The 72089-nt window shown below is 36.2% G+C and overlaps 1 long non-coding RNA gene across 1 annotated transcript; it reads left to right on the forward strand.

The window, feature by feature from the left end:
* The first annotated feature begins 29478 nt into the window (after window positions 1-29478).
* Window positions 29479-32678, forward strand: LOC127555180 (uncharacterized). Its single transcript, XR_007952175.1, has 2 exons — window positions 29479-29826; window positions 30700-32678. It is a non-coding gene; the product is annotated as an uncharacterized LOC127555180 (long non-coding RNA).
* Window positions 32679-72089: the final 39411 nt, after the last annotated feature.

Consider the following 72089-nt stretch of genomic DNA (forward strand, 5'->3'; position numbering starts at 1 on the left):
AGAACCTAAATTTGAATTCTGATTCTGTTATTGGTTCCATTTTGAAGCATTATGTCTCTGAATCTTGTTTTCTTTATCTGTCAAATGGGCATAACCATCTAAATTATCTACTTTGTAGGGCTGACATAAAAATGATATATAAGGTAGAGAGTTATTATTAAGAGAGACAGCATGGAGTAGAAAGAGCATATATGTACTGGGTCACAAGATTAGGGTTCTAGTTCATGTTCCAATGGTTACTTATGTGGCCTCAAGGATAGTAATTTCCTATTTCTGAACTTCTCTTCTGATCTCTAAATGTAAATAATAATATTTATACTATCTATCTCAGAAGGTTTCTGTACTATTTAAGTGCTATTATTATTATTATCATCATCTCATTCTCCTATTTTTGATTGAATTAAAATAGAAACAGTTCTGGGACAAGTTACTATGTTATTATTCTTTTATATTTAAGGGTTTATGAAATATCACTCAGGTGGATAACATGGCTAGTTATTTTTGTTTCTGTTTTTGTAATTGAATCTAAGTATTCAGATGAAAGCTCACTAAAAGCATCTTTGGGTCAACTCCAGTAACAGACAGCATAATGGGGATGATACGTACTCCATTCTATTTATTCATGATTTTGATTGCTTTCACTAGGTCTCTATATTTTGAAAGCTTTTCATTCCAGTTAGTACAGAAATTGTTGAGTTTAGGAAATGGCAACATCTATTAAAAATGTTCTTAAATCTTTATTGATCAATATATTTTTTTTTCTGGCAGTTGTGGGCAACAGTTCTGTAAGTGATTACACTGATTCAAGTAGTTTCTTTGTTGAATTTTCAAGAATATTTTGGGGATCTCTAGGAGTGAAAAGGAGAAGAGAATAAGTATTTACTAAATTTCTATTATATTCTAGGCAGTATGCTAAGCACAGAGCTTAGTGGTAATATTTCTCAAGTTACAAGTCAATGATGTTTATCTCTGAGTGTATCATAAGTAACAAATAGTTCATTTGGTCCTTACAGTGACTTTGGGTGATAAATGCTATTATTATCCTCATTTTTCAGTTGAGAAAACTGAGGCTAACAGAGATTAAATGATTTGCCCAGATCACATTCCTAGTTAATGCCTTGGTCCAGATTTGACTCAACTCTTCCTGTCTCTAGATCCAATATTCTATCTACTGCCTCACCTAGTTGGCCTGTATTTATGGTATGAAATTTGGTCTTCTGTTGGTTATGAAGGATAATGGACTGCTGGTGCATATTTCTGATGTGCTAATTTTTGTGACCTGCAGTATTATTTTGTATGTCTTGTACGATTTCTTTACACAGTCTGTACTAATCAAGTATAATTTCTAGTGACAATAAAATAATCCTGAATCACTATTACAAACTATTTCTATAACCAAACTTATAGGATGCAGCTACTTGTTTAAAATAGGGGCAGAAAAGTGGCACAATGAATAAAGCATCATTTGGAATCAGAAAGATCTGAATTCAAAAACAGTCTTGGACACTTAGAAACTGTGTGATCCTGGGCAAGTCACTTAATCCTGTTAGCTGCAATTTCCTCATTTGTAAAATGAGCTGGAGAAGGAAATGGCAAATCACTCCAATATCTTTGCCAAGAAAACCCCAAATAGGATCATGAAGAACTGGACAACAAGGACAAAAATAATGTTAACAGTAATAAGCTGTTTGAAATTTCTTTGTTGGCATATTTTGGTTAAAATTTAAGTTAGTGTAGTCCATGGTCTTTTGAATCCATTCTTGTATTACAAGCTTATCAAAAGAGGAACCATTTTCAGTTACATTTAAGAAATCGTAAAGAAGTAGTAGAGGATAAAGAGCTGATCTTAATGGCAGAGAGACCAAGATTCAAATCCTGCTTCAGACATATACTGATTGATCTTGGACAAGCTGCTTAACTTCTCAGATATCTACACATATCTTTAGCAATATAAGTTGCACTGGAAGAGGAAAAATTTTCCACCTATGCCGAGGAATTCCTATGTCAAAGAAATCAAGAATCTAATCCTATTCCTTTCCATTGACAAATCCTAAATGTAGTATATTCCTACCACCAAGTTATATTTGTTTGTTCTAAAAGTATTTCTACAAGTTTTTACCCTATTTAAAATGAAGGTTAAAAGTGATAGCAAGTATTACAAAATGTACCATCTCTTCCACCCCCGTTCCAGCCTCCTCTCACATTGGAGTTCAGATTCTTTAGAACTCTGCGCCTTAGCATGGGAACAGTATAGAATAACCTAGAAATTTAGTGTCTTATATCAGATATTTTTTCTGCCAGCAAATAAGGAAGAGGGCATAAGGAACTGACTTACAACAGGCTATCTACACAGGAATTAAAAATGGATGTAGAAGATTTTGATGATCCTCATGTTCCCAGTTTTGTGTCTGAAGAGGACAAGAGAACTTACATTCTAGAGTTTTTGCCTCCTGCGTCTGTCTGTCTTTCATTGTGTTCTGAGAATATCTCTCAATCAATACACAACAATCATCATCTTGGGAATGATAGGTCCTGTGTTTATTAATAGCATATAGGTTTTTGTTAGGATACTTTCTAAATCTATTGTCATCCATTTTACTATTCCAAAAGTGTTTCTTATGACCAATACTGTATAAGTATTAATTGCTCTAAATGTATTTTTCCCATCAAGCTTTGAGATAGAATGCTGATAAGTCTCTTGAATTACACAGCTGCAACTTACTTCTTGAAAGTTTTATGTTTTATATGTCTTGATGGAAAAGATTGTCTTGTAATCTATAATTCACTTCTCCACTTGAGATTCTGATGGGACGGTTGGGGAAAGGGAATAAGTATGTATATATAAATATAAATATAAATATAAATATATAGAGAGAGTACATACTGTGTGCCAGGCACTGCAAGAACTTCATAAATATTGTCTCATTTGAAAATTCATCTATAAAATGATAAGACAGGATTAGATGTCTATGTGGGTGTCTTCATACTCAGAAAATTTTTAAAGGTAAATAAAGCAATCTTTGGATTTTAGCTTATTTAAGTATTCCCTTTGCTTTGCTGTAATACTTTCTTCTTTCTCTTTTGCTTCTTACTCTGGCTTGTCATTGTCACAGAGAAGAGAGAATTTTAGATGGGCAAGTCAATTATGAAGTTTACAACATTCCTGAAGAACCTCTCAATTAAAAAATTCTCTACAGCAGCATTAATAATGGTAGGATTCTAACTTGTTTTTAGAAAACTTGATTTTTTTAAAAAGATAGTAATAAACAGTTAACTTTTTCACTTCTAAGTGATTTAACACATAAGCTGAAGGTCAGTAAATAGAACCTCAAGAACCATATACTTTTGATATATGGTTCATCATTAGCAACCAGGGCCAACCAAGTCATAAGGTCTTTGCAAGGCCATCTTGTAATTCACCTAAGAACTCAGTAGGATGTGCATTCGAACAGATGGATCTCAGCCTCAGGTACAAAGTAAATCAGGGACATAATAAAAATAGTCCCATGGCCTTTGCCTCAGCCAAGAGGGATCTGTGTCTAGAAAGCCATTCACCATTTAGTGTGAAGTCAGGGTAGGTAATTAATTCCATTTGAAAAATCTCTGCACCTGTAAAAATCCAAATAGTAAAGGCAAAAAACAAAAACAAAAACACAGTGGTTTTTTTATTAAAAAAAAGAGAGAGAGAATGTCTTCTTTAGGAAACAGTGCATTTGCTGGCAATTTACTAATAATATAGCTTATTGGATCTTACCAGAAACTTAGTACAACACTCTATCCTTAGCAGGAATCACTCAGCTTTTACTAGGGACTTTTTTTTTAATTCTGTGACTTGCCCAGTTAATGTATCAAACTAAATTAAGACCCCAGCAGTATTTTTTTTTCTTCACTGCTATTTGTACTTATGGCTATGGGGACGTTTCTATTCAAATTAATCACCAAATCCAGCTTCATTTTATAATTACAGATCCCTCAAAAGATGAAAAGTCTACTTAGTAATGGAAGCCCTCCTAATCCAATCCAATAAATAGGTACTGTGGTAAGTGCGGAGGATATAATTAACAAAAAGATAGTCCCTGAGCTCAAGGAGTTTATAATCTAAAAGGAGGAGTCAGCACACAAAAGGAGATAGTAAAGTTGGGGGATGGGATAATGGGACACAGAAGGCACTTAAGCACTGGGGCATCTTGTTCCATGGAGTTGAAATTAGGCAGGGCAGCAAAGGCAAAGTGGTTTTTCACTAAATCTACTGGCACCTAAATCTCCTTGTCTCCATCAATGAGCCACTTTCCCCCTAGATACACAGCAATGCAATTGAAACCCCTTGTTATGACATTTAGCAGCATGAATGTTCAAAAGATTAAAGCATGTGGTGGTAACCAGTATAAAAACTTAAGTCAGACTTGGTGGTGGTCTAATTTAAATATATTTCTTTTTTCATGTTCCTCTAAGAGCAATCTGTATCTCTTTCCCTGCTTTTCATTTCCTCTGTGATATAAGTGGAATGCTCCATTCAACTATAGATTCATGCAGACTACTTAATTCAGTGTAGGGTGTGTAGGGCGATAAGTTACCACATTTGAATCAAACAACCATTTCAGCTCTGCTGGGAACATCTCAGATAATCTAAATTTAATTTGTATCAAGCTAGCAGATCAGATAAGGAACATGCATTTTAAAAGCGAGATACTTTAAAATGTTCTAAATCAATAATAATTAGCGAAATGCAAATTAAAGCAGCTTTGAGGTTTTGTGTCACAGCTATCAGACTGGAGAAGATTGGCAAAGGGGAAAATGACAATGTTGAAGGATATGTAGGCAAACATGTGCATTGCTGTTGGAGTTGTAAATTTGTCCAGCCATTCTGAAAAGTAATAATTAATTGTGGTTAAAAAAAATAATAACGTGAATTTCATGGTCTACAACTATCTGCAGACCATTCTGGGAAGAGAAAACTTCATCACTATTAGTAGAATATCTTTGAAGTCAAGAAATATTTTTTGTCTTTGTGCCTAATGCCTAGCACAGTGCCTTGCATGTAATAAGTATTTAATAAGAAGTAATCTAATTTTAAAAGTTTCTAATGAATCATTGTTTTGTGCTTGGTGATACAATTCTTGGCCCTGGCTTAATACATTACCCCTTCTGTGCCATATTGACACAAGGATTTTCACAGACTATAAGCCCAAAGACAGTTGGAAAGCCAATAAGGGTTTTTTTTTTTTTTTTTTTTTTTTTTTGTAAATGCTTGGTTTTTCAGGAAAATTGTCCATAACCCCAATACTTAGAATGTAAAAGTCTTTCCACATATTAACCTTTTGGGGTCTGATAGTTTCTCAATCTACTCAGCTCCAATGCCTTTGATTTTCTCTCCATTTTTAGCCATCTTTTAGTATAACCCTTTAAACTTCATCATCCTTCAGAGTGATTAAATAACTTTTAAGTTTTTGACCCCAGAGCTCTCTTTCCGTGATAACAATCTCTTTAGCTCCCTTCCATTTTTCTCATTTTTTCACTCCTACTTTCTACCCATATTCTGACTACAATTTATTTTTTATTTGAATACTTCATAGTCTCCTAGTTAGGTCACTGTTCCTCTGGTTTCACTTTTCTTTTGGTCCTGCATGAACCCTATAATCAGTGATGCTCTAGCATCCATTATTTCTTTATTTTTCAAAGAGCCCTTGCATTCCCTCTTATGTGGAACTCATCTGATTGGCTATGCTACAAATTCATGCTATCTAATCTCAGTTGAATATTCCATGCATTCTACATTGGAATATGTGAGATGGAGAAAGATATTGGATGAGGGAAAATTAAGAATCCAGGATTATACTAAGATTATAAACCTAAGAAACTGGAAAAATAATAGTGCCTTCAACAGAAAAAGGGATATTTAGTAGAAAAGAAAGTTTTAGTTAGACATGAGAATTTGAGACATCTAGTTTAAAATGACTAATGGACACTGATGTGAGATTAAAAGTCAGGAGACAGACTAGGATAGCATGTAGACCTGGGAGTCATTTGCATAGATCCAATAGTTAAACCCATGGGTACTGCTGAGGTTACCAAGAGAAAAGTAGGATGGAAAAAGAACAGAAGAGAACAGAACAGAAATTTAAGGAATATTCACAGTTAGTAAGATGTAAGATGATGTAGATAGTAAGTCAGCAAAGGACATTGAGGAGTTCTGAGATGGGTAGAAGATGAACCAGGAGAGAAGAATTGATGGCATGAAAACTCAGAGAAGAGGGTATTCAGAAAAGAGTGGTTAATAAATAGTGTTATATATAACAAATAGGTCTAAAAGCATTGAGACTGTGGAGAAAATCAACCATCATATTTGGAAATTAAGACACCACTGGGCAATTTTTGAGAGAGCGGTTTCAGTAAGCCTATCAGGCTGGAAGCTGAATTGCAAAAGCTTGAGGCCTGAGTGAAAAGAGACGAAATAGAGTTTATTACACTGCTTGTCACCAGGGCCAAACCCTCATTGTCATCGTATGTCTTGCCGACTCCCTTACACCACTCATTAAATCATTCACTAAGACTAGGAAATTCTATCATCATTATATAAATGCCACCCATCTCCTCTTCATTTTTAATGTCATCACCCTACTTGAAATCCTCATTATTTCTTTGCTATACTGTTCTAGATGTCTTCTAACTGGTCTTTCTTTCCTTTATTTGTTCTCATTTCTATTCTGCCTTTTCATTATTGACAATAATAATCTTGCCAAAGCAAACCTGTAATGTTATCTCCCTACTCAAAAATTTTCATTGGTTTCTTAATGTCAATGAAATAATGTCCTTATCTCCCTTACTAAATCTCAAGTGTTTTGAAACCAGATAATTTTTTTTTTTTTTTTTGCTGAGACAATTAGGGTTAAGTGACTTGACCAAGGTCACACAGTTAGGAAGTATTACGTGTCTGAGGTCAAATTTGAACTCAGGTCCTCTTGACTTCAGGGGTGGTGCTCTATCCACTGTACCACCTAGCTGCCTAGGATAAATTATCTCAATAATATCCCTCATTGTATTTATCACATAATAATGTGATCTATTTCTAAAGCAGTTTAAAATTTACAAAATACTTTCTTCACAATTGATCTAAGAGATAAGTAGTGGAAATATCATTATCCCCATTTTACAGATGAGGAAAAGAGAAGTCCACATAATTAAATGACTTGACAAGAATTAAATACTAAATAAGTTATTAAAGATAGAACTAAAATCTCACTCCTTTCTCCAAGGCCAGAGTTCTTTCCACTATACCACAGTTTCCTTAGGTGATCAATAAACATTTGTTGGATAAATGAATAAAAATGAATAAATTGTTTTATTTGATTCTCATAACAATACTTAATGAACATAAAATGATATTTCATAGGTGAAGAAACTAAGTGCCTTTCTGAAGATCAAATTGTTTCTAAATGGTGAAATCAGGACTGGAACCCACATTAGCTGACTTTTACCCTACTGTGATTTTCACCACCCCTACCTATTTATAGAGTGATCCCTACATATTTGGTTATTTCTAATTAGTGCTCAAGAAAACTTTTATTGTTCCATTTGGAAAGCATCTTAGCATTGGTTCAAAAAAATCTAAAAAAAATTTCCTTAATACCAAATAATTTTATTTCAAGTGAAATACAGATCTCCAGCTTTCATGACAACATGGATCACTGTTTTCGTCTCTCTTAAGCATTTGTTATGAATTTTCATAGTATAAATTTAGTACAAATAATCTAATACAAATAAACATATTTAGTACAAATAATTTAATATTCTTAAATGCATATTGTTTGCCAGCAAACTACTTGTTGGAAAAGAGCCAAGAAAATAAGAACACCTGAAAATAGTGATATATAGTTGTGTGTATAGTCTAAGGAACCTACATATAATTAGAAAATTTCATATCTGCTCTTTAACTGGTTCTTCTTAAATTAAAAATAAATTCAAAAACACTACAACATATTTAGATTTTCATGTAATTTAAATGTAGTCCATTATGGCTACTCTAAAAAAAAAAAAACACCTCTTCCTCAAATGGTATTAAAGTGGTTCAAATCAATATATATTTATTATGTGCAATGGCAGTTAGATAATGCAGTGGATAGAGTACCAGGTCTAGAGTCAGAAAGATTCATGTTCCTACATCCAGCCATTCTGGAGAGCAATCTGGAACTATGCTCAAAAAGTTATCAAACTGTGCATACCCTTTGATCCAGCAGTGTTTCTACTGGGCTTAAACCCCAAAGAGATACTAAAGCAGGGAAAGGGACCTGTATGTGCCAAAATGTTTGTGGCAGCCCTGTTTGTAGTGGCTAGAAGCTGGAAAATGAAAGGATGCCCATCAATGGGAGAATGGTTGAGTAAATTGTGGTATATGAATGTTATGGAATATTTTTGTTCTGTAAGGAATGACCAGCAGGATGAATACAGAGAGGACTGGCGAGACTTACATGAACTGATGCTAAGTGAAATGAGCAGAACCAGGAGGTCATTATATACCCCAACAACGATACTGTTTGAGGATATATTCTGATGGAAGTGGATCTCTTCGTTACAGAGAGCTTTAATTGATCAAAGATGGACAGAAGCAGCTACACCCAAAGAAAGAACACTGGGAAATGAATATAAACTGCTTGCACTTTTGTTTTTCTTCCCGGGTTATTTATACCTTCTGAATTCAATTCTCCCTGTGCAACAAGAAAACTGTTCGGTTCTGCACACATATATTGTATCTAGGATATACTGTAACCTATTCAACATGTAAAGGACTGCTTGCCATCTGGGGGAGGGGGTGGAGGGAAGGAGGGGAAAAATCAGAACAGAAGTGAGTGCAAGGGATAATGCTGTAAAAAATTATCCTGGCATGGGTTCTATCAATAAAAAGTTATTTAAAAAAAAGAAAAGAAAAGAAAGATTCATGTTCCTGAGTTCAAATCTAGCTTCAGACACTTATTGACACTCTCTTGGCAAGTCACTTAATCCTGCTTGCTTCAGTTTCCTCACCTATGAAATGAGCTAGAAAAGCGAATGGCAAACTATAGCAGAGTTTCTGCTAGCAAAACCAAAAACAGGGTCAGAAAGAGTTAGACATGACTGAAAATAACTGAATAACAATTACATGCAAATTATAAAGTCTCGATTAGCCATTGACCCAAGAGGTCAGAACTAGGACCCAAACTGGGTAGAAGTTGCAAGAATATAAATAAGACTAATAAAACCCAATAATTTGATCTTTCCAAAAACAAAACAAGCTACTAATCTGAGGAGCACTGAGTTTCCTGTCACTGAAGGTATTTAAATATAAACAGAATCACTTCCTGATGGGACAATGTAGAACAGATGGCCTTGCAGATATTTTTCAAATCTTAATTGATGCTCAGAGTGGTGGAGGGAAGAGCATCTATTAAGCATTTGCTGATTTTCTTAAGGAGCATAAAGACTCATCTAAAATTTGAAAAACATGTTTCCTAGAAAGGTGATGAAGAATAACTAGATGGAGCTAGAAGGTGATAGTTATGACCAAGTATGCCCTTTTTTGTACACAGATTGGAATTTTTCCAGAGAACAACCTTTCAGAGGGTGCTGGGTAATTTTCTAGAGGAAGGAGAAAAGACTTGTCTCAGGCTGAAATTATCTAATAAACTTAAAGATTATTATTGGTTTGACAACTGCAAAAACAGCCATTTGGAGAAGGCATAGTGTTTCACTTATTTTTTTTAACCATAATTTTTCACAGACTTAAGGTTAAAAGCAATTGGTTGCATAGGTCTATGTTACAGTGATGTGTCTTCTGCTATGAATAATGTAAATGTATCCCAATTCTGGGATTGTGTCCAGTTTCAAAGGTCTAAAGCCTCTGTTGAAAACAACGAAGGCCAAGTGTTGCGAAAACTTTATATATGCAACTGCAGATCAATTGTCTTACTGCAATGGAAATCTTTGATTGTGAATGTCTGAAAAGAGGAGTTTCATTACAACAGGTTTTCAGCTTTTAATTCTATAGTTTCTAAATCTACTTGTTCTTAGTCTTCAATAGACCTAGATTAGCCCCTGAAAAAGGTAAACTCATTTCCTATTTTTAGGCCTTCACAGTGGCAGCTATAGTAGAGATGGTGCATGTGGAGAATACATGGTTAAGAGAGTTCTCTTGTTTTCTTCTTTTATTGTCAGTTTGAGAGTATTGGAATAAAAAGAAAACATGAAAATATTCTCCGTCTTCATGTCTGTATTTCATTAGGAAAATTTGAAAATGTTCTTGGTCCAAAAAGTAAGCCTTCCTAAGAAAAGAGGAATTGTTTTGCAAGCATGGCTATATTGGGTGAATTTTTCCTCACAGAAAGATGTTGGGGTTTTTTTTACATCAAAAGTGTAATAGTCAGACTTTCTTAGAAGGCACAATAAGCTATTTCTTGTCCTGCCTTCAAAAGTTTTGATTCTGATTTTTAAAAAGAGGGCAACCAGATTAAATCTGTACAATAAAACCTGAAAAAATTCATTCAGCTTTAGCTTTTACCATTCACATATGGATCAAGAAAAAGCTTATCTACCACTATTCTTTCTTTGAAAAGCTATGAGAGTAACTGGTAATATAGAGATGGTAAATGTTAGGATTGTATCCTTATAACAGGTTTCAGTTGGCAGATCCCTGTCTTATTCAAAGGACTTGTGTTGGGTTGCTTTCCACTACTCTGTTCAAGAAGAGATTTTTCAAACTACTTTGCCTCAATAAATAAGGTGGTGAAATCAAGGAACTGTGCAGGTTAAGTGTTCTGATTACCCAATATTAAATGCATGTGTAGATTAAGCCAGAAGTGTTGAGAAATCAGGACCAATTAGTTTAGCTTTAAATTATTGAAATGTGAAATGTTCTATAAACAGAACATTTTGTATATGCATTTGCTGGCAAATTATCTTTGATGATTCAAGCTGGGCACTAAAATGAAGTGTTAGTTGTCTCACCTCTTGCATGAGCTAGCTGCCTGGGTAGTTAGCTCAGCTGGTTAGAGCATGAAAAAGGCAGGATCTGATTTTGTTCCTCTTGCTATCCTTTCATGGAAACATATACCACAGACAAAATCTCGTATCCTCTTATCCTAGCTAATGATCTTACAATTTTCTTTGTAGTCCCCAAAACTTGGAATATAGTGTCTTAAAGGTAGGAGATGCAGAATTCAACAGGCATTTCTTATGAATGAATGAATGAACATTACTAAATTCAGGTACATGCATATACATACATTAATCACATATTTATCTATAGCTACTGATACACATAGATATACAAGGTGTTCCAAAAATCAACTTTAAGCTATTAAAATTTAAATATGCACTAAGACTTTTGAGATATCTTGTATATATATGTGTGTATGTGTGTGTGTATGTGTATGTGTGTATATGTGTGTGTGTGTACACGTATACAAACACATGTCTATTTCCTGGTATATTCTTAATTTCCCCTTCTCTGTTACTTGACTTATACTGCAATATTTCAAATGCAGGGATACATGCACTGATTCTCTATGAAAATACATTCTCTGTAATTCTCTATGAAAGTGAGCTTTTTGGATATGATCAAAGATTATTTATGCATGAGTCATAAAATTTTAAGGGATTTCAGAGTCCATCTAGTCCAACCTGCCCCTGAACAAGAATCCACTCTTATGACATACTCACCAAGGGATCATTCACCTTTTGAGGCAGCTAGGTGAATAGAATGTTGGACCTGAAATGAGGAAGACATATGTTCAAATGTAGCCCCAGACACTTATTAGCTGTCTAATCCTGATTTATTTTACCTTTGCTTCCTTGATTGTAAAATGTGAATAATAAATTTCTACTTTGTAGGATTGTTGTGAGGATTAAATGAAATGATATTTGTAAAAGGCATTGGTCATAGGGCTGAATGCATAGTAGATACTATATATATATTACCTTTCTCTTATCTTCTCCTCTTTATCTGAAGATCTCTAGTGAACAGGAAGGAACCTAATATCTCCCAAGTGGACAAATCTAATAGTGAGAAAGTTCTGCTCTGTGAGACTAAAATCAACAAGTATAATTCCTCTTTAACTTGACAATTCTTCAGATATTTGGAGACAATATATTCTCCTAAACATTCTCTCTTGTCTGCCAAATATTCCTAGTTCCTTTAGCTAATTCTCTTATGATTACCTTAATTTTTCCTCCAATTTATCAATGTCTTTCCTCAAATAAAGAAAACATACACCAAAAGACATTTGTATTTTATCTAAGAAGCAAGGAGGAACCAATGAAGATGCTTGAGCAAGGGACTAATATGGGCTTGCCTAAGCTTCAGGAATATCCATTTAGCAACTGTATGGATGATGGATTAGAGAGAAGAGAAACCTATTAGGAAGCTATACTCCATTTTTGGGGACAAATCCAGATTTATTTGTTGTAAACAAATGACTGCCAAGTTATGTGTCTCCCAAGTTGTATGGGTGAAGTTGATCTCCTAGCCATATGAAATATTTTATATTAATCCTATTAAATTCAATTTTGTAAGAATTGGCCCAACATTCCAGCCTATCAAGATGTTTTGGGATCCTGGATCTATCACTGAATTTTTTAGCTATTTCTCCTAGTTTTATCATCTAAAAGTGTGATGAACATAACATCCATTGACTATTTGAGCCATTAGTAAAAATATGAAGCAGACACATTCAATCCAAGCACAGATTCCTTAGACCTACCACTAAAGAGCTCCTCCCAAGTCCACATTGACAAGTCATGATTATACTTTAAGTGCAGTCATTCAGCAAAGTTGGAATCCTCTAGATTAGACCATGAATTAGCCCATATCTCTTCATTTTATCTGCAAGAAAAGTGTTTTTTTTTTTTACTAAATATTTTACTAAAATATATGCAAATGACATCTACAGCAATTTTCTTGTCACCCATTTTAATAAGCCTTCTAAGGAAAGGGAACACAGATTTATTAAGTACCTACTATGTGCAAGACTTTCTGCTAAGTACTTTATAATTATCTCATTTGATCTTCACAACCTTGGGATATAGGTGCTATTATTATCCCCCTCTTAGAGTTGAGTAAAATAAGGAAGAGACATTTAATGACTTGCTCAGGATCACACAACTAGGACGTTGGATTCAATTCAGGTCTTCCTCACACCAGACCTATATATTTATTCAGTGATTCATCTCACTGTCAAAAAAGAAAATTATCTTAGTCTAACATAAACTATTTGTGATGAAACTATGCTTAGTTTTTGTGATCACTATATCATTTTCTAGATTCTCATGTACTAACCTTTTAATAATACATTCTAGAATAATTCCAATAATTGATGACAAACTTAATGCCCTATAGTTGACAACTTCCACTTCTTTCCTTTTTCTAAAAATTGGAACACTTGCCTTTCTCCATTTCTTGATCTTTCCTAGCTCATATATAGTGGTTCAGCAATTCCATTCATCATTTCTTTTAGGACCCTAGGACATAGTTCATCAAGGCCTGTTGAATTCATAAAGGGTATCTTCCATAAATTTGTGGTCTCTCCACTTATCCTTGGATCACCCACAACAATCTCTGCAAAGGTTGTGGTGTTCTGAGATGTGTAACTACAGAGCATTACAGAAGCACAATTGTATTTTTTTATAAAAGGGGGGAGAATGAGAAACCAGGAGAATATCAGTATTTTTTAAAAAGGGTTTTACTGGAGTAAGCAGTTAAGGTTTTTGAAAGCATTATCCAATTTCCCAAATGTAATTGAACCCAATCTTCTGTTTGAGTTTGAGCCTAGCTCATTGTCCAAAAGATATATGAAATATTTTTTGAGAATCCATAAAAATATCATTTCAGAAAGCTATTTTATGATGCTGGAAAAATTAGAAAGTTACATAGGAGACCAAGTGGGATAATATGGATGGTTCCCTGAAAATTCATCACCTAAATAGTACATTGCTAACGAAGGCTGAATAGCTGTCATCTATACAGAAGAAAGCTAAAACTAATTTTTAAAGCTTATGATATAGATATTTTGCCAAACAATAATATATTGTTCTTTTGATGAGGAGTTTAAAGGAATTATCTGATAGTAATCTGAAATGAATTTTGGATCCTTTGTTGTAGAGACAGGATAACACACTAGAGTGAAATTCCACCAGACATATAGATTTGAGTTAAGAGAAATAAGTAGTCTCAGGTCTGGTAGTTACATACCAGCAGGGTGTCAATTTTAACTTCTACCAAGAAGTTATCCAAAGATGAGGCCAGAAATATCTGCAACAAACATAGGAGAAACATGACTATCCTCCTTTTTCTTTAAGAATTATGGCAAAGAAGGTGAGAATTTCCATTTCAGACACAGTAAAAAACTAAAGACTGTCCCAGAGCCCTATGAAAATACAAGATTTGTGTAATGTGAGTAGTTGAATTTTTGTGGATATAAATGCTTTGGAGAAGAGCTTTTTGTTGACAGTGGCAAAATCCCAATTCTTGATGCTCATAAAATCATGGCAGTCAGAGTTGGAAAAGATCTATTAGGTCATCAATCTAGATTCTGGGCCAGGACAGGATGGTTCACTACTGTAACTGTTCCAAGCCTTTGTCCAGACTCTTTTGAAATATCTCTAGTGGCTTAGCACTTAGAATTTTGTTGCTCTTCCCTAGTTTTTGGACAAATGCTGTGGTGAATTCATTTTAGAGAATTCATTTATGAATTGGAACTACCATTCATCTAGATTTATATATTAGTTATGACTTCTACATGTAGAAAGCATTTCAGGATGAAGAAACACTTGCATCCCCTTGATAAACTTCCCATCAAGGAAGGTCACCATACAGGAACAAATTCTTAATTATTCTACTTCTCCACATTGCTTTAGCTTTAGGACAAAAACAATGCTCCTTAAGAATATTTCTTGGCCAGATGTCATTCCAGTATGAGTAATACTTTCAAAGGTATTTTCATGAATTGATAAGTAGACTCTTTTTCTTTCAAAAATTATTTTGAGCCCAAGTTAACCACAAATGCTAATAAACCTTATTTCTTTCTTCCAACATGTAATTCAGTATGATATTATTTTCATGTAACCTGTATCCCAGGAACCCTCAGGTCTTAGATTTGCAGAATCTGGGTTCCATCTTGATGGTGCCATTAGAAGACCAGTATTTATCTTTGGTTCATTATATTCCTATCCAAAGTTTATTCTGGGAAATTTCCAAATATAACATATATAGTTTGTGTCTAGATTTCTTCAAGTGTTGATAATAGGATGCCCAGTATAAGCACTTAAAATGATAGGAGCATATTAGGTAGAAAACATATTTTTACTTCATCACATTGAAAATGTGTAAAGTACAAAAATACTCAGAGAAGCCCTGTTTCAAGGATTGGAAAGTCCATCTGATCAGCATCACACTAGGGGTTTGGTATCCTCTTAGAAGGGCATAGAATTTGAGCTTACTAGCAGGCCAGTATCCTGATATTCCGGTATAATAACTCTCTCCTACTGAGCGCCGCTAAGACTCATGGTGCCATGCTCTGTTTTGGACAATAGTTCACTAAGGTGAACACACTTTGAGACAGCTGGACAGGAAATTCCCCACCTTTCTATTGGACTTGAATTCTAAATAGCTCATCATGGTGAGAGATGAAGGTAATTAGAAGTTTAGATGCCTTATTGCCTTTTGTCATGGCTATATTCTCTTAATGCCTTTCCAACTCTAGTGACCAGGTGGGCAATGCTCTTCCTTGTCCAAGAAGCATATGGTTCAGGATTAGCAAGCCAAATCTCTTCTGTGGTTATGCATGGGGTGACCTCTAAGCCTAATGTTGCCTAAAAAAAAAAAAAAAAAAAAAACTCACTTCCTTGGCTAGCAGGCCAGATTAGAAAATCATCATTTTTGGAAATTCCTCTTCTCTAACTTGGAGACAGGGATGAATGAATGCTAATGTCCACATCCTCCTCTTTGGGGCCATGTGGGTAGATATTTGTAATTTCTTCAGGATACTCCACTACCATCATAACTGCTGCCATCTCTTTGGCTCAAAAAGTCTATTCTCAGGCCTCTGGTCCCTGACCAGTGTTCAGAAAGCTGTGGGTGGGCACCTATCATTCCCATGTACTTCTACGCCAAGCCTGCCATTTCTAGTTCCTATGAACCATGCAGGATTTAGGGAGAAATGCCCTCTTGCCACATCATTCTCTAAAAGATAGAAATAAACCAAAAGGGGATAATCATACTTGTAGGACTACTTCTATGGTCTTTTTGTTGTTGTTAAGTCATTTCAATCATGTCTAACTCTTTGTCACACAATTTGAAGTTATATTGGCAAAGAACTGTAGTAGTTTGCAATTTCTTCTCTAGCTCATTTATTAGATGAGGAACTGAAGCAAAGAAGGTTAAGTGACTTGCCTGCTAGTAGGCACCTGAGGTTGGATTTGAACTTATGAACAGAACTTTTTGATTCTAAACCCAGTGCTCTATCCACTGAACACTTAGCTGCAGAAATTTTATGGACTAGTTCCTTCCAATAGCATCCATTTTGCCAAGAGCCTCAATCTATCAAATTATTTGGGTGGACAGTCCCCATAACTAAATCCATCCCTCACAAAGCCCCCAGCAATAACAACAAAATCTGGATAGCCCAGATTTAATCAATTGTCTTTTATCTCTTCAATAAGGTTCCAATTTACAGGAAGACTATTTTCAAAAGTTCAAAACTACTCAAAAAGTTATCAAATTATGCATACCCTTTGCTCCAGTAGTGTTACTACTAAGCTTATATCCCAAAGAGATATGAAAAAAGGGAAAGGGACCCACATGAGCAAAAATGTTTGTGGTGGCCCTTTTTGTAGTGGCTAGAAACTGGAAATTGAAGGGATGCCCATCAACTGGAGAATGGCTGGGTAAATTGTGGTTTATGAATGTTATGGAATATTATTTTTCTATAAGAAATGACAGCAGGACGAATACAGAGAGGCTTGGAGAGACATACATAAACTGATGCTGAGTGAAATGAGCAGAACCAGATCATTATACATTTCAACAACAATACTACATGATGATCAATTTTGATGGATGTGGCTCTCTTCAACAATGATAGGATCCAAATCAGTTCCAATTGATTTGTAATGAAAGACTACACTCAGAGAAAGAACACTGGGGAATGAGTATGAACCACAATATAACAATTTCACTCTTTCTGTTACTGTTTGCTTGCATTTTTGTTTTTTTCTCCTCAGATTATTTTTACCTTCTTTCTAAATCTGATCTTTCCTGTGCAACAAGATAACTGTATAAATATGTATATGCATATTGTATTTAACATATACTTTAACATATTTAACATGTATGGGACTACCTGCCATCTAGAGGAGGAGAGGGAGGGGGAAAGAGGGGAAAAATTGGAACAGAAAGTTTTGCAAGGGTCAATGTTGAAAAATTATCCATGCATATGTTTTGTATATAAAAAGCTATAATAAAAAAATAAAATAAAAAAAAAACGTTCAAAACAAAACTCCCTTTCCTGCATACTCATCAAGTAGAAAAGGGGAATTCCCCTGATAAACTTTTTATCTGTACAAATACAGTTTCAAAAGGGATCATTTCCTATTCTGAACAAATCAGTTTCAAACCACAAGACTTATTTCCCTTTTTGCCATTTTGATTGCATTTCTAATCTTCCAACAGGTATTAGTGGTATAATTCTTTGCTGTAAATGAAAAGTGGTTAGGTTTGAGGCTTTGTGGAGTTCTAAGACCTCTAATTTTGAAATAAGAGTAGCTCAGAATTTTTATTACATCTCTTGATTGACTTGTCATTTGACCATATTAAGTCACTTTCTCTATGAGTGTCAATTTCTTTATCTGAAGTTCTTTTGTTAAAAAAAATCTTAATAATCATGAATACAAAGCATACTTTAACTAACATGAAAGTAAGGTACAAGTTTCAAGTTATTTTCATTTGAAAGTCCATTTTTAAAAAGCTACAATAAAGTTAAGTGTGAATGTATTAGTGCAAAGTGACATCAGTGCTAGTACTAAACTATAAAGACTCTTTTAGCAACATGCAAGTCTCAGGAGACTTTTTTTGGAAAAACACCAAGGACTGAGTTCCCAATTTATTTAGAGTTGTGGAAACAGAGGGAAGCAAACCATAAACATTTGTATACTTACCTGAACCTTATCAGACTATAAACTTGAGAGGAAATTAATATCTTGATACTCCTACAATCCCTCATAGTTTCTCTTAGAACACTGGTACGTGATAAGAAAGAGAAGAGTAAAAAGAATATGAATACAATTAATCTAAAGCCTTCTGAACTGATTTAAAAAAAAAAGGATGCTATTAGCAACGTTAAAGGGACACAAGTGAAGACTGGAGGTTCCCCCCAATAATAGTTTGATAGGTTACATGCCCTCAGGATTTAAATTTTCCATTACTTTTGATTGAGAGGCAGACTGGTATAGTAAGGCAGCAAGGTGGTATAGTGTATAGAGAGCCAAGTCTGAAGTCAGAAGGACTTCCTAATTTCAAATTTGACTTTAGACCTTACTAACTGGGTGACCCTGGGCAAGTCATTTAATCCCATTTGCCTTAATTCCCAAATCTGTAATATGATTTGGAGGAGGAAGCTGCCTAGAAAACCCCAAATAGGGTCACAACGAGTTAGAAAATGACTGAACAACTACAAAAACAAAATTGTTATAGTATAGAAAAGGGCACAAATAAAATAATTTGCCTATTTCTATTACCACTATTTGTTACCTCTATGACCCAGGGTAAGATATTTATTAGCCCAGAGTCTCAGTTTCTGTTAATTAAATGTGTTGGACTAGATAATCTCAAAGTTAACTTCCTATTCTAAATTTCAGATCCTTTGTCTTCACCCTGACTCTATGCATTTTCATGTGTTAGACTTTCTCCCTCTCATAACTGGAATAGATTCCTTCCATAGTCTTAGCTGCAGAAAACATTCTCTACCTTCATGGCTTACCTCAGACACTAGCTCCTCACAGAATCACAATATCTCAGAGATGGAAAGAGCCTTGGATACCACCTAGTCATAACCATTCCCAAATAAAAGTACTCTCACAAAGTGTCAAACTGACCAGAACTGGTCTCTAATCTGTGGGAGTCTAGAGACAGGAGTGTCAGTAATCAAACAGAAGTTCAGTTTCCAAGTGAAGAAAACAATTTTGCAAATTAACATCCTCCTGAAAAGGAGGGCTTGTGGTTTGTGATAGGAGTAGGGTTTTTAAACATGAAAAAACCACAAAAAGGTGAGAACCAATGTAATCATTCTTATGTCTTGAGTAAAGAAATGCTCATGCATGCAAGCATTTTTGGGACAAACAGGTGTTCTAGGGTTTTGTGAGAACAATTTCTAAGCTGATTGTCTCAAACCTAAAGGATCATTGAGTCCTGTAATCAATCAGCAGGGTACAGAACCAGAGTTAGAGTGATAGAAACAGGAGTGAAGTACCTGATTCGGTTCACTTAACATGTTAGGAGATATGATTGATCACTTTATGCTCCAGGATGTCAGCTGTAGAATCAGCTCCTCTAGGATCCCCTGGGAAATAGAGATCAAAACAATACAAAAATTATGATTTTGCCAGAGGGTGACAAGGGATTGTTATTGTCCTAAGCTCAGGGTATAATTTGCTTTCTGAGCCTTAGCTCTGGAAGACCAGAATTCAAATTCAGGATCATTAAAATCTCTGCCTGTTTGACTCTGGGCCAGTTCTTTAATTCTGCCTCAATTTCCTCATCTGTAAAACAGGAATGATAATAGTAATAGCATCTACTTTACAAAGTTGTTGAAAAAATAAAATTAGATAATATTTGTAAAGCACTTTTCAAACCTTAATGTACTATGCTATACCTAATCTACTGTGATGTTTAAGGCTATTATGACTATCTTTTAAGCTGATCTGCCCCTGTATTCACAAATAAAGTATTTAATAAAATTAGTTTTTTAATTATTAAATTTACTTTTCCAAAGTAAGTGTGTTCTAAAGTTTAGGGATAGATTAGAATGCTTAAAGAGGCATAGAAGTATAAAAGATCCATAATAGAGACATTATATGATAGCTAATTAATAATAATGGCTTGTATGTATATGAAAATTACCATATGCTAGGCACTGTGTTAAGCATTTTACATATATTGTCTCAATTTAGTTTCCTTCAACTCTGGGAGGTAGGTGTTTTAATTATCTCCATTTACAGATATAGAAAACTGAAACAAAACAAGGTTAAGTGACTTGCCCAACCAAGGTCACACAATTAGTAAATGTTTAAAGTCACATTTGAATTCAGGTCTTCCAGACCCAGACTTGACATTCTATCTACCATGCTACCTAGCTACCATCAATGATAATTAAGTTTTGATGATTGGTTCTAACTCATAGCCATTCAAAACTGATATTGTTATTGTCATGGAATAGAATGAACATTTTTTTTCCAGGAGGAATACCACCTCATTCTCACTAGTATTGATACTAGTACAAAAGTCAACAAATTGTAAAGTAATGGTGAATATAAGAACAGATTTTTAAATTTATTTTTCTTAGGTTATACATGTACATTCATTTTTTATGTATTTCCATATGAATCATGTTGGGAGAAAAAAAAAGATAAGAACCACAAGAAAGCAAAAAAAGACAGAAGAAAAATAGTTGAAAGTAGTATGCTTTAATCCGCATTCAATTTCCATAGTTCTCTTTCTGGATGCAGATGACATTTTCCATCCAAAGTTTATTGTGATTGCCTTGGATCACTGAATTGCCAAGAAGAGATAAGTCTATCGTAGTTGTTCTTAACACAGTCTTGGTACTGCTGTGTACAACATTATCCTGGTTCTGCTTACTTCACTCAGCATCAGTCCATGTAAGTCTTTCCAGGCTTTTCTGAAATTAGCCTTGGAACAGTTTTTTTTTTTTTTAAATCTTCAGGTTTTTAAAAGTTATGTATTTTGTACAGAACAGGAACTTGATCCATAGTTGTTGAATTAACATTATTGATCAATTACTTCTATATTTTTCCTTGATCTATATAATCTTTCCTGTTATATTCCTAATGATCTCTGCCTGGATTATATGTCTCATGTAATAATTTCTCAAATGCATTAATTAGAGAATCTGGCTTCAAATTCTGATTCTGTTATTAACAATATAATCTCCTGGGGTAAGTGGTTGACTTCTCTGGTGTTTAATTTCCTCATCTGTAAAAAATGGGGATTAAATCTATATATTTATAGATATATAAATCTATATAATCTTATGACCCTATTAACTTTATGTTCAAGGACAGTTATTGTTGCTTTCTAGAAAGGATGAAGACATTATTTAGGAAAGACATTTGGGTGATAGAAAAAGCTTTAAAAAAATTCAACTATTGTCACAGTTGAAAAGTGTTCCCTAGAGAAGTCCAAATGTCTCCCTTAGAGTTGCAGATACAGATTATCTACATGTGACATAACACTATGGAAATTCTTGGGCTGAATTAATAATTCTAAATCCTGGCTCTTCTTACATCACACTTCTGCTCAATAATCTTCAGTGACTTCTAGTTATTTCCAGTCTATCCACAGTCCAGAACCTGAGACTCTTTGCCCAAACTGGGTTTAATCTTGAAGGCATCTAAGATTATCATCATCATCATCATCATCATCATTTTCCTGTTGCTTTTTCTAAAAAGTTCCTTAGGAAAGTGAAACATTTGCTGATGTCAAGGTTTCTATAAAAAGAGCCTTCAGATCCCCTCCAAATATTGAGTATAAGACAGGTTTTATTTAGCCTGATAAAAATGGGAAAGCAAATACCCCAGCCTATTAATGGTGAACAAATATTAAAAATAAATATTCTTCACTCTTTGGTGGACTTCTACTTCTTCAGTGAACGATATAGTCATCTAGACATATAGCACTATGCTGGGTGGTCTCACTATCCCTTACAAAGAGAAACTTGAGGTTAATGAATCAAATAATCTACTCCTTAGGTGGGCTGTATCTCTTCTAGAGACCTTTTCAATTATGCAAACTTATGGTGCTACTTTGGAAGGAGAAAATAAACAGGTCCTTTGAAAATCAACCCTTACTTCTTTCATCTTCCCTGTCCCCCACCAGTGGAGTTGTTCACATAACCCAAATTACCGGTTAAGGACACAGTCCAGTTTTGCTTCCCCCTCTCCACTCCCACACATGGTGACTGACTTATTCTTATAGAGTGAGCTCCAGCCGTAGCTTGCCTCTGAGCTATGATTTAAATGATACATCCAAGGATTTATAGCTATGGTGAATTAAGTAGTTATGCTTGATCAGATGAGAAAGCGGTTAGTGGAACTTTCTGTCAAATTCAGAACTTATCTAAGAGACATCAAGCCAGAACAAAAGTCTCATCTTCATTGACTTTGCTGATAAAGAATGAACCTGCTAAGGGTTTTAGGTGTCTAGATTTGCCTTCTATATGAGGATAAAATGCAAACTCCTTAGCTTATCATTTAAAGTTCTGCAAAATATGATCTCTGCCTACATTTCCAGACTTAATTTCACCTTCATGCACTCTATCTTCTATCCAAACTGGACTACTTGCCAGTTGTTCTCCAAATTTTCCATTCCATTCCATTCCCCTATCTCCAGTATCCTGTATTGATCCACTCTTTATTTTCATCTCTTAAAATTCAAATCATCATGCTAACATACTTGAAGGAAATTTCAAATGCTACCCTCCACTTGAAGATTTTCTTTATCCCAGTAAATGTTAACTGCTCTTTCTCTCCACAAATTGCTTTGTGTTTTATTTTCTCTATATTTATTGTATCCCCTCTCCCACCCTCCAATAGAATGTAAACTCCTTAAGGCAAGAAACTATTTCATTTCAGCCTCTGTGTTCCAGGGGCCTAATGGTAAATGTTTAATTGATTAGACTTTGGAGAGTATTTTTTACAATGTCCAATAGAAAAAAGCACTAGAAGAAAGGTCTTAAAATTTTTCCATTTTCTTTAAGATTTGTTGCAAATGTGTATACATTCCTACAAAAAAAAAAAAAAGGCTGCCTTTATCATTACCATACCAGTGTGATTGCAAAGAAAATCTTCCACTACACAACAAGGGCTAGAAATAGGCAAAATAAGCAATGCATTCGGGCATAAGGTGTGTGTGTGTGTGTGTGTGTGTGTGCGTAGGGATACTTTTTTTGGTATTCCTATTTTTGGTAAAGTTTTACAGATGCCTTCTGCCTTCTGTTGTTTTTTTTTTTTTTTTTTTTTTTTTTGCCTCACAGTCATTTTCCTAAATCCGTGGCCCCAAAGAATCCTCCCTTGTGACAAAGACAGATCAGTTAAGCAAAACCAACCAGTATGGTCCTCACATCTGACAACACACACACAATGCAAGCCATATTTCTCCACCTCTCTGCCAAGAGGAGTGATGCTGGTTTCATCATCTGTTCTCTAAGACCAAGATTGGTCATTGCATTCAATCTGAATTCATCTCCCTTTGGGTGTTGTTCTCATTCACTTTATTGGACTCATGGTGTATCATTTTCCTGGTTTTGCTCTTCTCTCTGGATCAATTCATGTAAGTCTTCCCATATTTCTCTGAATTCTTATTAGTCATTTTAATGGAAAATAATATTCAATTACCTTCATATACCACAAAATCCCTCAAGCAATAGGCATGTATTTTATTTCTGGGTTTTTTCTTTAATATTTCTTCTTAATAAACATATGTTTTATTGTTAGTAAAACCTGTTTTCCTTCACATGAATGGCATGCAAATATTTGGTTAATTTGGTGAGTCAAGTCTCAAAAGTTACAGTGAAGGTTTAAAACCTGAGACTGAGACAATAATACACAGAGGAAAGAGGTGGGAAGAATAATATTCCAACCTTTGTTCTGTCCCATTCCCAAAACATTTATTGTCTAAAATAAAGCTTTGAAAGTAGGAGGGTGAAGAATTAAAAGAAAAACAAAGCTCTGGGTAGAGTATATATAAGGTTATGGGGAGTATATATATATATATATATATATATATATATATAGAGAGAGAGAGAGAGAGAGAGAGAGAGAGAGAGAGAGAGAGAGAGAGAGAGAGAGAGAGAGTATATATAAGAGAAAGAATACAAGAGGTAGTGGTGATGTTAGTGATAGTGATAATGGTGGTAGCAGTGATAGTGATAGGGGTGGTGATGGTGGTGATGGTAGTGACAGTGGTGCTGGTGCTGGTGGTTTATCCTTCAGTCTTGATGAGATAGTTTTACCCAAAAAGGAGGCAAGGAGACTAATCCCCATCTCCCTTATAATTTTGTGAAGACCCAATTGATCCTGCCTTTTAAATCAAAACAAAAAAAGTTCTGAATTTATATGTTTATTTCCCAAATATCAATGTAAACTGAGAATTTGTTCCTTTGGGAAGAATATACTCTAAGTGGGTCTCTCTATTTATCTTTAGAATTTTAGTCCCATTAGGAGCAAAATGCCATCCTAGTTCTGTGGAAGTTTTTGGGTTTGTGCCTGGAACTGCTGAAGCAGATATTCACACCTTCCACATATAACACTTAGTAACATGATTTTCAGTACAGCACTTTTTAAAAAAGAAACATATCATAGGCTTAATTATTGCCCAAACAGCTGCTTCCTTGCAGGGAGGCCCATGAAAGGATCCATCTTTTCTCTAATGAAGGTTTGCTTATTTTGCATTAAAATGAGTAAAAGAGACCCCTTTCTGAAATTTTTGTTTAGGGACCCTAGAATTTAAGTTTAGAAGGCTGAAAACACATCAATGTTTTTTGCCCATGTGCTGATACTCCAGGCTAACATATTGGGGAGAACCCTGAATTTAAGTGAGGAGACTTTAGAATATAAGTACCTAGAAAACTTACTAGCTGGGTGATACTGGGAAAGACATTTCAACCTCCCTGATTCTCAATTTCCTCATTCATAATTAGATTACACTTGTACTATCCACTTCACAGGTTTGTCTAAGGAACATGATTTTTAAAAATTAAGGCACTGGAGGGAGGAGGGAGGAGGGAGGGAGAGAGGAAGAAATTGGAAAACATTGTGTTCCAATTAAAAATTGGAAAAACTAAAAAAAAAAAAAAAAACTAAGGCACTATAGAAATGTATGTTATTATTTTAAAGAACTTTAAGAAAATCCCAAGAATAAGAAGTGAAAAAGGGGGAAAGGGTCTAATTTATCCTCCATTAGTAGAAATGAAAAGAATGGTCTAGTTAGTACAAGTCTCTAATTTTATAGATAAAGAAACTGAAGCTAAAAGAGAGGCTTTCTCAAGATTAGAATTGATATCAGAATTCAAGTTTCCTCAGCTTTCTTTCTAAACATATATTTTACTATTATCTAAAATATTCAAAAAATCACTCCATTCTCTTAGAGAGAAAAGTATATTTCACTTTCCGCTTCCTTATGCTGTAAGAAGAAAAGTGTCAGATCCTGTAGAAGTTTCTTTTTGTTCTCTAACAGTTGCCTTGGAGATTTAAAAAATCCATTAGGTTTTCTAAAGGTATCATTGTAACATCATTGCCTGACATCAGACAAGTAGAGCAAACAATGAATATGTTTGTTCAGATGAATCTCTTTCCCCCTTTTATGACTTTTAAAAGTCCCTAACTATAGAAACTATATTTCAAAATCTCTGATTATTTTTATCACTCTTATCGTATATTGCCATATTCCCTTCCCCCAAAAATATATTTACCAGTCTGTGGTCTCACCAACAACATCTGAGAGTGCCTGTTTCCCTGCAGCCTCACCAACATTGAATTTTTATCCTTTTTCTATTTTTTTTTCATTTTAGTGGGAGAAATTCAATATTTTTAGGTTTGCCTTGATTTGTATTTCTCTGAATATTAAGATATTTGACCATCTTTCCATATTTATTAATCATTAGTTTCATTATTTTTTGCTAGCATCTAGCTGCACCAGGGGGCGCAGCATCCTTTTTCCTGAAACTTGGGGATTAAAGGAAGAATATGAAGCATTCTTTTTCCTAGACTTAAAGGAACTGGAAAATTTCCTTCCTTACACTGTCCTCTTCATAGTCTCCCTTCCTCCATTCACAAATTTCCTCATTTTGTGTCTTCCCTCAGCATACGGAGAAACAGGAGATTAAATCTTAGCTGTACTCCTTACTATCTGTGTGACCTTGAACAAGTCACTTACAATTTCTCATCTTTAAAATAAAAGGATGATATAGGAACAAGATAGTCTTTAAGGTTTCTTCCAGCTTTAGAATCCTATGATGCTATGATCATCCTGACTAATTCACAATAGCTGCAGAGTTGCCTGTAGGAGTCTCCATTACCAACCCCCATCTCCAATATCTTTTATGCTGCTCGACAGCGCCAGGCTGGCTGAGGAAAGTAAATCTACGTCATGTTTCCTCTTACTCATAATTTCAAGGCACATTCCCTATTATATTTCCTACTTTCTAGTATAATACACCAGACCATATCTAGAGATTCTTTCAGGCTGAGGAAACTTCAGTGAAGAAAAAACAGGCTTTCCAGAAGAAAATTAGACATATTTGGTAATAAAGAAAAACTAAGGACATGTAGCCTTTTTACTTTCTCCTCTACCCATTTTCAGGCTTTGTCAAAAGCTTGTTAAACTTCAGGTAAAGTCATTAATGCATCAAAGATGTAACTCTCCACTGTCTTTCCACCTTCTAATTTCTTCCTTTCCCATTGAAAAAAAAATCACAGCTTCCCCAAATTGGTTATCATTTTTGTCAGAAGTTTTACACACCTGTCCTGGAGGAGATAATGAAGAAAGTGTAACATTCAGCTGAATTGTAGATTGTGCCCTAGGCAGCCCACATCTAGGGCATTGTGGAATTCTGTATTTTAGGAAGGATATTAAACAGCTAGAGTTCATCCAGAGGAGGCCAACCTTTGATTGGTGAGCAGGGGGACTCAAAAATCATTTTATGTAAGTATGGTTCAAAATAACTGAAGATTCCTCACCTGTAGAAGAGAATATTTAATGGGGGCATAATTATAGACTTCCATTATTTTAAAGGTTACATACCTTTAAAATATAGAAAGAGATTTATATTGGTTCTGCATGGCTCCAGAAGGTAAAACAAAGACCAATGAATAGAAGTTAAGGGAGACAAATTTTGGCTCAAAGTATGAGACAAACTTCCTAATAATTAGAGTTAACCAAAATGGAATAGGCTTTGAGGAAGGTAATGAGTGTTCTCATCTCTGGTGGTTTTTACTGGAAGCTAAATGATGAGCAGTTGAGATGTTATAGAGAGGAGTCATGATGTGTGTCAAGATTAGACTACATGACCTCTGGGATCCCTTCCAATTCTGAGATTGTATGATTCTAGTAAGCTACGATTCATTCGATCATACAGGTAGGCATCTGGGGACAAAGAAACTACCCTTCCCAACCAACTTCTTGTTTGCTGCTACAGAAACTGATGAGCAAAAATAAGAACCCACCAACAATTGCTGAGGTATGATTCAAAAGGACTCATGCATACCATGTACCACCCAAAACCACATATCCTTTTCGTACTTTATGACAAACCTTCCCCTCTCCCCATAAATACATCCTCAACTCCACCCTTTCCCTTCCAAACATTTAAAAACAATAAACTCTGATGAACTCAAGGTCAGCAGTATTTCTAAGAAAAAGTAGATTGCAGACATCATAAACCATTTAGTATAACCTCTCTGTCATTTTTTCAGAAGAGGGACCTGAGTCTCAGAGATGAATGACTTAGCGAAGTTGACACAGGTAGTGGATGTTAAAGGTGGGATTTGAACCCAGATTCTGACTTTAGATACAGCACAGTGTCTATGCTGCCTCCAGGTAAAGAGCTTTTGGACTTCTAGATTCAGGGTAGAAGGTGCAAAAGAGATACTATTGACTAACCCAAATGTTTCTGGGGAACAAGCTACGGTGGCATAAAACATTAAAGGGTGGACTATTTTGAATTGCACAAATTAGGTCACATTTCTATGGGATTTAAATGCATCATAACAAAAACCCTCAGAGCTATGTAGTAAGAGTATTATTGTTCTCATTTTATATCTGAGAAAACTTGGGCTTGAAAAGCCATGCTTACAAAAACAAAAACATAAACATAAAAAACCAAACCCTAGTGAACTGAGAAAGAGAGTACTTAACCAGGAATAGCCAGAACTAGGAAAACACCTGATGGCCCAAGAGGTTCTGAGACAGACTAATCCAGAGAGAAGCACCTCTCTCTCACCTTTTGAAGGTAGGTATTATTGCTCTTACTTCCTTTCCCCCCCTATACACTGCTGTAATTATGTTCAGACTAAGAAATGAAAGCAATGGACTGGAAATCAGGAGACATGGCTTCCTATAATCTTGAAGAACTGACAGCTTCCCTGAGCTTTGAGTTTTCTCTCTTGTGTAAAATAAATCATTTATCCTGCATGATTTCTAATGTAAGGGAAATGCAGTGGCAAAGAAGGTGGATCTGGTAGATTTGTTTCTGATTCTGCCACTTCCTTGTGTTTCAATCTTGGAACTCACTTTCATCTTCTCTAGACTTCTGATTCCTCATAAATAAGGAATTGGATTGAATAATCCCTGAAAACCTTTCTAGAACTCAGTTTGACCAGTATTATTATCTCTTGTGATTAACAAGAAAACTGAGGCTCAGAGAGAGTTAAGTGATAAGAATTAAAACCACTCTCAAGTCTGCTTTCCCACTGTAGAGTGGGGAAGGAAATTATGGATTAGGAAGATGAACCTTGTGTGGTAACTTGTGCCATTAGTAATGGTAGTGATAAGAAAACTGACTGGTTTTGATTTAAGGCATGGTCCTTAAAAAGAAATCTAGCCAGTAAACCCTAAGACATTTTGGGAGGGTTCAGAAGTACAAAAGAAAAGGAAAAAAATGTTTTTAGGAGCATCTGTAAGTAGGGGTATTTTACTCTATGAGATAGAGTACTTAAGAAGGTAAATGACACTATTTCTAGGGCATGGTTGACATCAAATTGATTGGAAATTACCTTTATGAAAAGGCAGATGGAATGTTGTGTCCTCTTACTCACAAGTCCAAATTATGGGAGGATTTGCCATGTACATGAGTATAGGATGTCAAGATTTTGAGCAGCAATGTGATCATAATTTTACTTATTAACCTCATGAAAAATAATTGTTATCCATTAATATTAACAATAAAATTACTTTTAAGTATTGCATTAGGTACATTAATGCAATTAGTTTTATATATATTATCTCATTTCCAGTTCAACTACCACTTTTTACAGTTGAGGAAATTGAGGCAAAGAGGTAAAAATGGCTCACTCAAAGTCACTCAGTAAATGGCAAGTCAAAGATAGCTTACCCATATCCATCTGACTCTGGACCTAGCTTGCCACTCAACCACTCCCAATTCTCCTTAGGTTGGCACACCACTTGGTCTTTCTCTTTATTTCAGGAATGAGAAATACCCCATCGAAGGGCAACATTGAGTCATTCCTGTGCTCTCAGGAATACACCTGTTTTCTGGAGAAGGCCTAAAGAATATAATTCTTAAGAAATCATGAGATTGAGGCTGATTAGCAAGAGATCCCTGAGTTCTGGGCTTTCTGGTTCATGAACTTTTGTGCAATGAACTCCTGGCTTATCGAGATAAGGGGAGACCATCCAAAGTGATCTAAAGATAACAAAAAAAAAAGTAAAATAAACTAAATGGAGATTTCTTCCTCTTAAAAGCTGTTCACTTTTTGCTCTGGTCCTTAGCTGTGATTTTCCTCAGCACATCCTTTCATCGAGGCCTCATGTTCCTGAGAGGCTGGAAGCTGCTGGTAAGGAATGTTTTCACTTTCCCTCCACTCTTTCACATTACAAGCAGCCGGGCTTGAGTTTTTACATCTTGCCAGTACATGTAGTCGGCTGAATTTTTGACATAAAAATAGGGCATGTAAAACAGATGCAAGGCATCCGTATATTACAAACCATACATGTAAAAAAAAAAAAAAATGTGTGTGCGCCTAACTAGAGTGAGGTATGTCCACACACCCACATCCATACAAAAGCAAGCATAGTGCCTTCCTCAAACGGTAGGTGTGTTTTGACTGCAAGCGCTTATATTTTGAGATATCTAATTTATTTGAACACAGTCTGTTGTAACACAGCAAAGGAGAAATAAAATATGTATGTGTGTATTACAGCATATTGCGATTTCCCAAAGCACAGGTACTGTGCTGTCTCCTTGGTACTGAATCATCCTTGCAAGCACCGGGACAGAAATTTAAACAGAGTGATCTAGCTAGCTACCTATGGGATTTGCAAAACCCGATACCCAGGCTTTTGTAAACTGTATTACAAGATGAATTGTTATTCGTAGACCCGAACAGTTTATACATTATTACTAACAAGCAAAACAACAGTAACAAAACCTCCAAATACTTTGCCCAAGTGGGTTTCACAACACTTGTATACAGAAAATTGGCATATTGTGTATCAGAACCGTTTAAAGGTTTGCAAGGAAAATTCATGGCCATGCCTTCATTGAACGTGTAGTACCTGTGCCTTTTTTCTTTATTGGTCAAGTTATGTATACAACAAGCTACATTGTTTCCCTTGTGCTGATTGCCCCTGGGATGCGATTCGGGACTGAGGAGAGAAAAGGAAAAGAAGAAGATAAATAACGAGAAAAACACTGTTTCGTTTTCTAGCTCTAGTTATTAGAAAAAGATATGTTGCAGCGGAGGATTTGAAGAGTTGAACCCACTGGAAAGGCTGACTTTTTCATCCTATTAAATCGCTGGAAAGGAACAGTCAAACTGCAAGACCCAGAAAAAGACGGAGCGTCCCGGGGGTGAATAGTGTCACCTAGGTGAAATACGGAGGCCACAAGTGACCGAAAAGGAAAGAAGGCTTCAAGCCACAGTTGATTTATTGCAGAATTATAGTCCGACAGGCGGACTGGGTGCCACGTCTGATCATACGCTCTTCTTCCAGGCAATCCTGCTCCCCTAACGGAACATTGTTTCCCTCACTGTCAAAACGAGTATCCCCTCCAAAGAAGACTCCCTCATTTCCCCTTTCCTCCTTCCCACACCTTTTTTAATTGCATAATATTTATGTAGTATTTCGTTTCCCGGAATCCTTTTCTGTAACTCGGTATAATCAAGACATAAATTCTGAAAAATAAAGCTTTGAACTCAGTTCCGAAAACAAAAATATTCAGCCCAATGTGACCCTTTCCCTCCCTCGCCTTCTTCCTCCCCCCCTTCCCAGTTCCAAGGTTCTAGTCCGAAGATCTGCCCCTTGCTAGTGGTGATAGGGGAATTAGCGAAGCAGGTCGGGGCAGATTTCTTCAGAAAAAAACATGGATGAAGGAAAGCGTTCCTAAATTTCAATCCCATCACCTTCTCCTCACCTCCAAACCCCCTTTTGAAGAAGGATACAAGAGTTGTGCAGCAAGTATTTTATAAAACATAAAATATGATCTCCATTTATTGCAATCAGCAACATCATAATTACAATAAATTTCATAATCATTTGTCTAAAATGATGATCAAGCTTAAGTCCAGATAGTCTTCACAAACTAGGGTTTTATTTTATTTTATTTTTTTAAACCACCCAGATCCAATGCATCAGCTACTGGCAAATTATGTCGTAACCTAAGTCAGGATCAAAAATAATACAGATAACGTTGCGAAGTACGAGGTAAAAATATCAAAGGAAGCAGGATAAAACGATATTGAAAATAAAATTTTGTACCACTCACTCCTTCCACTCTCCCTCCCAAAAGCGTTATGATTTTTTTTTTTTTACTTTGTATTTAAGGACACAAAATGATAGATTTAACAAATCAATAGATTAAGCTTCAGGAATAACGTGATCGAAGTTTTCCGAAATGTCAAGAAAACAGTTGAATTCAAACTCGAGTAATTCACCTGACTGGCTTCTTAAGCTTGGGGAGCTGGCTCGGGGCTGAGGAAGGAAAGCCCTAACTAGGGGAGGCGGTTTTGGTTTTGGTTTTTGTCAAGTCAGGAAACCCGCTCTGCCAAAGTCAACTATGAATCTCGAGTCGTCCCCCAAAGCTAGCATTCTAGGGACATGTTCGTGCCCTTCAGTGCGGCCAATGTCCGTACGAACTAGCGAGAATAGTCCGGGCTGGTGCTCAGGAATGGAGCCGAGCAGGGACGGAATGGGGACAGTTTGGATGGGCGGCTGATGGACAGCAGTCTACATGCCTCTGCTGCTTCTTTCCCCACCCACGGGGCACCCTCCCGGTGGCACCTCAAGAATAACCCCCTCTCAAAAGAATGTGATTGACTTTTTTCTTTTCTTTTTTTAAGACATGACGAGTCCTTAAGAATGCAGTGTCACTCGTTCCCTTAACAGGTAGTTTCATGGGGGATCTTGCCCGTCTTAAATATCAAAGGCTGGGCAGAGGCGCGCCGAGAAGGAGAGGGAGAGCTGGAACATTTTGTACTGGTAGCAAATGAGCTTTAAATAACCTCATCTTCCTCCCACTTTCCCTCAACCCCATGGTGAAAAGAGAGAGGGAGCCTGACCATTTTGAAAAACTCCTATAAACTCTGTAGGAGACACTCCACACGAATGCAAAATAGTAACCAGCCCCTTTCAATTCGTTCCCCTACATCCCAAGGCCCTCTTGGTGGTTGCATCCCTTGTAGGATAACTTGGTTTTATACAGAAATGGATCGGGTTGGGGTGGGGGAGGGGGGAGACATCCCGAACTGCCCGGGTTTGGACTCCGCAGCAAAGAAGGAAGATTAGATAGTTCTTGGATATTGGGAACCTAAGGACATCTCTCTCCGTTGTCCTTTGAATGGGGCTATGTGGTCCAGGGTCTGCAGGTCTACCCAGGACAGGCTTCCGAACCCGCAAGTTCTCGGTCCCCGCGCTCAGGGCTGCAGGTCCCTGGCGCTGTTTCGCGCCACCGCTGCCGCACACCTTCCCCTTTCCCGCACGGGCTGGGCTAGGAGAAAAGTTTCCTTCTTTCGTGAGGTTTGTTTTCCATCTCTGCGCGACAATATGCGATGGCCGAGGACCTGAGGTCAGAAGGAGCAGTCTGGCAACTCTCTAGAGTTCGCCGCCTGGGTCAGACATAGCCCGGCTGGGCTTAGCTCCCCCACCACGTTCGCGTCCATGCTTTGTTGCCTTGCCCGCGCTGCCACCTGCCCCGGGGTATAGGAAAAGGGAGGCTGGCACAGCTCACCCGCGGGCCCGCGCCCCAAAGGTTAACCACGAAGGGGCTGCGGAAGGCGAAGCATGGAAGTGAAAAGAAGAGTGGTTTGGGGTGCAAGACGGGGGCGGGGAGACAAGAGCCTCTCTATCTTTTCCTTCCACAATTATTTAGAGGGCGATTTGGTTCTGGAGACAGCATTTTGTGAACCTGGAAACGCTATAAACATGGACGGTATGAGTGCACTCTACTGCTTGTGGGTACTTTCAGACAAAACACGAGTCCCAAACTAACTCCTCTAGCTTTGGCTATGCCCGGCAGTGCCTAAGAGAATCGGCTTTTTTTTTTTTTTTTTTTTTTTTAATCCCCATAATAACTAAGTCTACGAGAGCAGCTAGAAGAAAGCTTCACCTCGTGGCTTTCCAACAGGTTGTTCACTAGGCAAAAGTCTCTGACTTCCCTTTTGGGTTACTTTTCTCGAGCGACTTAGAGGCGATAACATTTCAACCTTTCCTGTCCCTGAGACTGTGTGCGGGCGGCCTGCCCACGCCCCCTGGGCCCCGGCTGCGGGCTGTTTCCTTATAGTTCCCCCCTCCCACTCTCTCCCCCACCCGGGATGGTGCAGCTGTCCCTCCGCTTTGTGCCTCGCCACTAATCATGCAGCTAGTTTTCAAAAGTTGCCACAGCAGAGTTTTCTCTCGCTTTCTTTTTTTCCATCCCCCTACAGACCTTCTCCTCTGCTGGAGCTGGCCTGGGGTTCTTAGGCAAGACTTAGCAGGAAAGAGAAAAAGGAAAAACCCGACTTTCCCACCCCGCCCCCCTTTTCCTCTGTCCTACCCTCTCTCTCCTCGAAGGGCAGACCTTTCTGGAGGACTAAGACCCTCGGAGCCTGTACGCCCAGGAGTCCCCGAAGACTGGTGACTCTGGTGGGAAGGAATTTGTTCTGCATCTCCCACCCCAGCTCTCTACACTTCTCCGCCCTTCCCCGCCCCCCTCTTCTCCATCTCAGGCTTGCTTGAGGCCGTATGATCTCCCGAGCTAGTTTTGTACACACTTTCTTCTTTAAAAAAAGAAAGAAACAAAGAAACAAAGAAAAAGAGAGCGAGAAAGAAAGAAGGAAAGAGAGAGAGAAAGAAAGGAGAGAAAGAAAAGAAAAGAAAGAAAGAAAAGAAAGAAAGAAAAGAAAAGAAAAGAAAGAGAAAAAAGAAGGAAAGAAAGAAGGAAAGGAAAGAAAAGAAAAACAAATTAAAAAACCTCAAACCGAGGACCCTACTTCAACTTTCTTCGTCGTGCACTTTTCCTGTCTCTCTCCCTTTCTCTCTCTCGGAGCATCCAGGGGAAAAGTCCTGCATCCCCAATTTTGCGGCGCTCTCTCTCTCTCTCTCTTCTCTCTCTCTCTCTCTCTCTCTCTCTCTCTCTCTCTCTCTCTCTCTCTCTCTCTCTCTCTTCCCTGCCTATCGGCGGATAGCTACCTATTACCTTGGACTGTTCCTTCGTCCCAGTTTCTATTCCCAAGTACACAATTATTCTTTTGCCCCCTGCTTTCAAAAGAGCAACGCGACAGACTCAGAAAACTTGACCGTTCCTTTCCCATTTCTCTTCCTCCCCACCCCTGATCTTGGCTCTTTGGATAGAGCCAGTTTTGTTTTGTTTTAAGCGGAATCCCAGCAAACAGTTCCCCTATCTTTGAACCGTCCTTCTCTTCTTTCCTGGGGTGTAGTATTGCCGTAGGTAGAGTTGCCAACTAGGTAGAGTGAATCAGAGATGGGCAAAAGTTCTCTCAATCCCTTCTAAAAGAGACTTCGAACAAGTCCCTTAACTGAAATGATCAAAACTGTACTAAAAGCCCTAAGCTAGAAAACATCCCATATGTATATATGTGTAATATAGATAGAAATTTTATGTCATTATTGATTGGCAGAGGATTGTTTTTTTCAATATTAGAGAATCAAACTTCCTAATCTTTAGTGCTTAGAAATGCCCTGCATGAAAGATATACAAAGTCCAAAGTGAATGGCGAGGCACCTGGCCCTGTAGATTGGCAGACTTTTTCATAGTCTTGATATACTTTATTTTTTTACAATTCTGATTCAAGACATATGGGGGAGCCGATTTTCTAGATTCTGGAACTTTTACATATTTTTGCTATCTTGACACCAGCCATAAAAAAAGAATTAGAAGTCACTTTCAGATAAAGAATATGCTGAATTAGGCTGCTTAAAAAAATATTATTATCCCAAGCAGAATCTAGTCATTTCCCAGTCTGCTTTGGCACTTTGGACTTAAAGTGCTGAATAAGTGTGGTCCAATCTGATGTCAATGAGCAAAAGTCCACAAAAAAGCAAAAATTCCCTCTTCAACTTTGATACAAATTGGAAGAAATTGTTAAGAAACACTTTATACTTACCACCACATGCTAGTCTTCTAAATTAAGTATATACTTAAGCCATTATAATAGATGACTTTAATACTTTAAGCTCTGTTCAAACCTTTCATTCAGAAATAATGCTAAAGCCAAGGGAAGATACAGAAATAGCCTTGTATAATAACTCATTTTTCTATTGTGTTTTAAGGTCTACAAAGCACATCTCTACAATAAACTTTTAAGAGATAGTACATTATTGTCTGCCTCTTAGCTGGAGGTGAAATGATTGCATGGGGTCACAAAAAAATCATAAATAACCAGGGTTTGAATTCAGAAGTTCTAAATCTCAGTATAGGACTTCAAACTTCATCATACTGTTTTCCTTGCTTAGGACAGCAACAAGGATAGTTGTCAATATGAGTCTCTTAGAGTCTCTATGGAGATTGGGGAGGGTCAGGTGGGACAGGTTTACCAGCCTCTCAAAGCTCAGTTAGGAAAGCTCACAAGGAATGGTAGCAACAGCAACAGCATCTTGTGGAAGGGCAGCCCTGGCTCTGAAATAAAGGAGTGTTTGTTGGGGGTGGGAGGGAAGGAGGAAGAATGAAAGAGAAGGGGAGAAGAGGGCAAGAAATAAATTCAGCTGGAAAGAAAAGGGTGTGTGTGTGTGTGTGTGTGTGTGTGTAAGCAGAATTGCTTTCAGGCCTACTGGACTATGATTTTTTCCCCTTTAATTTTAAACCTCCTTTGGGGAGAAGGGTATTCTTTCCATATACCTAAATCACCCCAACTCCCTATATAAAGTCTCTCCAGACTCCCCTTCCTATATTTTTATGACTAGCTGCGACATCTAGTTCTTTTAAACTGATAGAATTTTTAGATATTTCTTTGGTTGGAGCATAAAGACTGCATATACAAACATAATGTCCTATTTCCCTTTCCCATTCACAGTCCTCCATCTTGTTATAACTCTATGTACTTTCACATTTTAACATTGAAGCCACCAGGATTTTTAATGTTTTTGTTTATTTTGGGAGGAAAGAAGAGATTGGGTGAGAAAATGCTGGGCAAGGAGAGGATTGAAGGGTGAAAGGCAGGAATTAGGATATTAAGATTCTTTGAATAATGTTTGGTTGATTTTTTTTTTGTGTGTGTGTGTCATTTTATTACTTCAGAAGGTTTTCCTGCTAGAACATGGCCTATTTACATTATAGCTGGTACAGGAAACTGGGAGTCTTTATCAAAACAAGTACTGTAGTCAAAAGAGTTCAGGATGCTTTCCCTACCCCACCCCCCAAATAGAATAAATTTAAAAGGGCTCTGTTCAGTTCAATGACCTCTAAGTAGCTGAATGTCCTCAGTTTAGGAGACCAGCTGATCTCTTTCTTCCATTCCTGGTAGAAGAGTGTGGTGATGGCCCATCTCTGAAAAAAGAGTGGTCAAGTCTAAAGAAAGCACAACATCAGAACCCGTCCAACTGCTAGAGAGCTGTGGTCTTGAATAGAAAGAAACCAGGGATTTGACTAGCAAGTAGTTCAATAAAAAGGAAATAGATTTTGTTGTAGTTGTTTATCACATTGTTGTGTTGCTGGATCACATCATATATGGTAGACCAGGCCATACAAGCCAGGATTCCTTAAGTTGTGATAGAATACAAGTAAACCTGTTCCACCTGATCTTTTTAGCAGTCTGCTGAAGCCTGTGGAAATCTTTTTAGGAAAAAAAGTTTTAAAAAGCATAAAACAAAACACATTGGATTACAAAGTAAATATATATGTGTATACATATATAAATAGATATTCATATATGTACATATACATATGGATATTTATGTATGTATGTATATCCAAATTTCTAGATTTCAGGTTAAGATTCTCAATTTAGACCAGTCCCTTCATTTTACTGGTGAAGACAATGAAGACCAGATTGGTGAATCAATTTGGTCAAAATCACAAGGCAATATTAAATGTCCTGTCAGGATTTGGTTGTAATTTTTGACTCCGAATTTAGGGCTCAATCCAGCATACCACATGATGGGGCATTTTTTCCTGGACCTGGTAATGTTCAACAACAAACCATCTCTTTTCTGTCTCCCCGTCCTTCCCTTTTAATGGAACTTTTAGGTCCCACATTGAGATTTTCAATTTTGCCTGAATTCAATCTCTACTCACTTCCTTTCTCCCTCCTTCCCACCAGCATAAAACATTGATTATTTACTAATGTATGTCGAGAAATTACTCCTATATGTTCTATATTTAGTTTAATTTGAAAAAGTTTGGAATTAAGTTAGTTGAAGAGGGGGGTGGCACAGACTGGGAAAGTTCTGTTTTTTCTCTCTTTTACTTGCAGAGAGACTTAGTTAAATTGGCCAGTTTATTGTTGTTAGCTAACTAAAGCAGCAACATAAAATATTGTGTTTTGAAAAATACATATATTTACATATAATCCTTGTTCTTTTTAACCATCCCTTCAAGTGTGAATTGCTCTGTCTGGAAAATCAATTGTAATATTTTACCAAGTGTATCCCTTTAAGAAAAATTCTTAAGCCTGTTCCTGGGCCCAGAGTCTGGGAAAGAAGCATACTAACTGCTTAGGAACAAAAGAGACAAAGAACCCAAACAACAAAACAAATAAACAACTCCCCCCACCCCCTTAAGGGCAACAATAGACTAGACTTAGCAAGTGCAGTTGCTGCTTGGCCTGTGTTGATCCTGTCGACCTGCCAAGTCTCATTCATTTGGCTACAGACTTTCCCTCTCTCCCTCACCCCACTCCCTCCCTCTGTTTATTCCCTCTCCCTTTTCTGTCTTTTTAGGTCTTTCTCTCAGTGTGATTTTCTCTCTCTTTAGCCTCTTCCTTCTCCCTCCCTCCTTCTGTCCCTCCTTCCCTCTCTTTTTCTCTTTCTTTTTCTCCCTCCCTCCCTTTCTCTGATCTGCATTTTCTAGGATTTTTTTCCCTTGAACAAAGTAACCTACTTTTTGCTTTGTTTTTCATTTTACTACTACAGTAGTACATTTTCAAAGTGAATGCATTTTCAAACTTTTGCTTTTTCATGGACTTACAGGAGCCTATTTTTGCCTAATTATTTAAAATAATTCTCATAAAATCCTGAAGCCACTGTATGCTTACTTTCTTACTTTGGGAGTATTCTTTTCCTACTGTCTTAGGATTTCGAACTAAAAAGGAATTTTTAAAACCATATAGCCTAATTCCTTTAATTTACAGATAAGGATATTGTAATCCATTGAGGGAAATATGTCCAAGGTCAAAAGCATAACTAGTAAGGATATTGTCAGAATTTGAACACAGGTCTCTTGACCTCCAATATAGCACTCTTCTGTTATGAAGTATGTTTGAAACATACTCTCTATTTTTTTCCCAAACTTTTCTCAAATGATGTAATCATCTTAGTCCTGGGATGACTTCCATCTTAAAGAAAAAATCCTTGGAAAAGAGAGGGGTTGAAAGAAAGAATTAATAATTGGAAAATGTGGACACTCCACAGTCATACATTAAAATTGAGCTGTACTCTTTCCAACAGCCCTAAATTTATTTATTTATTTATTTTTACAAATTCTGTTGTTATAGCACTTCCTCTTTATGAAGTATCTGTGTGTGTTCCAGAGGAAAACTGGCCAAATCTGTTCTTCTCTGGGCAGCAGGTGTGAGATAGGGTGGCCAATGTGGAGGGAGGAGGGTGGGAATGGAGCTCTGAACTTGCATGGCAAAAATTCTCATTCTAACCTTTTTTTTTTCCTTTTTTTTTTTTTTTTAACTTCTTCAGAGGAAGAGGAAAAGAAAAGTTTCTGCCATGAACTAATTGTGTGATCATTGGCAGCTCACTTTGCTTCTCTGAGACTTAATTTCTTCATCTGTAAAATAAAGGGATTGTTTTAGATAATCTCTGAGGTCAATTTAAGCTCTGGCTTTCTATGATTTTAAAAATAAAAAAAGGACTAGGAAAAGGAAAACTCTCCTCCAACTCAGATTTTTTAAATAAAAAAATAAACAGCATTCTCAAAAGAGCACTTATTTCCTAAGGGACTGTAAGTTTCTTACAATCAGAGAGAAATATTCAGTCACAATCAAGTTGAGAATGAGGGCAGTGTTGGATTATATGGAGAACTGCAACTTTACAGTAGACAGTATTTCTAATAGGGTCAAACTTATTTCATTGCTGGAATTGGGACCTTAGAAATCATCTTGCTAAATGAGATAACACACAGTAAAGCACTTTGGAACTCTAAAATGCTATGTAAATGTCAGCTATTACTAATGATACTAATTCTTCTGAGAAAAGGCACACTTTAATGTTTGTCTTTGTATTGCCAATGCCTTACACATCCTAAGGCCTTTATAAAATATTGTTTAATGGAATAGAGTTCAATATCCTCATTTTAAAGATGAGGAAATGGAAGCCTAAAAAGTGAAATGACATAGCAAAAAGACATACTGTAACTAAGACCCTTTGATTTAGTTTGAACAATTCCCATCTTGTATGACTACTGGTGAGCCACTTAACCTTTCTAAAGTTTCTTCATCTGTAAAACAGAAAGATTTGGGGCAGCTAGTTGACGGTAGTGGATAGAGCACCAGCCCTGAAGTCAGAAGGACCTGAGTTCAAACCTGATCTCAGATACTTAACATACTTGTTGTGTGACCCTGGGCAAGTCACTTAACTCCAATTACCTCAGCAAAACAAACAAAACCAGAAAAATTCATGGGATAGCAATAATAAATATATAATAACAATCATAAATGAGGGCCAGACTTAAATATGGACACCCAGTTGAATTTAGCGCTTTTGCAGTTCAAACTTAAGAAATGCATCAGCTTCTGTCTTTCCAGATGCAGGGATTATAGGTGTGGGCCACCACATCTGGCCTTTCTACTGATCTTTTCAAAGAGCTAAATGAAAATGGAGATAAATAAGAGTAGCTAGGTGACATAGTGAATAGAGTGTCAGGGCTTGAGTCAGAAAGTCAATCTTCTTGAGTTTAAATCTGACCTCAGATACTTACTAGCTATGCCATCTTGGGCAAGTCACTTAATCCTGTCTCTCAGTTCCTCATTCATAAAATGAGCTGGAGAAAGAAATAGCAAACCATTTCAATATCTCTGCCAAGAGAATCCTAAAGAGGCGTCACAAAGATTAAGTTGTTATAGTCCTATTCTTTTATTTTTAATATTCTAAGATAATTTCACAAGTGGTGAAATGCCTGCTTTGGTAAATGAATCATAGTATTAGGATGTAAGTCCATCATCTGTATGTGCACTGAAAACATTCTTAAATTTTAAAAAAAGAGAACAAGTAGAAAAAGAAAAGGTGATTATGGAAATAGTTCTTTCTCAATAGTAAAAATGATCTTATCCAGGAGACTTTATTAGTGAATTCGCCAAGATTATTTTGAGGTTTGAAATTCCAGTATAAGGATTTGTTGTCTGTCAGATAGTGAGCTTCTTCTGTATATCCCTAGCCACCAGGTCATGCCTTGCTGGTAGGTACCAGTTTTTATTGTAGTGAATAATGTGTTGCACAGTTTCTACTGTTAATGTTTTCTTACAAATTCTGTGTTGACCGCTAAACCCAAATTCCTTAAAAATAATTCTTCATTCTTTCACAGCAATAGCCTAATCCTCAATTACTGTTATAAAGCCTTACATTTCCATAAACCAATTAATGTGACAACCATTTGTGGATGCTTTTTTTATTGATATTGTTGGCTAAGTTCAATCAGGTTTCATTCTTATACTTTAGTCATTTATAGACTCCATCTGGAGGCAAACCATTTTGTATTATGCTCAATATATCCAATGGGGTGTACCTGTTACCGCTTTTATTATTACTTACTGAACTGGTGTGCCTTTGTTTCAGGAATATTTGGTAGGCTTTTGACTCTTTTTTGTCATGTATTCTAAGAATATCTGTTTTATTCCTTTTTTGTCAACAAAGTGTTAATCTTTCTACAGTTGCTTTAATATGGGACACCATGAATTTCATGAATATTATATGGTTCTTAGGATATACCCCAAATTTGTCATAGTCCATTATACAGATATACATGCACGCACATGGTACAGTGGTTAGAGTTCCAAGCCTGAAGTAAGGAAGATCCATGTTTTTGAATTTAAATCTGGACTCAGGCACTTACTAGCTGCGTGATTCTGGTCAAGTCACTTAACTTCTAAGTTTCCTCAGTTATAAAATGAGCTGGAAGTAGGAAATGGAAAATTACTCCAGTATCTTTGTCAAAGAAAACCCCAAATGGGGTCACAAAGAATCAGACATAATTGAAAAATAACTGAATAGAATACATATACACACATAAACACACACACACACACACACACACACACACACTGGTATAGCATCAGTATTTATTGCTCTGAAAGTGTCTTTCCCATTCAGCTTTGATTTCAGAATGCTGTTAAGTTTCAATCTACTTAACCAAAGATTATTCTTTGATATTATTATATTCAACTGAATATAGTTGTCTAGAGATATATATAGCCTTGTCTAGAGAAGGACAAATGATTTGTAGTATATGTAGGTTCAATGTAATTTATGGATTCAAGCTTCCAGTCTTTAGTCTCCATCTTTCCTTGGAGTTTATTAAGAATTTTACACTTATCAAATTCAAATAACATTTTGATATCACTAGAGAAAGATCTCATGAGATGAAGGAAATATGACATATATTTAAGTTTCATCCCACTTTCAAATAAGTAAAAAGACATCTTGATTCAACTCCCTCTTTAGTTTAGAAGCCATGCTTAATTCTTTTTAAGAGAGATAATAATGTATTTAAACCAAGCAGAAACATAAGAGGCTTAAAATGACTCCCTGAAAAAAAATCCCATTTCCTATCAATTGTTCTTGACATTATTATATTGGTGGTATGTTTCAAATAAGTAAACACCAAATATTCTAACATTCTCACCATCCTTACGTTTGTTTTACATATTTCAAGAACATAAATAAGCCATGAATATACCACTGAATCCAAAGTTCTTTGATAATCAACAAATGCAGCATAAATGTTAAATTACTTTTGAGGATTTCATTTAACAGTTATTGAATTAATAATAAGTAATTGTTTAGGCCCCTAGAACTTTTAGGAACACCGCTTTTAATGCTTAGTCAATATAATATTTTCTTTTAAATATTTGTAGATTTAAAAAATTATACAATCTGCCAATGTTTGATACAAAGTAAATAAACATAGATGGCCTACCTTTGGAGGGGACATTTGTATTCTCTGCTTTTGGCAATATGCAGTTTATTCCGTTGAAAAAAGGAGGACTCAGGCTTATGGAAAGGAAACTGGTAAAGTGCTTTACTAGTGGTTCATGCACCACTCTTATGATGTGGACCAATAATTATGAATATCATATGTCCCTGTCATTTTCTTGTTTTTCAGAGCTAGCTGCAGATACCTCATTTCTTGTACCTGTTCTATTATTCATTATATTGAAGCTGTACAACTTTCCTTTTTCTCCTTTGTGTGTGTGTGTGTGTGTGTGTGTGTGTGTGTGTGTGTGTGTTTAAATCGTGTTAAGATGTTGCAACCATTCAGGCAATCAGAAATTTTGCACTTTCTCCTTCAGAGATTCTCTCTTGTCCATGAATTCTCTTCTCAAGGCTTTGCAGTAAAAATTTTAATTGATGTTAAATTGTTCCATTCTTTGGTTTCTTTAACTCCTTATATCCTTTACCCTTTTGACTTTTGATTTTAATTGCTAATTATGGGAATCTAGAATTTTTTATATGCCTTTGTTTTTTGTATTTTTTTTTCTGCATGTTTCTTCTTGGGGTTTCATTTAATTAAGGAATATGAAGTTTAAGTTTTCTATTATATATACCACCTAAGTATTGATATAATCTTGGAGTGATTTTCTGCAGATTCTCCAGATTTTTAAATAGCTATTGCAAATGACTTCTATCATGCTGGTATTTGATACTTGTCGTTTGTAAGGATATTCCTTAATAACTTTATTGTTCTTTTTCTGGTTCTTAAAATGACAATTACTGTTGCATATACTGATATGTAAAGGTCCTGAAATGTTTATGTGATTTTTAAAATACATACTATAGGAGAAGGGATTTGTTTATAATGGCTAATATTAGCAAATATTAGCCTTTTGGACTTACTCTGTTTTGGTATAATTGGTCTAATAGTTGGATTCATGCAAACTCAAAAAGGGCATTTCAGAATTCTAACCTTCCTTTCAAAATCATTTGAGATATAAATATTATTTTGTTTATTCCATTTCATTTTGAGTTATATTTTCTGAAGTTTGCATGGAAGATTTTCATGACTGCAGGGGCTTCTGCTTTTACCTCTTCACATCCAAATGGCTTATTTTGCTCTTTTATTTAATCAAATTTTGTCTTAGAGATAAAGTTGTTTTTTTGATGTTGTTGTTAGGGTATTTTTGTTTTGTTTTGTTTTAATGATAATCCTGTGCTGGTTGGCAATACAATACTATTTGACTTGGAGCTGAGATTACTATTAACAAAAAAAGAAGTATAAAGCCCTTTCGTAGCAATAGTAAAATCTGTTTCCAATTTTGTTATTATATAGCACTGGCACATAATGAAAGTATTCATGTCTTCAGTCCATTTCAAGTGTACTTGTGGTTTGCTTGCTTTCGTGGTCAGCACCATCTGCACTAAAGCATTTCCAGCAAGTGGGGTATTGGTATTTCTGATTAGTTCCAATGTTTCATGCCTTCTTGTGGTACCAAAACATGAAGGGATGTCACTTGTTTTATTGTTCACCATGTCAAGATGATCAGCACAATAATTTCAAGTAGGGCCAGCCTGCAACTGTATGCCATTCTATTTCCTAGCTTCACAGAACTGGTTTCATTGCATTATCTGCCTTGCTAATCCAACTGGTGATATTGCAGAACCTAATTGTCTGCAATTTCAGGGTTCCAGCTAGGCCTTTAAGGTACTAAACTAATCTTAGGGCACAAAGTCTCTACTATATACATTATCACTCTGACTGACATGCACTTACTTCGCTCTTGTTTTTTTCTGTTTTGACATGGATGATGAATTGAGCTGTGAGGGGTCATTGTTATTGTTTAATTATAATTATAATTATTATTTTCTATTGTCCTCTCTGGGATACCCTTCCAACTTCTACTCTTGTAGTTGATCTGTCAAGAGAATGACTATTTCAGGTTTAAGGTACTCTAGATTCACTTTACTAAAATTATAGTTCATAAGCCCCTACTAGTTTATTCAACTTTTAATAGATTGTTGACACATTAACTAATTAATCCTTTAACTAAAAGGATAGATTTTTAAATGATATACCATGAATGGTAGAAATAAAACATCTCTCCCATCTTTATAAATATGGAAGGCTCTCTTCCACAAATATACATTGTATCAGTGGGAAGAGTGGACATATACTTAAGAATACATTAGTAGAGTCATATCCATAGGGATAGAAATCCATATGTCAAGACAAATCACTCCTTGTTATTGCATAGTTTTGATGTCTTTCCTCTTTTCATCTTTTACTTATGATGCTCCTCATATCTTTTGGGCAAGTTGCTCCACTAGCATTTCTGAGCCCATATCTCTTGATAGTTCAATTTAACTCTGTAGCTAAACTCATTAGGTTTGCTCTCTGGTGCTCACAATATCCCCTACTGTGAATTTTGTTCTGCTATTGGATGCAATTCCTGACAGATTGGAGGGATATAAGAGAGATACAGTACCACTCCTGTACTCTGGAACAGAAATAGGGGAAAAGTCAAAGGATGTTTCCTTCTGAAATATTAGGTTCTTTCTCCATAGCTGACTCTTCTTGAGTGCTACGAATTATTAGACTAACTTTGGGGCTTCTATTTTGTTTTTAAAAGGCCACTAGAGGCTGATGGCTGATCCTTCAGATGTCTAATAGGTACCTACTTTATGGGTCCTGGTAGCTAGGGGGCACGATGAATAGAGTGCTGGCTCTGGTATTAGGAAGAGCTGAGTTCAAATCTGGATTCATGCTCTTATCCATTAGTTTTCTGACTAGTTGTATGACTCCAGACAAGCCACTTATCCTGTGTTTGCCTCAGTTTTCTTAACTGTAAAATGGGAGGTAATGATAATAACTGACTAGTAAGATTGTTGTGAGGATCAAATGAATTAATATTTGTAAATACTTAGAGCAATGTCTGACACCTAACAGGCATGATCTATATATGTTTATTTTCTTCCTTTTCCCTTATGTCAAATTGAAGAAGGAATCTCATCATACCTCTCTAGGAGAAACAACATTTCTTTACATTTTCTTTAAAAGTTGTGAAAGGGTGATTCTGAAATCTGCACATTTTATAGGTTACAAATGAGAATGCTATTGTTTGTCTTTCTTTCTCAAAGAGGACCATGACTTTATGTCATGAATTGGGTTTAAGTGAGAGAAGGCTCATTTTCTCCTCCAGAATCATCAGGGTCCAATGCAAGATATAGAGACCGCTTCATGTTTGCAGGCTCAATACCTAATTTTCTTTATATGTGTTTTTATTCTGCCAACTCATCAAATAGACTAAGGTGGGGTGGGGAGATCAACTCTAAATGGTCAGGAATTGTCTAATTACCCTCTCTATGATATTGGTCAAAGTCACACAGATAGTTAGTGATAGCCATGGTCATACCTACAGCTAAGGGAGCCAGGGCAAATAATACTTCCCTTTTCCCAACAATATAATATACTAAAAAGAAGTGTTGCATTTGGAATCAAAAGACCTGAGTTCAGATCTGGGCTCTGCTACTTACACCTATGCAATCTTGAGAGTGTTCTTTAACCTCTCAGAGCACCAGTTTCTGCACTAATAAAATGGGTGACTGAACTAGATGCACTATATTATAGTGGAAAGAGTTCTGGATTTAGAATTACAGGCTTGAATTAAGACTTAAAACTTAGAGTCAAAGTGTTGTCTTGCCATTTGGATTTAGATAAATCATGGAATCTCTCTGGATCTCAGCTTCCTCATTTATGAAATGAAAGTGTTGGGTTAAGTGATTTTTAAAGATCTTTCTCAGCTCTAAATCTGTGATATTCCTTTGATGTCTAAGGAATTTTTCAGCTGTGGATTCTGTGCTCTCATAGTTTGGTCACCCAGAAGAAATTATGTAGAAGGTAATGGGTATTCAAATTCAACCTCATTTTTTGCTGGTGAGGGTATTAAGAAGTAAGTTTGGGGGATGGATGAGATTATGAATGACTGGTGTCATTAGTCCTAAGCCTTTGGAGACAGGAAGTGCTTCATTTTACCTGGTTATCCCAAGACCTTCTCTTTAATGATTAAGATGTAGAATGGTTCTATTTTCTACAAGCTAATACACTTAACCACTTGCAAGTCTAGGTAGTAGTATTATCTGTCTCCAAGCCCATGACCTAAAACTAAAAAAATAATAATCTAAAGCAATATTTTCTAAGAGTTTTATTCTGAGTCAATAACTTTCCAGTTGGAAAAACTGTTTTCTTTATATTTTGGCCTTGCCAAAAATGACTGATTTTTTTCTCCTGTGGAGGTCACTCTCTAACAAGGCAGTATTTCTCTAATAGCATGCTTATTCATACCAGTATATCTTAAAGACTTGACTGGTGAATCATGGCAAGTCAGGATTGTCTTAGAAAAAGTTTAATTCATTCAGTCTTTTGTCCTGCACTGACTAGTACTGGGTTCCTTATCCTTCTGCTACTTCAACTTCATCTTTTGTTTCTTGACTTTTTCCTACAAGTCAAGCCAACAAACATTTGTTAAATACTACCTCCAAAGAGGTGCTCTTTGTGTCTTTGTAATGTGGTGATTTCCTAGGTTCTCCATTAAAGTACAAACTTTGTTGTATTTTTGACCTAGTGACAGGCTAGATATATGTTGCCTAAATACTAGCATAGGTCAAATCAGAAAAGGGATCAGCATTTATATAGCACCTGTTATGTGCCAGGCAACATGTAGAGCATTTTACAAATTATCTCAATTGATCTTTCAGGATCCTATCACTTTGTAACTTTCCTCTGCCATGCCAGATCTTTTCTTCCACGGGTGAATTCTTTTGAAGGGGTCTCCATTTAGGAGACAGGCTCAGGGTGACTATGCTTCATTACCCTCCTGGCTGTGCTTCTAACTATATGGACTTTGCCACCATGTCCCTGCCAAGGTACATATTTTTTTTAATCTCCCCGTTTTTCAGTTCCTTTTAAGATAGTCTGTTTTCTTTCAATAGAATATAAGTTTCTTGAGGGTAAGAATTGTCTTTCTTTTTTGTTTTATATTTGTTTCCCCAGCACTTAGCATAGTGTCTGGTACATAGTTATCATTTTTATAAAGGCTTGTTGCCTTGCCTTTTTCCCACATGTATTTTATTCTTTTCCCTTTGTATTTGTTCTGTGTCTACAAGGCATTTTTCTCACCTCTCCAATTATCCAAATCCTAGCTAATCTGCAAACCCCAGCTCTTTTATGAAGTTGGGACTACTAGAATCTACACTAATCTTTCCTTTTGCTCAATCTTAGATCATTTTTAGAAAGTCATTGAGTACATAGTTATGTACTCTCAAATATTGTTCTCTAGTTTTTGCTTATCTTTGCATATATTTAAGTTTATCATTCCAAGAAGAATGCAATTTTTGGCACTAACTTTTTTGTTCCTTTTACATATCTCCAAGTTGAGTATTGGATACTTAATTGGATACAGGATGCTTAATTTTATTACTCTGAGTTATTATTCATGTTCCTTGGAGAAATATACTAAAAGAAAAACCTGGATATGTGAAAGAATAGACTAGATATTCTATATGTGTATGCTTGTTTAACATTTTTAGGTTGTCTGGTTTGAAATGTCTAATTGGGGAAGTTCAGGAGATGAAAAGGCTTGATATATAGATCTATGGGTCAATTGCATAAAGATGATAATTAAATCCATGAGAGCTTCTGGGATCACTAAAAGTTTATAGGGAGACACAAAAGCCCATTACAGAGCCTGGGAATATATCAATTCAAAATCAAATACAATTAGGGGCCGTGATAGAGTTGATGATCCCACAAATAAGATGAAAGAGTGGTCAGACAGATAGATAGAAATCTAAATAAGAGAAAGCCTTACCGTGGAAATCTAGAAAGGAGAGGAAAGAACAGTGAAAAATGTCAAATGTAATAGAGAGATTGAAAAGAGGTTAAAATTATCATTTTATTCGCTAATTAAGAGAACATTGTTAATTTTGTAAAGAAGAGTTTTAGTGAGTGATATGATCAGAAATCAGATTTCAAGATCTGAGAAGTGAGTCACAAAGTAGAAACAATGAATATAGATAGCTTTTTCTAATGGTTTGGTTGAAAAAGGGAGTAGGGATCTAAGAGGAGAGTTCCCAAAAATTTGTGATCCGTCAAATCAGAACCAACCCACAGGAGTCATCTTCTTTCTTTTTTCTTCTTTCTTTCTTTCGTCCTTCCTTCTTTCCTTCCTTCCTTCCTTCCTTCCTTCCTTCCTTCCTTCCTTCCTTCCTTCCTTCCTTCCTTCCTTCCTTCCTTCCTTCCTTCCTTCCTTCCTTCCTTCCTTCCTCTTATCTCCACTTCAAAAACTCAGAGGAAATCTGTTGTACAGGAAATCTGTCTACAGGTCCATGACTACGTTTCCCAAAAAATGAGCAAGAAGCTCTCCAACTTTTACATGTGTTTGGAACATAGGGCAGACTTTCACCAACCATAGAAATGCATGTTCCACTGGAATCTATTAACATACAAAAAACATGAATATTCCTTTAGATGCTTTAAATTCCCTCTGGAATATACTTTAGCTGATTAGTGAATACTCCTCACTAGCAACTTATGGCAACTTCATTGTTGCTAAGGTCCATAACTTTTGCCAACTTCCCCCATGACATAATTTAATCCTTTGAAGTTCAGGGTAACCCTGTTCCTTTTCATAGAGGCATGCTATTGAAGAAATCTTCTCTTTCTGGAGTCTAGCATCCAAATGAATCATGATCAGGAACTCTCAATTTCTTGTAAGTTTTAGAATTTTCATGGAAAGATCCTCCATAAGAACACTAATCTCCAACCTGTGCTGAGGAAAGAAAACAGAAATCGAGAAGACAGACAGGAAATAGAAGTCTAGGAACTCTCTTGTTGGTTTACATGGCATGTAGGACACCATGCCAAGTGTTTCTATACGTTTCCAGATATGTTCTTGAAGAGCAGAGGAAAAAAGAAGAATCTCTTCTCCCTTTCTCTACTTATTTCAGGTCTAATCTGTAAATTCAACAAAGGGGAAAAAAGATCTATAGAGAAAAGTTAACTCTCTCTTCCTGCTTCTTGATCACCAATCAGGTAACCCCAGGCATCCTCAGTTGCTGGGGATCACTCACAGGAATATCCAGGCTCTATCCAGCTGCTAGAGTACCTGACTATCTTCTGAAGGGTCTGAAGAATACTTCCAGACAAGTACCACACCTTTTAACCACAATAGTTTGATTGTAGGGCTAATCAAATTGAGCAGGGCTTTTCTTAAACTGCCTCCTCCTCTCTCCCAGGAACAATCTCTTTCTCCCCCTCTCTCTTCCCTCTCCCCTCTATACTATTATTGGCTATGGGAATACAATCATAAACTGGACTGCTTGCTGTTCCGTGCCACTTGAAATTCATTCATGACTTATGTATGCTTCTCTCCATTTCTGGAATGTACTCTCTCTTTATTTCTACTTCTTAGAGTTCTTACCTTTCTTCAAGTTCCATCCCTTATAGAAAGTTTTCTGAGTCTCCCAGTTTTTAAGTATATATCCATGTATATATAGATCATATTCTCTTGCAAAATCTTCTTAAGGTTAGAAACATTAAGTTTTTTTTTTTTCTCTTGGGGCAGCTAGGTGGGGCAGTGGATAGAGCACCAGCCCTGAAGTCAGGAGAACCTGAGTTCAAATCTGACCTCAGACACTTAACAAGTCCTGGTGTGTAACCCTGGGCAAGTCACTTAACCCTAATTGCGTCAGCCAAAAAAATTTTTTTTTCCTCTTCAGTTCCTAGAACTGCTCCTTCCCCAATTTAAATGTATAAGCTGGGTGCCCCTGGAAATGACTACCAACTTTAAGGTGCTCTGTGGATCTGCACTTCTAAAATTTTAACTCATGAGCTCCCATTGATGCATTTGTTTTTAATAATTAACCAGGGACATAATTAGCTCTGGGTCAGGATATACTTTTTCTTCTTGTGGTATCACGATACTTCCCCAAGGCTCAGAATTTCTTTTTGGCATGATGGTTTAGTAAGCTACTTAGGTTCTGCAATGGTATCTACAGTTAGAAGAGCATATCAGTTGAAAGATGCCATGGCCATGGTAAGGCAGAAGGGAGGGAAGAAAGAAAAATCACCTCCACCCAAAAAAAGGAAAGGAGCAATTATCTCTTAAGAGCTGGCTTTTTTTCTCAACTACCAGAGCTCATACTTTCCAAAGCTCTCTCCTGACTAGATTTACTTTTTAGTGAATTATTGCTCAACACAGAATTTGAAACTTGTGTGAGCTCCAGTAAATTTCTTTGGATTTGTTCTTCCTAAGCTAGGCTGGCTATATTTCCCCCATACACACACACACACACACACACACACACACACACACACACACACACACACACTGTATTTCAGAGGTATCTTTAAAAGGTTAAGAGTATCTTTGCTCAACACCACCCCCCCCCGCCCCAAGTTCTAGTGTATTCCTTCCATTAGTAGCTGTTATTAACTCCCAGTTCCATTTAACTAAACCAGAATCAATGAGCTTTTTGCAATAGATTTTCTTTAAAAAATACAGCAGAGTAGAATTATAAACTTTTCCTCTAATATGTGGGTGAGGGTGGGGAAGGTGATATAGTCTATCTCATACCATCTCAGCTCCTTGGGAAAGTGGGTTCAACTTTAACAAAGTTTCTCCATAGCATTTGCCCCACCATGTTCAATTCTAAATATAGCATTGTTGCTGGATGAGTCCTCATTTCAGCCACGGTTATCCTCCTTGCTTTCCAATGCTGGACTGGCTGGCTACAAAGCCTTGCATAGACTTCAATCCCCAACTCCTAGTGGCTCATTTGCCTGATATATTGGCATTCATAAGATCATAGCCAGTTTGCTTCACCTAAAACAGGAAAAAAAAAAGTAAGATCAAGAACCAAGACTAATATTTATGGGCCACAAGTTAACTTCAGATGGGCAAGGTCCAGGATGTCCCCCACCCACCCACCTCCTTTTAAATCTCAGGAGAATGAAGCCATAAGAGAAGAGGGATGGAGGGCAGACTCAGGTTAAGAAATACCTTTTGAATATACCTCTATTTTGCCTCCTCTAGTCAATTAAAGAGGCTTATTTTTTTAAACCATGTGTGAGCTCCAGTAAATTTCTTTGGATTTGTTCTTCCTAGGCTAGGCTGGCTATATTTCCCCCATCCAAACACATATACACACTGTATTTCAGAGGTATCTTTAAAAGGTTAAGAGTATCTTTGCTTAGCAAATTGGAAATAGTTACACAATGTTTGTGGGCCTCCAAAATCCATGAGAGGATTATATCATCTGAGTACTCATCTGAGTACTAAATGTATATTCATAAGCCTGGGCTCATTGGCTAGTCCCTATTATACATAAAATGAGAGAATTGGACAAGATGATTTTTTTTTTTTTTAGGGCCTGTATATATTATGATCTTAGACTCTTTTTGGATAGGTCTTGTTTTAAGTTTGAAGCCAACAAAAATAACTCAGGTTTTAGCTGATTAGGTTTTAACCATGAGGCTTATTTGCATTTTAATCAGGAACTCTTGATTATGAAAAGTTTTTAAGCTCCCAAAGAATGGAAAACTAGATATCCTCTGAGACTATTTTCAGCTTTAAGTTTTATAAGTATTTATTTGAGTAGGTTTAAGTTCCCCTTGAAATAGTGAGATACAAAGACCTGGGCAATCCCAGGGCCATAAACCTCTGCTTTTGAGGTGAATGAGAAATACATTATAATTGTGAGGACCAGATTTGGGAGTTAGAAGAATTAGGTTTGAATACCAGAGGTGCCAGGTGCCATTTGTATGAGCCTAGATAAGTCATGTTGCTTCTTTCTAGGGCTTAGTTTTTTTCATTGTAAAATTAAGAGTTTGCCTAAATGATATCCATTTTCCATTTTAAATCCAGCTATCTTAAAAGGATGAAGTTCCTGTGAGATTCTTCTGAGAATCTACATGACCTTTTCTTTCCTGGTCCCTTGATGTTTGAGAGTGCCCAGAAGTGGTGGGTTGGTCTTTCTTCATCCTAGAGCATCCTAGTATGAAATCCCATCTTAGAAATTTACTATTTACGGGCCATTTAATTTATCAAAAAATTAGTTTCCTTCTCTGTAAAATGAGATTAATACTCATTCTGACTCTAAATTTTACTGCCATGATTCAACTAACTTTTCATCCTAGAACCTTTCTTGGTGTCTGGTACCTTCTCACTGTGGAACATCCTTTAGTAATTCTGGTCTCATTTACCATTGATAAATTCTTTCTGGAATCTCCTTTTGGAGATAGTCTCTGGCTGGTCATGGTTTCATTCCTCTCCCAACTCTGCTTCTGACTTATGAATTTTGCTTTCATGCCTTTGCCCAGGTAACTAATTATCATGCTCTCCAGCTTTTTTTATATGTTATCTTTCCCATTAGAATGTAACCTCCTTGAGGACAGAGATTATATATATATATATTGTTACATTTGTATCCCTAGAACTCAGAACAATTCCTGGTATTTAATAAATGTTTAATAAATGCTTTTTGCCTTCCTGCTGTTTCCTGGGTTGTTGTGAAGAAAGTGTTTATAAATGTTAAAAGTGCTCTTTGAATATGAATTATCATAAATTTTGAAGGTTTTACCTGGTTATCTTTAGATTCAGGGAAGAAATCTTTATAGAATGAAGTAACTTTAAAGACAGTAGTAGTTTGAATCCTGTATGACAATAACTATCTGGCTTTGTGTTCCTGGACAAATCTTATAATATCTCAAAGTCTCAGTTTCTCTTTCTATAAAATGAAGATAGTAATAGTACATACTATTACCACACACACAGAGAGCAGTTAGGTGGTACAGTAGATAGCATGCTGGGCTTGAAATCACTAAGATTCATTTTCATGAGTTTAAATCTGCCACTTGCTAGCTGTGTGTCTCTAAGCAAGTTACTTAATCCTGTTTTGCCTCAGTTTCTCTTTTGTAAAATGAATTAGAGAACTCCAAATGGGGTCATGAAGAATCAGCTATGACTAAACAACAACAAATATTTCACATTGTTGATGATTAAATGAGACAAGGTATATTAAGTATTTCATGAAACTTTAAGAAACATACTATATAAATGTCAGTTGTTATAATAGAAGCAGTATGGACAAAAAAGATGATTGTTGTTGCTGATTCTTTGATCTTAAAGATGATCATGACATTAGGGAGGTTATAGCATGACATGCAAATGAATTGAATTTGAGTGAGGGAGGGCTAGCAAAGTCATTTTCTCCTGGGAAATCATCTGGGTCCAGTGGCAAGGTGTAGATCAGTTCTACTGGAGCGGGCCTTGGATTCAGAGGGAGATTTTTGGCTTTTTTTAAGCTAAGGTCTTTAACTGGTCTCAATTTGACTGAGACAACACCCAATCAGTGATTAAGAGTAGATAAGAAAGAAATGAGATAAATAATGGCCTTTTTTACCTAAGCAAAAAAAAAGAAAAGAAAAGAAAGTAAAGAAGGAAAAAGAAAGAAAGAAAGAAAGAAAGAAAGAAAGAAAGAAAGAAAGAAAGAAAGAAAGAAAGAAAGAAAGAAAGAAAGAAAGAAAGAAAGAAAGAAAGAAGTATTTAAAAAGGAGATAATAGGTCTAATGAGAAGAACTCTGATTTGGAGTCAGAAGGGCTAGATTTGAATTCTTGCATGTGTAAAGAAAGGAGAAAGAAAAGTTCTTCCATTTTGCCTTGTGGGTGGGGTGAGGTGAGGTAGTAATTTGGGTCTACTAGGTAGTGATATGTGCTTAAAGGCGTTTTAAACTCCTATCAACCCAGCCTCATTATTATCCAGTATCAGTAACTTTGTATCTTTCAAAACTGTGGGCTGTTTCATCACTCCTGTTCATTATACTATCCCCCACCACACTGAACTACACTGTTATTATCAATTAAAGTAGGGAATCTTAGCCTTTTTGTGACAAGGACACTTTTGGCAGCCTGGCAAAACTCATGGACTCTCTCAAAATCATGTTTTAAATGCATAAAATAAATACCCAGGATTAAAAAGGAAACCAATTTTATTTACCTACACATGTATGTGTATATATGTGCATACATATTCGTATGTACATATATGTATGTCTATCCATCTATCATTCATAGAAGGCAGGACAAGAACCTCTGCTTTAAAGTTTAGAAACCAAATTTTAAATTTCTTCATAATTCTGTGAACTAGATAGTATATTCATATTGTTCCCTTTTTATGGAGGCCAAGGGCATGGTACCGTGGTCATACTTCCTAATTGGTAAATGACAAAGCTGGAATTTTTTAGATCAAGAAACATAATTTAAACAGTTAAAAAAAGAGATAAAATTTTAAAAATGAGGTCTTTTGACTTTTGGTTGCTTAATTCCATGTTTTCTCTGCCTCCTCAGTTCAGTCTCTTATCAGTGGGTGTTAAAAGTGTCAGTTTGTTATGCTTGATGGACAATGCATAATCTTTTAAGTTGAATCTTTTGAAAATAATTCCTTAATCCAAAAGAATGAAATTAGAAGTAGGTATTCGAAGCAGTGAAGCAAATTTATTTAAAATACTTGAATCAGATTGGATTTTATACTGTCCCTCAATCCCATTGTTTCTGACCTAGGGTTAGCCCTTAGTAAGGGGATGTTCTGGTTAGAGGTAAAATAATTTAGGAATTAATTTCCAAATCTCTAAACATTCTAGGGAGTACCTAAAGTTAAACTTGGGCTGTAAGGATGACACTTGATGATGATACACTGAAATTACTTGATAAGACATCAGGGGTTCTTAAATTATTTTGTGTCCTGGAATCCCTTTGGTGGTCTGGTAGAAGCTTACAGAATGAAATACGTGAGCTTATAAAGGAATCAAAATATTTTAAAAACATTAATAAATACCACACTAAGAATCCTTGCTAGACATTACCAAACTCACCACAGTGGGGGGGGGGGGGGGGAAGAGGGAGGAAGGTGGATGATAATCAAGAAGTTCAGGAGTCCAGAGACAACTTTGATTGTCTTAGAAAATGCTTCCTGCTTTGAGGAGAAGTCTCTTATATATATATATTCTGCATGATCCTGGGAAATAATTGATTCAATCTTCATATAAAAAGAACATTAAAGGGGCAGCTAGGTGGTGCAATGGATGAGTACCAGCCTTAAAGTCAGAAGGAGATCTTGAGTTCAAATCTGCCCTCAGACACTTAACATTTCTTAGCTGTGTGACCCTAGGTAAGTCATTTAACCCCAATTGCCTCAGAAAGAAAAAGAACATTAAGAAGAATTCTACTTATTGCAGTTAAAATATTTTATGTTACTTTAGTTCTATCTTCACAATCAGTTTATAAGCCAGAGAAGAAAATCAGATGCTTTTCTTTATTAAAAGAATTTTGGTTTTAATCATTAGATTTGGTTATTTCTAAAAATTAATCCATTCTTCAAAGATAAAGAGCTGCTACCGTTGAGGATATTGGTAATTCCAAACAATGGGTTTCTAGAATATTTAAAAACATGCTAATGTATAAATCTCCTAATAAGACAATTTCCATGGAACCAGCATTTCTTTGAACATATAATTTTTCTCTATATTTTTAAAATGTTACTTTATTGTCCTATCTTTTAAGTTATTTATTTGGAGACACAAAGATGGTAATAACCTTAACATCTCAGAGGATTCTGAGATCAGATTCTGATTTGAAGTGCTCCTGCTGGAAAGAAACAAGCATTTATTAAGCATTCCTACTGTGTGCCAGGAACTGTGCTAATTTACTTTACAATTATTATCTCATTGATTTTCCTAACAGCCCTGGAGGTGGTAGGTGTTATATTATTCTCCCCATTTATAGCTGCAGAAATCTGAGACAAAACAAGGTTCAGTGATTTGCCCAACTGTAATGGGCTGAGGCTTGAGTTGATGCACTGAGGTCCCAAGCACATGAGGCTAAATAGTAATTGGACCATACTCTATTAATATGTAAGCTTGGAGAAAGAATGGCCCCCACCCACTCTTTGTGCAAATCCTGATGTGTTGTATAGGAAATGTCGATTTTGGTGGGTGGAGGCAGGGGAGTGGAAAGGGAAGGGGAGGAGAGAGGAGATGGCTCAGTGGATAGAGCACCAGCCTTGAAGTCAAGAGGACCTGAGTTCAAATCCAGCCTCAGACACTTAACAAAACAGAAAAAGTTGTCGAAAGCAGCAAAAAAGCAAAAAGAAGAAGAGAAACAAATCAGCTAACAGAGAGAGATGTGAGCTGAGCCAACCGTGGCAATGGCAATCCCAAAAGTCTCTCCTCCCCTTCCCTTTCCACTCCCCTGCCTCCACCCACCAAAATCGTCATTTCCTATACAACACATCAGGACTTGCACAAAGAGTGGGTGGGGGCCATTCTTTCTCCAAGCTTACATATTAATAGAGTATGGTCCAATTACTATTTAGCCTCATGTGCTTGGGACCTCAGTGCATCAACTCAAGCCTCAGCCCATTACACCCAACCAAAGTCACACAACTAGTAAATATTTGAGGCCATATTTTGAACTCAGGTCTTCTAGACCCAGGCCTGGTGCTTTATGCACTATGATGCCATCTAGCAGCTTAATAGACATTGATACACACATACATATGTTCATATTGCAATAATATTTCTTTGTCAGAAATATTACTTTTCTCCTGAAGGACTGATTGAGGAACATTTCTTTCTATAGGTGAGAATCTGAAGTCTGATTTGAATATCTTGCCTCTTTTGAGTCTGCCCACAGAGTAACCCTATGCTAAACTTGTAAACTTCTCAATAATTTAGAGCTTGTGCTCAGTATAATGTTCTTTGGTGTTGGACAGTGGTATGTTTTATGTGTTCTTAAGATCCTTTTTCATGTTTGTCAGTGCTAGGGATACCCATCTCTGATCATAAACTCCATGGGTACAAATGTCATATTTAAATTATTTGTATGTTGGCCAGTAGAGAATCATGTGTAAGTGGAAGCTTAATAAGGATCATAAAATTGTAGTCAATATGATAAAATACTAAATGTCCTCTGAGATAAGTCTGGGTCCTCCTCCTCCTCCCCCAAGAAAGGACTAGTCAACAAAAATAGCGATATCATAATGTGTTATCAATGGACAAATAAAGGAAGAAGCAAGAGAATGATGCTAGAAGTCCTAGAACTTTCCTCTTTCCTACCATATTTGATCAATGACTACCCACTAAGAACTAATTTCAAAATTGTGAGCTTCTTAAGACTGTCTTTTGCCTTTCTTTGTATCTCCAATCTTTAGTACAGGCCCTACAACATGTAAGATGTATATTGACTAATTGACTGACTAATTTATACCTCTATTTGCCCTTTTGATAATGCTGGTTGTACAAGTAATGAGATAGAGATCCCATGGCCCATAGATGAAAGTCACTGTGTTATCCACCTATCTCCACACTTAAACAACTTTGTCAACACTGCCCCGACAGAAGGACAGGTAAAGTATACTCTATGGATCAGCTGAGTCTTAAAGGAAGCCAGGGAAACCAGTAGAGGTAAGGGGGGCAGAACATTCTAAGCAATAGGACCAGAGTATTGTCTTTTAAAAACTGTAAATGGTTCAGTGTAGCCATATTGTAGAATGGGTGGAGAGTAACATGTAAGAAAACTAGAGAGATCAGAAGGATAAAATTATAAAAATAATAAATCCTAAATAGAAGACTTTGTTTTTGATTCTGAAGATGATCCTGGAACTCATTAAATGGATGTGTATATGAGAGAAAGATGGTCACAATGCCAGTACTCTTGGCATTGGAGGGGAGGCTAGGTTGGAGCAAGGAGAGGTTTAAAGAAGGGAGACTAATCATAACATTAATCCTATAAATGTGTACCTATCAGGAAAACTGCTTCAACAATCCTCCCTCGCTAAAAAAATAAATAAATAAATAAAATTTAAAAAATCTCTACTTCAGCTACTATACTGGACATTATCTGGACATTATCATTATTGAGTGGGCATTATGATCTAGGTATGAAATATTCTTGGAAATTTTTTGTATCATGATACTTTTTTTTACATAATGTAATACAGTTAAGGTTCCTTGTCAACAAAAAGAGAGAAAATAAAGACTCCTAAATTATTTGCTCAATTAATTCTAAGAAGGGATGGAACATCACTGTAACTAATTTCTAAGCCCTTTTCTTTGGTGGGGGGGAGGCTATATTTGAAGGTAAGGAGGGCTGGTAGCAGTCTTATTTGCAGTACTATATTTCACTTAGCCTTTTAAAATTATGTTACACTTTCCAAGATATACCAATTGAATGCAATCCACAAAGTGAATAATCCACATACAGCTAAATCTAAAACTATCTTTTTTAGATATATGGGCATGTGTTTTAAGTTAAGGGGACATTACAGATGTCTATGGGAACAATAATCTTTTCATAAACAAAATCAGAGAAATGATACATTTATATCAATCACAAGGGCCTGGGATATAAGGACTTTATATTCTGATTATACTGGTAACTCTGCTATGTCTATGCTTTGGTTTCCCAAACATAAGACAAAGAAGTAAACTACAACCACTTACCTTTATTTACCTAGTTGGCAATAGATAAAGACTTAAGTAAGGTTCTTCTAAACTATAGTATAGTAGTTGAAGAGACATCTTTTGAAAGATGATCTTTTAAATTCTTTCCTGCTCAAATCTATGATCATATGATTTTTATGGGTTGCCACAAGCAGATATGTGTGTGAGTTACATGTATTTTGAATCTGACAGTCACCTCCTAGAGGAAACAATTTATAAGGGAGAAAAAAACCTACCATGATGTTTTGCAAAGACAATAATAATAAAAGGTATTATGAGGTAGTAGAATAAGGAAGATGTCAATTCACAACATGCTTTTCATACATACTGACTATGGTCTGTGACTTGAGCTCACTCCAAAATTTTACACTTCAGAGAAAATGCCTATCTATCTGTTGATAGAGGGAGTTTTCTGATCAAAGAGCTTCCTACACAAATGAAATCTAAGATCTTGACAAACAACAAAGTTAGATATTAACATTCTATATAGGATTTCTTTATGTTCCTTATATTCTCTTAGATCACTGGTTTTGTAACTATTGTGTCAGAAATCTATGTATAAGTGTAAATGTGTAAACAATAAATGTATAGTAAGTAGTAAATGTGTAAGTAGTAAAATGTTAGTGATCCCATTTGGTTTTGTTTGTTTATTCGTTTGTTTTTTTGGGGAAGAGCAAAGATACTGGAGTGATTTACCATTTCCTTCTCTGGATCTTTTTTACTGATGAGAAATTGAGGAAAACAAGGTTAAATGTCACTCCCAGGGTCATACAGCTAATAAGTGTCTGAGGCTGGTTTAAATTCACAAATATGAGTCTACCTGATTCTAAGTCCAGTAACCATTGTGCCATTTAGCTACCCTCAGTAAGTGACTGATAAATGCTGAATTAATAATTGACCATTGAAACTCTATTAAGGATATTTCAAATATATATATATATATATATATATATATATATATATATATATATATATATATATATATATATATATATATATGTATATATATAACCTCTCAATTTAAAATATGTAACTCTTCAAAGAATAAGTACACTAAGAAATAGTCCACAGATCATATCTGGATTTCAAAAAATGTAGGTTGGTATTTGTGAAGTGTTTTGAGGGCAGTTAGTTGATATTCTTGATTCATCATGCTAGAATGCCATCTCATCTCCTGACTCATAACTAAAGTTCCTTCATGGCTACAACTTACTCTTAGAAATCTGCTGTTGGCATATAGTACAGAGGGAATCTGACTTCATTTAACCTGTGAGGTTTAACAAGACTGTAGCCTCAAGGTTGTAAGGCTGAGCCACATCACTATCTCAGGTTTTTGATGACACCATAAACCACTTGAGATTTATGATGTTAGCAGATGCCATTAGATATGTATGTGCACAGGTGTAGCTTGTAATTAGTGAAAAAGGCAAACTCAGTGTGTATGCATATATATAATTTTTAAACACACACACACATACACACACACAATAGTTTAAAATTTTACAAGGGATACCTGTAAATTTGAGTCATTCATCTACCTGAAGGAAGGAGTAGGCTAAGGTGATGGTTCTAATCCCTTCATATTAGTCTATTTAGAATGAATAGCTATGTTCTGTAGAATATAAACTGTGTTTATTTAGACAGGGTTGTGCCTGTGAAGAAAGGGTTTAATATATTATAGTTGAAGTCTTCCATAACCAATGAATAGTCAAGATAGCTGATGGTATTTATTCTTTATACTTGGTCTTAATTAAAAAAAATGTACTGGATATGTTTCCTTCATACCTCAATAAAAAGTCCTATCAGTACAGTTATAATTTAATGGAAACCATTGTCAATAGGAAATGTCACATACATTTAATCTTCAAAGCAAAAGGCAGATACTGTACAGGTTCCTCCTCATAAGTTTATCTAAATATGTAATAGTTCTGGTCAAAAACTTTTATAACTATTTTTTGATGATTTATTAGTATATGGATTTTGAATTCTGTAACATGATGTTATAGTAATTTTATTTATTATAAAATTATTAGCAAATAACGAACATCTGATATATAATTTGTTTAATATTATAATCATTAAATGTTTTAATACATTTATAAAGCATAGGTTTAGTTAAAATGAATGTTAGTTTTAAAGTAGCCTAAAAACCACAATCTAATAATGTGTTTATTAGTTATTATGTACTGTTTAATAACACTTCTAAAAGTATAGATAAAACTAAAACAAGCTTGCTCTATTTTTTAAAGGAAATATAGAAGCCAAAATAAACACCTTTGCAGTAATAATTGAAAATTACTGGTTTGGTTGGAATAGAGGAATCACTTCAATTGTGATATAAAGCAATGCAGTAGTGCTTGCCTTCTAGAAATAATTATATAGCGATTATTTTCAAAGATAAACAAACACACAGATGTGCAAGTATGTTTTTTAAATTCTTAATTTGCAAAAAAAATATATATATATTGCATTATAAATTAATTTAATTATAGATGGAGGAAAAACATTTGCTTTAGTTTACTTGTAGAAGCTTCTAGTAAGTTCTAATGGATTACATGCCTTTAACTTAAGACAGAAAAATTACTTGTTCTACTGGAATCACTTCAGTGTAGAGTGCCAAAGTGCCTAAGTGGTTTTTGAATAGTGCTTATTTTTGTAGACATTTCCTTGATGAATAATTTTGATGAATAAATGATGTGATTTAAAAAAAAAAGACAACCATAAAAGAAAATATTTTGGACTTTAATCATATTGTGTGAAAGGCCATTAGCCAAAGTGATCCTAAATCAAAAAAAGATCCATTTATTTAAAAGCATATGCTAATGTACACATATATATATATATTTACCTATACAACCAGGTTAATGTTAGAAATTTGCGGGCTTCTCTGGATATTAGCTAATTGGGAACTCTAACTTAATAACTATATAAAGTGAATATAAAGTAATGAACCAATTTCTATAAGCTATACATAAAATAAAAGGAAGTTTGACTATAGTCAAACCCTGTATAAAATGTAAGTGTGATATTGGTTTCTTATTTGACAGATAAACAAGAGGAAGAACGAACAGAATATGTATAACTATGCATATAAACCTCATGTGTTGAAAGGACACAGAAATAAGCATATAATCTATGAAATATTACAAGTGACACATAATCATATTGTTGATTACTAAATAATATGCTTGGGGGGACAGAATCCCATGATAGGGGATTCTAAATTTAGAATCATCTATTTTAGTAATAATCACTTGAGCTTAGACAGCTTTGGAAACCTACTTCTTTCTGTTTTCATTCTCCCTTTTTTATTTTATGTAGAAACCTTCTTGAATAACACTAAATATTTTACATAGCATCATCTCTTACTTCATATGAATTGTCTTATGTGATAGGAGGAGCTCATAGTTTAGCTAAGTAACTTCTAGAAACAATGATAAGAAATCCTTTTTAGTTCTTTTTCAATCGAGTTAAAACCAATGACAGAATTTTCATTGCATTTTCATTGATGTTCTATGATGTTTTGATAGTTCCTTTATTTGAAATCTATTCCCTTAATTAGCATTCATCATTGATAAGTAACTTTTTAATCCAGATTTTAACATATAAACAAAAATGTCTACATTATTATTTTAACTTAGAAAAAAGGCCTGTTATATATTCAGTTGAGTATCTCGGCATCATAACGAGTGGTTATAGCACATATTTACTGAATGGTGATAGTCTCTGAACTTTGGGTAGGAAAGTAATCTAAAGTTTATTTTCCTCTGGATGCCATATAAAAATGTATATGAATATATTCATATGTGCATGTGTGTATACATACATATGTATATGGATAAAGCCTAATCACCTCTCACTTATGTTTATCCCTTTGTTTCTCTTCCCTAAAATAGTTATGAAAAGTTAGTATTATAAAGGTTAATTGCCCAAATTAAGATCACCAATTGATAATCTAGCATCTTCTAATATGATTAATGTTACCTTGAGAATTTCTCAATTTTATTGCTTGGAAAATGTTCCAAAAGTGTGTATGGATGTTAAGTATAACCTCACAGTAAGAAAATAGGAAAGGGAGGGAGCATCTGTATTTAATACTGTGTATTATAGGCTCTATGAAGCAAAAGTATATTGTTCAAGCTCTTTGGACTTTTGGGATAAACTTAATTGGGATAAAATACTGATATGCTAATGTTTAATAGAGAGATAAGAACAATTCATCTGGAGCTATTCTGGCCCCACTAGTAATCATATAATTGAACAGGTTTTTAGAGAATATTTGAAGCTATCATTGTCCCTTGTGCAATTACATAGTCAGTTTCACTGAATAATAAAACCTAAAAATGTGTGTGTTGAAGTAGGACTCAATTTTGAGACATTTTCATTTTAAAATTTCCCCAATTTGATTTGTCTAATATTTGAATTAAAAATCATTCCATAATTTAACTTTTAATATATTTTCATTAAGTGATTGTCTGAAACATTAAGCAAAGCAATGGATATTTAGGTGAAGAACAAAGAAACGACTTTATGGCCATTTATTAATTAAAGCTACCTTAGACAAGAAAATCCACAGGCCTAGTTCTAATAAAGAATACTTCTTTATTTTTATCCATTTAATATCTAATATTGCTTCTTTGTAGGTATACTTACTTATACTTTAGTCACTATGTAGTTTCAAATTATTTTTTTTTAGGGATAACTAGGTACCAGAACACCGCACCCCCCCCCCAAAAAAAAAAAAAAAATGTAGCCTTGGAAAGAGGATCTTCAAAAAGTTGCTCGGAAAAATCCCTTGCCTGATCTACTAGTAGTCTAGATATGTACATTGCATATATTTTTATATTCTTTAAACAATTGTTAAAATCCAAAGCAGTTACTGAGAGACATCATCATGCTTACTCTGCTGAGCCCTCTTGCAGAGGGATTTCCACACTATCTCTAGCAGAAAGCACACTCCAGATATACACTCAAGAATCACACAAAGGCAGGCATACAAATGCTCATGGAGACTCACAGACTCCTCTCTCTCTCCCTTCGCTACCCGGCCCCCCCTCCCCCCCAATCTCTCTTTCTCTGTCTCCCTCAACCTTATATATACTCATACCATTCCCCAGTCCTCTACTTTCCAAACCCCAAAATCACGAAGCACGAAGAACAAACATACATACACACACACACACACACACACACACACACACACACACACACACACGCACACACGAGGTGTGGCCGTGGAGAAACCCACTTCCTCCATTGGTATCATATACAGTGCCAATTTCAGGGGGGCGCTTTGACCTGTATGCCGCTGACCAGACTTGAATGCTGGCTACCCCCTAGGCTTTCTGTAGCTCGCTTGCCCTCATTGGAGGCTGATATATGAATATGCAATAGCTATTTCCCCAGATCCCTTCCTTCTTCTTTCTTTTTGGTTTCTCACTCAGCCGCCAGGCGGAAGCGAAGAGCTGCACTTTCCAACTGCTCTAAGAGCGCGGCTGTCTGGGGACTGGGAGGAGGTGGAGGAAGAGGAGACGGAGAAAGAGACGAAAGAGTGCGAGAGGGAGAGCGGGTGGCTTCGGGAGAGTAAAGGGTGTTTTGGTGGGTGGTGGTTAGAGGGAACCACCGCCGCTGCCCAGGCCAATCAGAGAGAAGCGGAAAGAGGCCAAGTACGCAGCCCAGCGCTAGTATCGCCAGCCCGATCTGCAGAGCGGAGCCAGACCCAAAAAGGGGGCCGGGGGGGGGGTGGAGATAGAGAAAAAGGAAAAAGAGAGGCGAGGGGAAAAAAGAGAGACAGCACTATACACACACATATAACCCAGAGAGTAGCCTAACTAAAAACGAAACGAAAGACACCCCCCCCAAAAAAAAAAAAAACAAACCCTCAGTAACAGCAACACCCCCCCCCCCCCATCAAAATAAAAGAAAACACCAACAAAACAAAATAAAACAAAACAAAAAAAACAACCGACCACGAGCTCAGCCAGTCCTGGACAGAGTTCAAGTCAACCACCAAAAACTACTTTCCAGCACTGCAGTGAAAGAGGAAGGAAGCCTGGAAATTCGGAGGGACTGAAGGGGAGGGGAGGGGTCTGCCCACTGACTTTGACTTTTACCGCCTTTTCCTCTCTGACCAAGAACTCTCTTCCTGTTGTGATATTGTAGAAATAATAATAAATAATAGTTGTCTGCTACTGGAAATTAAAACAAAACAAAACAAAAGAAAAACCCAACACAAAATCAATCCCTTTAGAAAAGCATTAATCTCTTTGTACCTGAGAAATGGGAAGCCAGCGGCCTTGTATCCTGTTAGTGATTAAGAATCCCATCCATTTAATGCATTACAACGCGATGGTATGTGGCATGGAGATGACATTGTATTTGTTTGCTTTTTTTCCTTCTCCTCCCCCAAGATTTTTCTTCGGGGTGTGTGTGTGTGTGTGTGTGTGTGTGTGTGTGTGTGTGTGTGTATTTTATCGTACACCTTCCTTAAATGCTGATATCAATTCTGCTTTGCGGTTGCGATATGTGGATTGCACATATATGTTATATGTAATTGCGTGTGTTTGTATGTATTTGTTTTTGGCAGGTTCTGTATATGGATTACACGTTTATGCCAGGAATCAGTGGATGGGAGTGTTCGTCCAAAAAGTGCTGAACTTGGCACATTTCCTGCTTCAACTTCCACCTTCCCCTTTCCCCCTTTCCCTCCCTCTTTCCCCCCCCCTCCCCCTTCCTCTGGCAGGCAACTATCAGTTAAGCCCTGGAAAGGATTAATGTGTGAATGTTACTTTAGTTGTACCTTGTAGCCAGCTTTCTTTCTCGCTTATTGCCTCACGGTTTCCTTCTTTTCTCTTCTATTTTAGGCACAGTATTTCTCATGTAGGCTCCCCACTTTCACTCCTAATGCATGCCTTTAGTTTGGAAGAGAGAGGGAATTATGAAGGGAAATACCATTATTTGGTATATGGTTTTCTATCGACATGTATTTTAAAGTTTCATATCTAATGATGTAGTGTCAAATTGTAGTGCTATTTTTCTTTCTTTCCTTTTTCTGGGTGTGTGTGTGGGAGGGGCACTAACATAATGAATTTCTTCCTCCTCCCCCTTAATATTTATTTTCACCCTGCTGTTTTGCTGTGGGATTTTTTTTTTTTACCCTCTCTACTTAAGTCTGTGTGTGTGTCTGTGTCTGTCTCTCTTTTCCCTTGTCCTCTCTTCGCCAGTGTGTCTGGGCCACATTTTAATGCACAATATCCCATCCATTAAGTTGTGGTTGAATGCGGAGTGTGTGAGGACTTGGCAGCTCTCAGGTTGAAGGGGGCGGGGAAGCCAGCTTCGACTTTGACACAAGATGCCGAAGTGGCGTGATCTGAATTATTATTAGGGCTGTGAACATGGCCATCTTCTCCTCCTCCAGTTGGAAGAGCTGCCATCGAACTTGAGACGAGACAGACAAGATCTCCAAGTTTTTTTTTTTTTTTTTTTTTTTTAAAGTACAGTAGCTGGCAGGGAAAAGGCGCCAAAATACACAAGATTAACTCTAACTTTCTTTGAACTGATCTCAGAGCACTATTCCATGTAACTCTAACTTTGGATAAGTGGGGGGAAGTTAACTTTTGAACCCACGGTTGAATAAATATTTGTCAGCCCTAAAATGGAATTAATCCCCCCCAAGTAATATATTTATATTTATGTGGTTTTGGGGAAAATATCGTGTAAATAAGTGTGTATGGATCAAAGGAGCTCAAGATTTAATCAATATCACAGTTAGTGCATTTACTGTATGCAGGAGAGTGGATTTCAGTCCATTGTGAAGCTGAGAAACTGACCTTTATGCAGCCTGAGTAAAAACTGCTAAGAGTTGTGAAACACAAAACGTTGTGGTTTACGGTTTTACATTTGAGGTTTGATGTTTTCATTTAATGGTCTGGAAGATGGGGAAAGCTTCAGTGCTGAAAAGTCCCTATTAAACCAGATGTGGACAAAGGTCAAGCACTCATACTCATTGATACAATATCCTGCAGATTCCTGTTTTACTGATGGGTAGCAGAGGAAAAACTGCTGAATAGTAAAAGTATTTGAGTGCTAATTTTAATTTATCCTTGTGATAGCATTTCTATATACTTGAAAATGTATTTTTTTTTAAAACTGAATGTACTGGATTGTATAGCTATGGTATTTTTTATTAAAGCAAATAAGAGATTGAATTGACATTTCCCCCTTGTAAATGTGGAGAATTTAACTATTTAACTTCCAAATTAAATTTTCCTATCAATTTTCATCATATGTTTTAATTGTACATATATTTAATTTTAAGAGTCAGACACATCAGTAATATAATTATAGGCTGAATGGTGATTTAAACATCTATAATTGTTCTTTAGGATTCTGATATCACAAAAAAAGAGAAAATATCTATTTAATTCAACTATTTGCTACATATTCTAAGTATAAAATAATTTAAAGAAATTATGCAAGGAAAATAGAAAATGTATTTATTGTGTTTTTGCTTAATAAGTTGTTTCATTCAAAAAAAATCCTCTGTAAGACAATCTCTTAAGTTGGAAAGTGAATATTTCTGAATTTTTATCTAGTTCTGATTTTTTACTTACAATGACACCTCTAAAAGGGCAATTTGGAAGAGGGGGCCAGCAAGTTTAACTGAGTTATTCATTATTGGTTTATCTTTCACATGGTATTTTTAAAAATTACTTAAAGACTTTTGAGAGCAGAGACCCAAACATCTATTTCCAAAAATCATATTAGTGTATTTGCTTGCTTGTTTTCAAAGGTCAGAATGGCATATTTTAATGAAAACACACTGACTTAATTGTGGAAGTAAAAATATTCTATCATTTTACTGTAAAAGACTTAATACCCAAACAATTATAACTCTTTCCAAAGTAGTTAAGGTTCTTACAGTGTGTGTGTTTATGTGTATGTGTGTGTGTGTGTGTGTGTGTGTGTGTGTGTGTGTGTGTGTGTGTAGTGAATAAACTGAGGAATCAAAAACAATTAGTTTTGAGACACAAAAGTAAAATTAAAATCTAATGCATGTAAGAAATAGAATGATGCATTGGTAAAGCTATACGAAGATTTCTTTGGAAGTTCTAGAGATGTAATATTGAATTGGCTTAGCTCTTTACAGCAATGCACAGGGACTAATCATTAAGACTATTTTGAGAATTGGTTCAGAGTCTATGTTTGGACTTTCAGTTTGTAAATAAATGTGCATAAAATGTAGATATGATGAGACAGATTATACACACATATATATACATATAGTATATATATATGTGTATATATATATATAGACTATATATATATATATATACATATTATATTAATCATGTGTATTTCACTCTTGGTATGTCAGCAGTAACATTATTAATAGAAATATTTTTCTTATTTAGCATTGACCTCAGGGGACACCAGAGAGCTCCCAGCCCCCAATGAATGTAGGGGAGTCCATGCCCAATGAATGTAGGGGAGTCCATGGATATTTATTTATCTTGATAGTGCACAGTGCTGGTAGTGAGAAAAATAACTAGTATAGACTGGGAAAGGGAGGAATAGGATTAATTTGACAGTAATGGTTTAAACACTAAGAGAGTCAGGCACAATTTTGTAATTCTTGACAAGTTGTGACAATTTCAATATTTTGGATTGCTTATTTCTGAATTTTTGTCAATTGTATTTGTGTGTGTCTCCAGAGATAAATTTATAAATGATACAAATTTCTGTGGTACTTTAACACTACATAACATGGGCAGTTGCTGGTCAGGCATCTTTGGGTCAAGAGGTACATTTCTTATCTGTTCCAAGTAATGGAAAGGATGAACAACTTTTCAGGTTGCTTCCTGGGTTCAAGGGGTTATCTGTCTTCGTCTCTCTCTCTGAATATATACCTATATATGTAAGCATATATATATCCATGTGCACACAGAGACAGACACACATATATATGTGTATATGTGTGAAACAATGGGTTTGTTTGATATCAAAATGAAGCTTAGCTTCCTTCTCATACCCTAAATCTCAAAGTCATTAATTGGACTGAAAATGACATTATTAATATAGAAAAAAAAAAAACTTTCCCTCTGAAAGGCACAGGATGCTTAACCTTCCCTCCAGACTTTTCTGGGAAGGTCTGTGAGGAACTGGATGGAAGGCAATCAATATTTGTAGTTATTTTGAGATGTCTGCCTGTAGGCTTAAGAGATCTAGTCTCCAAGAGGTCACTAAAAGGCCCCAGAGCTGTTACAGCTTGATTTTTACCTGCATTTGGGTGTAGAGGGGAAAAAAATCTGTCACCTAGGGCATCAGCAATCTCTTTTGAAATGAACAAACCTGTTAGTTTCAGAAAATATTCTACCCCACCCATTTTTTAAAGGTGGCAGGAATAGAGAAGAGGAGGATCTGTTTTTTTTTTTAAAGAAATATAGTAATCTTAAAAATCAAATTACTGTGAAACCTGCTCACAGTTGCTGAATAGACTGCTTCAGTATACCATGTCAGAGTTGGTACACTGGAACTATCCCATCAATTTCTTGGGTATGTTAAAGTGTGCCAGCCCTACCTCTCTGTTTAACCCGTTCAATATAGAAATGAGAGAAAACCAGAAAGTAAAGCCCCAAACATTTCCAGACATCTTTGAAGAAATCTAGAGGGATCCTTTGGAAGCTTAAGAATAATATGAATTTTGGAAAAGGTGGGAGTGGAGCAGGGAAAGAATAAATTATTCCTTTCACTTCCCAAGGTGCCTGACTTCTGCTGTTGGGAAGAAACAATTTGTCCCACTCAACCAAATTCATCAGCCCCTCTTTCTGAGAGGTTTTCTGGTCAACTATTCCTAGAAAGTAAACTAGAGTTTACTTTGGCATAAGTAGGTTAAGAAAGAAATGTAAGTTTTACTGGTAAGTTACCTATCTACTTGTCTGGGGCTTTTGAGGACAAAGAATGGAATCAAATAGAAATAACATAAAGTACAGACATCTAAGTCCCTTTCTCTTCCCTTCTTCTTATCTTTCTCCCATTACACTTTTTATTTCTTCTCTATGTTCCCTTTCCCCTGGATAGAAAGCCCAATTTGGCAATGGAAGTAGTGAGTAGAAACACTGTTACCAGTCACCAAGCCCTATACAACTACAACACTTCAGCTTTTAGAATGTCAGATGAAGATAAAGCTGAGGGACATTTTTGTCCCTAAAAGATGCCTCTCTTTGGGTGAGGAACAATACCAATGGTTAATGGTTCTTACCTGGAGCCTGGCATGAAGTCCTCTGTACTGCTTCTGTTACTGGAGTTAACTGGAATTCCTGTTGTTGCTGCTAAGTCAGGGGTATTCATTCTAATTAATGGTTGTAATCTCTCTTTGGCTTTGGAAACATTTTGGATGAGATCTTGGTTTGAGGATGGTAAGGGGAAGTATTTTCTTTGGTGATTGGGGGTGGGGAGAGAACTGCACTTCAAGGAGAGAATGGATATGCCTGTAGAGAAACTTGCCCAATTTTAAAGAATAGGTCCCCCCACCCCCATTCCCTTTCTTTATGCCCAAGGATAAGGGTTTGTTCACAAATTTGTAGTTGTGAGGGAGTTTGCTCTGGGCGCCAATGTTTTCACTAGGTTTGGTGATGTGTATGTAAGCAAGTGAGAAATAGATGGGGAACCAGTTTTAAAAAAGATTTGATGTCATGATTTGGGTACAGATCCAGACATTCAAAGGGATGTGTTCAAGGATGCTAGTGAATTTATGCTAAAGGGAACATCTTTTGTGGAAAATCCATTCCACTTAAATTAAATATTTTTTCAAAGGGAAATCCAGTAGGTACAGCGTCATTAGCTTTTTTTTTTTTTTTTTTTTTTTGGAGTATATGGGATTGCAGAAGGGAAAGATACCCAAGAAAATGTCTAATGGAAAGAGATTACGGATAAAGAATAGGGTAGATGGGCCTTAGGATTTAAAAAAAAAAAATCACGCAGTAAAACTGATTCGAGCTAACCGCCCTGCTTTTCATTACTTTCATCAATATATGCCATCAGCTTCTTTATTACTTTAAAAAAATGACTAAAAGGAAATTAAAGTTGTTTGAACGCTTTACATATGATTTAGCCCGCACTGTGGGCACTCAGCAGTGTATGCTCATGGTTTCCTGAAGGGTTAACTGGCTGGAGTTCTTGTAGTTTCCTCTAATTTACCTGTATAACAGGAGATCCCCCCTTTTCCTTGCCCCCCTTTCCACTCCCCAGTGCCTTTCTTCTTTTGCCTCCTAAGTTTATAGGGACTGCAGCTGGTAGACTTGGCAAGCTCTCCTCATTAAGAGCCCTCTTTGAAAACGGGCTGTGTTTGAGCATTTCCCTAATGAGGACAGGACGGGGTTAAAAAGTGACCATTTCATGGTTGACTTGAACCTGCCTACTTTTCTTGATGTGTCGTTGTGAAATGCTTGATGTGAATAACTCCCACTTGGAAAAGGAAAAAGTCACTGGTTCCTTCAGGACAGCTTGGAGGGGGGGAGGCGGGGGAAAGGGAAGAATAATGGGGGCAAGAAATAGAAAGGCGGAGTTGGAGGGGTAAGGAGAAGGGGAAAAAAAGATTCCAAGTACCTAAAAAAAGAGTAAAGTGAAATGAGGCTGCAGCAGTAGCGGCAACGGCAGTAAACGCAGCCTCTGCGGGCTGGGCTGTTCTTGGCTCTGTACTGTGGGGACTGGTTGGGCAACGAATGCCCGGGGCTG

The sequence above is a fragment of the Antechinus flavipes genome, chromosome 1, assembly GCF_016432865.1.
Source record: "Antechinus flavipes isolate AdamAnt ecotype Samford, QLD, Australia chromosome 1, AdamAnt_v2, whole genome shotgun sequence".
NCBI lineage: Eukaryota > Metazoa > Chordata > Mammalia > Dasyuromorphia > Dasyuridae > Antechinus > Antechinus flavipes.